The following is a 72089-nucleotide window of genomic DNA, read 5'->3' as shown; positions in this document are numbered from 1 at the left end:
CTTGCTTGAGCTGTCCCCCAAACCCCTCCAAACACCTGTAAAAAATGGCTCTAAACAAATTCTAAAGCAGCAGAACCCACAAAAAGACAGAGGGAAATAAATTTCCAACCCAAGACAACCTGGATGGTTGAGGGAAAGGTATGTCGTGCCAGGCTGGGAGAGGAATGCAGTTCAGCGTGGGCATGCAGGCAAAACAGGCCTCAGCAAACCTGGAGCAGGCCTCAGAGGACTGAATCACAGGCAGCTGTGGTGGTTTCCAGACTTCTCAACCCATGAACGCCAAAGACAACTTAGAAGGTCAGTGGGAAAAGTCTGTGACTTTGGTGGTAAGAGAGAAGCTTGGTCCCAGCCCCAGTCCCTGCGCGTGGCCCTGGGGCGGTGGCTGCTTCAGGAGCTTCCAGCCCACAGGCTGAGAGGGAATTGAGGCTGATCAGAGGGGGATTGCAGAGATTTCTTTGCTGGTACAGGATTCTCTTGCTTTGCCTGTGTTTGGATCTGGGTCACAGTTCTGGGTGGTGGTCCTGGGATGAGGAGGAGCACTCATGTGGTGGACCTTATGGTGGTGGTAGAGAGGGAATCCTCCTCATGATTCCAAGGCAGAAAAGAGTGTTTGTGGTCACTCATAGACCAGAGCACAGGCCAGGAAAGAAGTAAACACCTTGCCCCTTATCGCACCTTGGAAGAACTGAAAACTTACAGGTCCCTAGAAGTATCTCTGAAAACAGCTGCATAAAACCCCCAAAGCTTGGGACAGTACATTTTCTACACTGGAAGCAGACCCTTACCTTAACAAACAGTTTATAACTCAAGTAATTGACTGGGATCATGAGCAAACCTTGCAAAAAAAAAGTCAGACCATAGAATCTTTCTTTGGTGACAAAGAAAATCAAAACATACAACCAGAAGAAGACAATAAAGTCAAAGCTCCTACATCCAAAGCCTCCAAGAAAAATATGAATCTGTCCCAGGCCAAGGCAGTGCTCAAAAAGGATTTTGAGAAGCAAGTAAGAGTAGAGGAAAAACTGAGAAGAGAAATGAGAGTGATGCAAGAAAATCATGAAAAACTAGTCAACAGCTTGCTAAAGGAGACCCCAAAAAATAGTGAAGAAAATAACACCTTAAAAAATAGCCTAACCCAAATGGCAAAAGAGGTTCAAAAAGCCAATGAGGAGAAGAATGCCTTAAAAGGCAAAATTGGCCAAACGGAAAAGGAAGACCAAAAGCTTACTAAAGAAAATACTTCCCTAAAAATTAGAATGGAGCAATTGGAAGCTAGTGACTTTATGAGAAATCAAGACACTGTAAAACAAAACCAAAAGAATGAAAAATTAAAAAACAATGTGAAATATCTCATTGGAAAAACAACTGACCTGGAAAATAGATCCAGGAGAGAGAATTTTAAAATTATTGGACTATCTGAAAGCCATGATCAAAAAGAAGAGCATAGACATCATCTTTCAAGAAATTATCAAGGATAACTGCCCTGATATTTTAGAACCAGAGGGCAAAATAGAAATGGAAAGAATCCACCAATAACTTCCTGAAAGAGATCCCAAAATGAAAAGTTCTAGGAATATTGTAGCAAATTCCAGAGTTCCCAGGTCAAGGAGAAAATATTGCAAGCAGCCAGAAAGAAACATTCAAGTATGGTGGAAACACAATCAAGATAACACAAGATTTAGCAACTTCTACATTAGGGGGCTGCAGGGCATGGAATATAATATTCAGGAGGCCAAAGGAGATAGAATTACAGCCAAGAATCACCTAATCAGCAAAACTGAGTATAATCCTTCAGGAGAAAAAATGGACATTCAGTGAAATAGAAGACTTTCAAGCATTCTTGATAAAAAGACCAGAGCTGAATAGAAAATTTGACTTTCAAATACAAGATTCAAGAGAAGCATGAAGAGGTAAACAGGAAAGAGAAATCATAAGGGACTTATTAAGGTTGAACTGTTTACATTCCTGTATGGAAAGATGATATATGTAACTCACGAGATCTTTGTCAGTATTAGGGTAGTAGGGGGGAAAAAATTACATGTATGTATATATAGATAGATGGAGGGCACAGGGTGAGTTGAAGATGAAGGGGTGATATCTGCAGAATAAAATTAAGGGGTAAGAGAGGATTATACTGGAAGAAGTAGAAAGGGGAGAGGTAGGATGGGGTAAATTATTGCACATAAAACAGACAAGAAAAGGCTTTTACAGTGGAAGGGAAATGGGGGAAGGTGAGATGGAATGAGTAAATCTTATTCTCATCAGAAGGAGGGAATAACATAACACTCAATTGGGTATGGAAATCTATCTTACCATACAGGAAAATAGGGGGGAAAGGGATAAGGGGGGGGGATGATAGAGAGGGCATATTGGGGGAGGGGGTAATCAGAAGCAAACACTTCTGAGGAAGGACAGGATTAAAAGAGAGAATAGAATAAATGGGGTGGGATAGGATGAAGGAAAATACAGTTAGTTTTTCACAACATGACTACTACGGAAGTGTTTTGCATGACTACACATGTATAATCCATACTGAGTTGCTTGCCTTCTCAATGAGGGTGGGTGGGGAGGGAGGAAAGGAGGAAATTTGGAACCCAAAGTTTTAAAAACAAATGTTAAAAAAATTATTTTCACATGTAACTGGGAAATAAGATATACAGGAAATGGGATATAGAAATCTATCCCACCTACAGGAAAATTGAAGAGGAAGGGGATAAGAGAAGGGGGTGAGATAGAAGGGAGGGCAGATTAGGGCAAGGGGTATTCAGAATGCATGCCATTTTGGGGTGGGGAGAGGGGTAAGATGGGGAGAGAATTTGGAAATCAAAATCTTGTGGAAGTGAATGTTGAAAATTAAAAATAGATAAATTAATAATAAAATCATAAAAAAGAGTCAGAGGGTGGTGTCAGTGAAGTTTCAGAAAACAAAAATTTAGACCTGTCACTTAGAAACTATTGGCCTATTATTAACTCTTTCCTGGTTCACAAAAAAGAGAAAAGGTTTGTGTACATCAGGGAACAACAAAAAGTAGTTGAGTTTGATTGAAACATTTTAGTTAGATACTTAGGGAATTTTCCAAACTAAAGTTAAGTACTGATCAATTTAAAAATAACTTTAAAAATGGATGAGTCATGAAATTAGAAATTTTGCTGTAAATTATATTGGATTCCTACCCATTTTTGTAATAGATTATATTCAATTTGAATTTTAAGAACTGTCTTGCACCCTCCCTACAAAAAGAGACATGTATTTAAGGGGGCAAGAGGAATAAGCCTGAGCTATCCTAAGAACTCCAAGATAGATGAAGTGAAATAATGTAGGGAAACTGAGACTTAGTAAGGACTGGAAGAAATGTGGAAAAAAGGGAAAGAATGGGTAATTACTATGCAGAGAAAGGTATAAATAAAACACCTTATAGACTCCCCTTATTTGTAAACTTGCTAGGTTTTGTGAAACCATCTATTTGGGCAAGGTCATCAGCCCTGTGAAAGAGCTTGTTTGGATTATGGAATCCCTAAACAATGAATTGGGTAACTAAGAATTTGTTTATAATATAGAAATGGTTTCTAATAATTGATCTTTATACCAGGATGAGTTTAAACTAGAGGAGAAGAAAAAAAAAAAACAAGTGAAGAATGTTAAGTGAAATCTTCTGTATGTATGAGTCCTGGTAAATTTTTATTGCTTATTGCAATATCATGAGAGTAAAAATAATCATACCTAGCCCTAAGCTGTGATTAGTGAAACTTGCTATTTAAGGTAAAATCTCTTGGGACTATAATTGATATTATTCTAAGTTTTGAATTCAGTTATGATTATCTGAAGGGAGCAATCCACCATTTGAAAGAAATGCCACAAGACACTCAGAAGGAGTGTGATACTGAATTACAGGTGTGGGTGTCTGTATCTGGGGAAAAGATTGAGAGGACAGTCTTAGCATGGTTGAAGGCAGGATCCTCTTGACTCAGTTTTTCCATTGTGTTCCTTAAGAACAGGAATGTTTCCCACCTGTTAAATCTGAGTCTGGCTATGAGGTGGATTGTTACTGCATGGATGATTTTCAATGGTAATTCTTATCTGAAGTCAAACAGAGCTAAGGATGCTTTGTTGTGGTATATATGTGTTGAGTCATTCTGTGCCCTTAGCCTTAGACCTGAAGGACCAGTTTTGATGCTGTTATAATCATATTCATACTTCTTCCTTTCATGGCAAATTTCTATAATCAAGGCAAATGGTCAGTAAAAGACATGAGCACAATGCAATTATCTTGCTGTTTTTGGTCTGAATATGTAGTCATTCCATATCCCAAACAACAAAGTAAATTAGTGTTTCGGCTTGTCATCTGTGTGCTAGTACTTACGTAGTTATGCATAAGATTAAGTCCCCGATGTATCTCATTCTTTTAGAATGCTTTGAGAATAATTGGACAAAAGTAAAAAAAAAAAAAAGCAAAAAAAAAACTTGTGAAATAAAGATGTTAACCTATTATGTGAACTTAAAGTCAGAAATCTCTTATTTTTCATTTTAAGGAATAGAATTTCATTGCAATCAATCATCTTAGTGGAAAATAATGTTTGTGTAGTATCTATTCCATTTGAATATGGTTAACAACTGAATATGTTTTACTACAGACACCTCATATACCATTCTTTGTATATAATTGGGAATTAATTACTTAGTATATCTACACATCCCATCTCAGGTCTTTTGTTACAGGTGGAGTAAAATTAGCCTCTTGTAAATAAGATCATTTGTGTAACAATTGAACCTAGGGGTGGAAAGAATCTACCTGCAAAAGTGTTGTTACTTATATTTTCAAGTATAGTTTTGAATCCTTAATAGCATCTGATCCTGTTAAAGGAATTGGAATTAGTTGGAGCAGAAAAATTTTAAGAAAGCAACAATATCAGGTGATCATATATGTCAAATGTAAGTGATTCTAATGGGATATGTAATAACCTAAATTTTCTGAAGTTTCAAGTGAACTTTTTTTAGTTTAGTAAATGTTCCTAATTTGATGTTCTTCTGATAGCACTACTGTTAATAAGATCACAACTACAAGGTTTGAGCTAATTTTTACCACATGAATTAATTATTGGAGAAGTAAAATTTGAGAGACTGTACTACATTGTATTGAGATCTGTTTGGTAAGTGATTTTAACAGGAATATCTAAGGAGTCTCTTCAAGTAACTTGGAATCAGAAAAGCAAAAGAACCAGAAGAGCCTTCCTGAGAATGAGACCTATCCCAAAATGTCCAAGAGAAAATGCTTCCAGAAACCTGCCAACTACAAGGGACCTCTGAGATCCAAGATGAAATGTGTTGATTAAATGGACTTTGGGAGTGGGTTACTAAAATATAAAAAGAGTTCATGCTAATTAATGTTAATGGTCATTATCATGTTATTTTGACTTTTTGCTTCTTTGTATTTGTGTACTGAGTTCTCTTAGGTGTGTTGGTGTCATAGGAATTTCCTTTCTAAAATTTAGTCCTTGGTTTTAGATATTCATATTAATGGCTTATACTATGATTGGGCAATTTTGTTGTTTTTACGTTAACTTGTTAGGGAAAATTATAGCAGGTCTCCCATTGACACAAAGGAGGAAACTGAGAAAATCAAATGATCCTGATTCCATTTTATAATTGATTCTATTCTGTATCACCCACAATATGTTGTAAAATTACACAAGCCAAGTTTCTTTGTCTTTGAACTTAATTCGTTACAGACTAGCTGAATTTCTGAACTAAGATCAGAAATTCAGTTGTCCCACCAATCACCAAATGCCATTGATTCCTTTTTTTGCCTGGCAAAAGAAAATTGTAACACTTGTGGTAATTTTCTTGTTTATTATGTTATTTCCCTACTCGTGCTTATATTGCTGTTGTGATTTTGCCTCCAATGTAGCTCATTGGTAGGCTCCTCTGCTTCCTCCATGTTAACAAAACCACTTGGGCACTGCTTAGGGAACTTCGTGGAAAATAATTATCGAAAAGAATGTATGAGCAGGTCATGAGGGTGGAGTGTTATAGTGAGAGCCAGAGTGAGAGAGCGTGAACTATGGCTCCACAGTTAATGTAAACTACCTTTAATGTAAGTAGCAAAAGAAGCTATAATTATCCCCTGGGAAAACTTGCATGTGACCCTGGGCCATTCTTGGCACTATACCTTCTTTGTCTTGTTTCTATATAATATCTGACCTGGCCTAAGGGTGGCACAGAGATCTGCCACTGTCGTCCTGCCACCAAGGACTGGTCTTGTGAGTAAACTCCCTCAATTAACCCTAATAAAACATATTTACTTTCATACTGGTGTAGACTGCCCTTCTTCCTTCAGTATCTCAGTATATTCCCACTACAGTGGGACTGTTCCTTTGGATGGTTTGCAGCCTTACAGCTGCAATTCATTGAATAGATCCAGGCTGGAGTTTCGGCTACCGAGTTGGTCCATAATCTCATGAGCTTAAAGGTTTTTGCTTTCTTTTTGATGTTAGAGTAGCATCTTTATTTTGGCTATTTTTTTTTAAGTTAAGATCTCATTCTTAACTTTCCATATGGCATAATGAATGTCAATCTCAGTTAGTTCCAGAGGTCCTGCCTGCTTAGTCCAAATGCGTTATGGAGACCTGGTTATTGGGATAATAATTATGTAGATCAATAATCAAATGATTAGATCTAGGTCCCAATCATCAAACACAAAGAATTTCTCATGCTACATCAGTACGCAGCGAAGAATTGGAAGCAGTATTATTGAAAACAGAATAGGCATTAACATGGTAATGCTCTCTTCCATCATAACTTAACTTACTTCACTTAATGGTTTTCCTTTAAGAACATTTTATAGGGTAGAATGTAAGCCCGCTGAGGGCAGAGATAGTTTTCATTTTCAGCTTTGTACTTCCAGCAGCTAGCATAATTGCTTGCACATAGTAGGCACCAACAGTTGTTGAATTGATGTCCAAATCTTCACTAAACTCCTTGAGGTGAGGTGAAAAGTATTAGTAAAGAGTAGTAAGGAGAGGCAGGAGGGCCTAGTGGAAGGAGTTCTGGAGATAAAAATGCTAGACAGTGACATGGATTCCTTCCTTTTAATGAACCTAAAGTTCTAAGTAAAATCACTACCCAGGAGCCCTGTGGTATACAGCTGCTTCAGCACCCTGAGCTTCATTGAATTTCTTCACTTTCTTTGCTGAGGTCATGGATGCCTAAATGATGCCAAACACTGTACTGATCCACTCTTGACCCCATTTCCCACTTGGTTTCTGGGAAAATTGTTTTCAGTTGTGTCCGACTCTTAATGACCCCTTTTTGATCATTTCCTGGCAACAATACTAGAGTGGTTTTTTCATTTCCTTCTCCAGCTCTTTTTACAGATGAAAAAACTGAGGCAAACAAGGTTAAGTGACTTAACCAGGGTCATAGAGCTAGTAAGTGTCTGAGGCAAATTTGAACCCAGGTCTTCCTGACTCTAGGTCCAGCACTCTATCCGTTGTATCACCTAGCTGCCAGGGAAGCTGTACACTACAAAAAACTTTCTGTAGCATTTTGTTAACAGTAAGTAGATTCTTTCTGATTTCTGGTTGCATATGCTTGTTTATACCTGGTGAAATGGTCAATCACAACTAAGATATGATATATTTTTATTATTCCCTCCAGAGTTTAAAAAGGTCAGCAAAGATATATTTCAAGGATTGCTGGTACTTAGTTTCCAAATATACAACTTGGGTTAGTAATACTTTTCTTTGTACATATCTAGCACAAGTTTTATACTTTTTCTTGACATCTATAGCACTTTGGGATTAGTAAAATCTATTTCTTACCAGCTCTAGGGTTCTTGACCCATATGTCCAAAATCATCATGTAAGACATTGAAGGCTATTAGAAGGTATGCTCAAAGTAGTACCAGCTGCTCTCTGATTCCATGCAAGGGATAAGTCATGGTCTGATATAGCACTCCATTGAACAGCTCCAACTTCTGTCATTTCTCAGCAGTAGGATGTCTTCTGCTGTCTGGAACTTAAGATTCACTACCTTGCTTTTTAGCCTGTATCATCTCTGTTTGTCTTTCATCAGCCATCTGTTCTCTCTGCCAGTCATGCATTGACAATTGTGGCAAGGTTCAATGAAAAAAGGCTTTCATATGCATTGGGCTTGCTATCCAATGGGAATCTCAGGCTCTCAAGTATATGTCCATTTGGTTGTAATCCAGCTTCTTAGATATCACAGGTTGCTCTTGCACCTTCTAATACTGGCAGGTTTCCAGTGTCACATGATATTCTGGATAAAAGCATTTACATCCATCACACTTGGCATTCTCTCAGCCAATCAGTAGTTGCCTCTCCCTCTGCATACATATTTAGTCATTTCAATTGGTGTCTGACTCTTCATGACCCTGTTTGGGGTTTTCTTGGAAAAGATACTAGGAAATGATTTGCCATTTCCTTCTTCAGCTCATTTTATAGATGAGGAAACTGAGGCAAACAGGGTTAAATGACTTACCCAAGTTCATACACTAATAAGTGTCTGAGGTCAGATTAGCACTCTATCTGCTGAGCAACCTAATCACTTGCAAATCAGACATTGCCCCAGACATGGGTGGAAGCCAGGTTATATAGATGAAATAAATACAAAATAATTTTCGGATTTAGGGAATAGAGAAAACTAATGACTGGGCAGTTTTTTCTTTGGAAATTATTTTGGTTATTAATATCCTGTTGTATCTATTTTAATTGTCTTCTTGCAAATAATTTCACTTATATCTATCAATTTATTGAACTGTAGCCATGCATTGTGTGTTTGTTGTGAATCTCCCCTTTTTATTTCTAATTTTGCTAGTTTATGCTTTCTCTTTTTTTTGGATTGCTTGCTAATGGCTGATAAAATTTGATTTTTCAGTCTTTCTGAAAAAAATAGCTCTTGGTTTATTTTGAAAGTTCAATTATGTTTTAATTTTAAATTTGTTTCTAAACTTAGCTTTATCATATGTATACATATATACATATTTTTTCTATTTTCCTTTTGATTATTTTTTGTTGCTTTTATAGTTGTAGATTTTGTAGAAGGTGGGTTAGACAAGATGACCTTGGCTATGCCCTCTAGCTCTGTGATTCTCTATTAGTTTCTTTAGAATAGTCCTTATCCTTCTAAGCAGGCATGTAGGTAAGACCTTCCCACCTTGTTGTTTGGGACATGTATAGGAGGGATATGCTTCTGGACATAAGAGGAAATGTGTGCATGAGGGAAGAAAGAAATGCTAAGCTCCAAGAGGACATGGAGAAAGGCTTGCACAACTGTATGATTTCTACAGACAACTGTGCTTGTGGAGGAGTCAGTAACGGTCAGAGATATACTAAAAGGGCAACTTAGTAACAGGGATGAGGAAAATCATGGATCTTGTCCTTGCTGGCACTGAAGAAATCAGCACTGGTGAAAAATCACTCAGACTGGAGGAGAGTTCAGACTTCAACTTTTTCCTTGTATCATGAATTATCTAGACTGTGGTGTTCTTAAGTGAAGGTGAAACCACACTATAAAAAAGATTGCTTGTTTTCAGTGGGAAGCATTGGCTTGTGTATGAATCCATCCTGCATATTTGTTTTTGCTTTTTGGTCAAGTTCAATTAAACCAGACCTATACTTGGTGGCTTGTTATATTGAGAGTATACAGGAGAACTAGCCCTTTTTGTGAGATACACAAGCCAGAGAATGGTGTTCTCACAGTTTCCATGGGTGTGAGAATGAGCCTGAGACATTTTGTGAAAAACTCATCAAATTAAACTAGGGCATATTGGGATCTGGGGCCTAATTGATCCAAGAATTACATTTTGGGGAGTTTCTGACAGCCTATCTTTGGTACATACCCTTATAGAAGGAATATCTAAAAGTAGAAGTATCTAGGTTGCCAAAGCAAAAGTCTGCTTTAGGCTCACAGTAGCAGTGTAGGCTTAGGTTTGGGTTGCTTCTTGGCACATAGGCTTTTCTGCTTGACCAGTCTTGGCACTAGTAGGTTTTTTTTTTCTTAGGCACTTGGGGTTAAGTGACTTGCCCAGGGTCACACAGCTAGTAAGTGCCAAGTATCTGAGGTTGGATTTGAACTCAGGTCCCCCTGACTTCAGGGCTGGTGCTCTATCCACTGTACCACCTAGCTGCCCCTGGCACCAGTAGTGATGTGGTCTACAAGTAAACTTTTTCTCCTGATAGCTCTAAGCTTTGCCACTTCTTGGTGTCCTTGATTTCTTGGAGAAGGCCACAATAGCAGTGCAGGCTCGTGTAATTCAATGTCTCTTCTCCCCTTCTATATCTGGAAGCAGATACCATCTTACACATATACCTTGGGTCAGTCCTGTAACCAAATGGATGGTAGACAAACATTGCTTTGTTCTCTAACTGAACACGGATGCTTATCATTTATGTTTTTATCTCTCGTTTAGATTATAAGTGCCTCCAAAGTAGGAACCATGTCCTATTTTATATCTGGTGCAGTGCTGGGCACATAGTAGGTGCTCAATAAAAACTTAGTCATTAGAGGTGAAGGCAGAGCTCAGAGAGGGCAAAAGGGGCCTCTGAGGATCCTGGATACTTTCTCCCAACTTGGTCTTTCTATGGTGCAAACAAAGGGGCAGGCCTCCATAGATAACCCAGAAAGTCTACCTGGGAAGCCTCAGGTTCCTCACATCAGTCCTATCAAGAAACAACATCAAAAAGCCTGGGGGACTGAAACAGACGAGCTCTCAAAGTCTCTTTCAGGACATTAAGCCTGATGGGAGGAAGGGAACTGGCCTTTTCCTCTTGTAGGACAGAAAAGACTTAAAGTTGGTATATCTTAAACCCATGGTGTCAGTTCTCCCTGTCATACAAACAAGAGCTAGAATCATGGAATCACAGAATAAACCTTAGAGATTGTATAGTGCAACCTCTTCATCTTACAGGTGAACACATTAAGGCTCAGAATCATATAAAAGGTTAATATCAAAACAAGAACTAGAGCCCATACTTTAGGATCATAGATTTTAAAGCTGGAAAAGACCTTGGGGATCGTTTTATTTCAACCCCCTCCTTTTACAGATAAGGAAACTGAGGTGAAGTGGTTTATCCAAATTCAGGTAATAAGTAACAAAACTGAGATTTGAACCCAGGGTTCCTGACTCCAAATCTAATGCCCTTTCCACTATCCTACACTTTCTCTTTCTGTTTGGATGCAAATATCTTTTCCAGTACCCTCAGGCCACAGCCCTATTTATAGCAAAGCAAGGAGGATCTCTGTTTAATAAATTATCTCTGTTAAGAGATGATTTTGCCATTAGAGCCTTCATTATTATTGTTCCAGCATTTTTTGGGGGGGGGGCACTATTCTTTGTGAAAGTGAGAAATACAGGGTTTCTCACTGCTCTGTTTTCTCTACAAAATAGAAATCCTTTTGCTAACGTGCAGGTGAGGAAAAAGAGAGTTGGAATGGAAGATGAGTAAAGGGAAAGGGAGGCTGGAAGGTGAAGGATTACTTTAGAGTGAGATCTGATTTTTAATTCATGTCCAAATCAGCATCACTGATAATAATGGTATTAATCTTAAAGGATAGTCATCACCATACAGTAAGAATCTGGTACTCTTCCAATTATCCATTATCTTCTAAAACAAACAGATGTTGTCTCAATGATGAGTATAAAGCAGTCTTGTTTTTGCATCCTTCTTTCTTGTCTCCATGAATCACAGAAGTGTGGGACCTGAAGCATGTGTGGATGGGGCAGTGTGAGCCTTGATGCTGAATCAAGCAAAGAGTGAAGACCTGATGCTGGTTGCTGAGTGGGGGAGTCGACCACTGCACAGCGAAGAGGGAGGGTTTCATCATTCATAGCTGCCCGAGGGCTGCTTGAACACGTGCTCCCGATCCTCTGACATTTATTTGTGGCTTCCAGAAAGAGAATGCACTACTGCCAGATGCCAGACACTAGGACACCCTCTTCAAACAGCATCTGTCGATCATCACTCACCCCCAGCAAAGCCCGAAAAGGAAAGGAAAATCTTTGCTTGGTCCTGATGAGAACCTTTTGTTTATAAGAAATTGGTGCTTCCCAGGTAGACTTTCTGGGTTATCTATCTGCCCCTTTGTTTGCATTATAGAAAGACCAAGTCGGGGAAACTATCCGGGATCCTCAGAGGTCCCTTTTGCCCTCTCTGAGCTCTGCCTTCCCTCTAAGCCTTCTTATTTCCAGCAGCTTCTCTTTCTCAAGCCAGATGTTCCTGTGACAGAAGAGAAGTAAGCTTGAGAGTGTTTCTGCCCTACCATAAAAACAAGGAATTTATGAGCGGGCTGGTTTGAAAGGAGGACCTAGGGAATCATTACTGAAAGCATAAAAGACTAATTTTTTCCCATAAAGTGGCAGCAGTAAATGTCCAATAAATATGGGACTCTTCTGACTGTTCTTCAAAGCATATTTTCACCCCAAACTTAGGATAGGCTGTTTCATATTTGGTATAGAATAAATAACCTGACTAAAGTGGCCTTCCCCACTACCTTTTCCCCCTATCCCCCAAAACTGTGGGAGAGAATCTGAAGGGATAAGGAAGTAGAGAGTGACAGACGGATAGCATTCAGAATCTAGAAGTCACTCAGTGGTGGAAAGGGCATGGGATCTGGAGTGAGAGGTCATAGATTCAAATCCCAGTTCTATTGCATGGTACCTGTGGGAACTTGGGTAGGTTGTAAAACATGTCCGGACTTCAGTTTCCTCATCTGCAAAATAAAGGTGTTAGATTAGATGATTTCCAAGGTCTCTTCTGGCTCTAAATCATACAAACTCCAATAACTTATGAAAACCAGCAGCTCCACCATTAGCAGCAATGGTAAGGCACTCTATTTGCCTAGAGCTCCTTATTAGAAAAGGCAGAGAGAAAGGGAATGGTGGAAAAACCCAAAACAACCAAAACTTTTGCTTTAGCAATGACCTTCTACATCAGAGTTTCTTAACTTGGGGTCCATAGACCCACAAGAAGTCCGTGAAAGGAAGGAGACAAACATTTATTAAATACCTACTATGTGTCAGGTCCTGTGCTAAGTATTTTACAAGTACTATCTCATTTGATTCATACAACAACCCTGTGTTGTTGGTAGGGCTATTATTATGCCCATTTTACAGTTGAGGAAACTGAGGCAGATAGAGGTTAAGTGACAGCCAGGGTTACACAACTAGTGAATATCTGAGGATATATTCTAACTTGAGTCTGCTTGACTCTAGGCTTACTGCTCTCTCTACTGCATAGCCTTTGGATAGATTCCAGGGGGTCATGAACTTGAGCGGGGGAAAAATTACATATTTATTTTCACTCACCTCTAACTGAAAAGGGCAGTTAGATAGGATTTGGACCACTGGCCTTAGGTTGCTGACTCCTGTTTTAGTCTAACTCTCTTGTTCTTTAGAATATACTGAGGCCTTAAGAGGAGAAGTGATTTTCATAAGGTCACACAAATAGGGCCAGGAGCTGAATCCAGGTCTTCTGACTTACAATCCAGCATTCTTTCCACTGCCCCCGTCTGGGAGAACCTGATCAAAAGAAAATTGCTCATTTGTCTTTACTATCTATTCCATTCTCATTTGAAGTCTTTTCTGAGCCTGACTCACAGGGTTGTTGTGAGGAAAGTGTAAATAAACATGAAGGTTTCATAAGAATGGGGACTATTGTTATTTGTGAATGGAGCTGCTGGTTTTCATAATATGCTAATAATGTTTGGTTCAGAAGCTGTACTTAATTTGATTGGCAAAACTATATTCAAACACTGTAGGACTCTTTAGACAAGCTGTTAGGACAGATGCCTTTTTCCAGGTCACAAAAGGACGGGGGTCTGATGAGCGATCTGCAGTGTTGGTGACTGCAAGCGTCAAAGGCACCAGTGAGATCACGGTCAATGAATAATGAATGCATTAATGATAAGAGAAATCATTAAGAAAGATGATGAATGGCACAGGCTGGGAAGCATTAGGCTGCTGAATTAATGATTTCAAATTCTTTGCCCCAGGAATATCTCTTTCTGGAATTATTCTTTTAGAAACACATGTGGTCATTTCAGTCTTCTGTTCAAAAAATCTTCAGTGACTCCCTATTACTTTCCAAGGAAAATTCAACCTTCTTTGCTTGGCATTCGTGGCCCTACCTGTCTTTCCAACAGTCTCCTACTCCGGTTCTTCATGAATTCTTCATGCATTAGCCCAGTGGCGTCAAATTCAAATAGAAATTAAGGCCGCCGAACTGTACGTAGGGATCCCTGTGGGCCCCATATTGACTTAGAAAACCTGATTTTTCTACATTTCTTTTTTATTAGTTAATTAATTTTGTTTAATATTTCCCGATTATATTTTAAGCTGGTTGAGACCAAACTTGGGAGTGTTATGAGTTGCATGCACCCCACTGGTTGCATGTTTGACTTCTCTGATTTAGCTGGACTTAACCATGGAGTGACTCAAATGTCCAATTAGCTTTCTAGCTTCTCTGTTACTGTTCAGAGTATTCACTATGTTCCTTGTGCCCTCCCCTCTCCATATAGACTTACTGAATTTCTACCCATTCTTTAAAGGTCAACTCAAAGATCGTCTCTATGAAGCCTTCCCTAATCCCCTCAATTAATAACCACTTCTTAGACTTCACATGCCATCTTGTTTTAATCTATTGTAATGGACTTGTCGAAATGCAACATGGCATAGTGAGTAGAGAGCAGGCCTTGGAGTCAGGAAGTCCTAGAAACAAGTCTTGTCTCTTTTACGTTCTAGTTATGAGATGCTAAGTAAGTACCTTGACTCCTTGGTACACCAGGCAACTCTTTAGACACTAAGTTGGGGATCATCAATGGTAGGAAAATCTCGCTGGAAGCTCCCTATATGAGTGAAATCCCAGTACCACTTAAAAACAAACAAAAAAGGCATTGATCATGCAATGATATATACTTTTCTGTGTTTGTGCCCTTATCCTTCTTCTAGACATTAAGCCCAATTGAGGCAGGAACCCCATTTTTTTCTGAACTTTGTACTTCAGATATCAGCTTAGCATTCTGTACACAATTGACACCGAATAACTGTTTTTGAATGAATTAGTGAATGCACGTATAAGGTACTGCCTAGCCTACATAGGTATGAAAAGCATCTATTGTTTGTTAGTTCATCCTTTGGTTGCTTAGGGGTCAGGAGCATAAGGATGGGGGAGTCAGGAAGGGGGAAAAAACTTGGGAAACTCAGATGATCTGGGCTCAAAAGCCAAGTCTGTAGATGCTAGGAAATAAGCTGAGTTATAGGAGCAGACCACACAGGGCTGCCTGGTGGGATGGTAATAGGAAAAGTGCTCAGAATAAACACCTTATTTATATTTGGGTTAAGTATGGAGGAAATATTGTGCTTTGTGTTTTTTTCCCCCTCTCTTCCAAGAGATTAGCACCTAAATCCCCATTCCCAGCTGGAGAAGAGTGGGACCCAGGCAAATGGATATCAGTAGTTCTCTTGATATGATGCTATAACAAACTATCAATCAGATTTTCCCCCCCAGACTCCATGTAACACTTTGTTTTGAATCTCCCTAATGTACTTATCATGCAATATTGTATATTATAAATTCAATTGAATTCAACAAACATTTTAAATCCCTATGGTGTGCAAGGCATTTTTTCTAACAGCTGCAAAAGCAAAAATGTAAGCTTCTACTCTCAGTGAACTTACAATGCAAGGTGATAAAGCATACATACACAAATAAGTGAAATAAAAGGAAGCTTGAGGAGGGAAAGAACACTAACTGGGGGTGAGGTGGAATCAGGAAAAGCTTCCCAGAAGACATAATACCTGGGCTGAACTTGGAAGGAAGAGAATGGCTCAGATAGGTAGACCTAATGAGGCACTACATTCCAGGGATGGGGGCCTTGTGGGAATACAAAGAAGTAGCAAATAGAATGGCAGGCCTAGGGAGCACTTTGTAGTCCAATTTTGCTTAACTGTAACATGTACCAACGGGAAGAATGTGTCTAAAAAAGATAGGTTAGAGCCAGATTGTAGAAGGTCTTAAATGCCAGACTGAATAGTCTGTATTTTGGTTGATAGGTAATAGGGAGCCATTGAAAGCTTTTGAGTAGGGGTGTGGCATGGTCAGACTTAGGAACAGGAAAGAATAGAAGCAGAGAGATCAATTATAAGGTTATAATAATAGTTTAGAACTAGAGTGGTGATTATGTTTTATTCCCTTACTAGATTGTAAGAGCCAGGTACTTTGGTATCTTATTGAATTTTATTATCTCTTCCAATGATGAACAGTGTGAAAACAGCAGGCACTTAATAACTATTTGTTTGGATGAATAGATCATTCATCGAATGTTTATTGATCACATACTATGTGAACATAACTGTGCTGGGCCCTGGGATGGTAAAAAAGAGAGTATGACATAGTCTCCTGCCCTCAAAAGTTTATATACCAGTTGGAGGGCCATACAATAATTAGAAAATAGTTAGATTATAAACAGGATGGAATAAGCTCTGAGGGAACAAAAAAAAAATCTAAATGTAGACATAGGTGAGATCAGTATGGACTAAAGGCCTTAATGGGGAAGTGGGCTTTGAAAGGTGGATAAAATCTGCATAAGAGGAGAGAAGAGAGGATTTTGTGGGAAATTGGAACAGAGAACCAGGCATAAACAACAAAATGTGAGTATCAGAGGCCTTCCTAACTAATTGGAACACAAGGTTCTCCTTTAGAAAGTAGAGAGAAACGAGGTTGGCTAAGTGGGGTGGGCCAGATGACTAAGGATCCTTAGTTGAACCTTAAAAGTGAAAAAAAATCTGTTAAATGTTGGTCTCTTCAATGTTGGTTGTTGAGTCTATTTGGAAACTTAATCAATGGATTTTTATTATATAGAGTACAGTAGCTCTGTCGTCAGAAGTCAGAAGACAGGGGTTCAAGTGCCACCTTCGCTAGATATTAATGATGTGACCTTGCTTAAATTATTTCCTTTCTCTGGATCTCAGTTGCCTCTTCTGTAAAATGAAATAGGTTGACAGAATGATCTGTAAGCTCTCTTATAACTCAAAATCCTATGATAATGTTCAGATGCCCCATAGGCATTTCCTCAGTTTCCCCTCTGTCTTGTCTGAATGTGAGGACATACAACAATTAAAAAAGACCAGTTGGTAAAAGCTGAATTTTCTATTTTACTTACCCAACAAGGAATAAGATCGCTTTGTTTACAGACCTTTAGAAATAATTATCACCTCCTCCTAGCCTGGGAAAATGGCTTGCTGCTTTGATGGAGTTAATTTTTTTTTTAAGCAATAAAAAGAGAGCCTCTTGTTGTTTTGACTTGGTGTTTTATTATTAGACAGATCAGTTCAGCTTTTCAGAGTGTTCTCACTGACCCTTTAAATGTGGTTGGTGCTATCATAAATTCAGATGAGATTAGTTTGAATTTGGATTTTCTTCCCTGCTTGCTGCCTGACTCCTCTGCTGTCCCTACAGTATCATTAGCACCTTCTTGCTTCAGGTGCTGACTTGAGGCTGGAACAAGCAACCCAGCCCACGGCAATTTTGTGCCTATTGACACTTGTGACAGTGAATTCATCTCTGTTGACCTGTCACTGCCAACTTCTTAATTCCATTTCTGCTTTTGTGGCACCAAACTTGGGTCTGGGAAGAACTTTTGAGATCATCTAGGCTGCTTATCCCAGAGCAGGGGCTCTGATTTCATCTGTATGGCATTCTTGTACCATTGCAGAGCCTCTGGGACTTAGTAGAAAGTCTTTTGAGTGTTTCTGGGACTGAAAAATTCATCACCTTGTGGCCATTGTGGTGATGAGTCTTGAGAAATGAATTAGGTTAGTCTTCATAGGATGGAGTTCATCACCTGGATTGTACACAAAGCCTTCCCAGGTTGGTGGGACCAGGTATAGCCTTTGAGAACCCAGGGTCACCTCTACACCAGGGTTAGACATGAGAAGAGCACTATAATGGATGTCATTTCTTCTAACCCCCTAGTTTTACAAAAGAAGAAACTGAGGCCCATAGAAATGAAGTGACTTGGTCAAGATTAAACAGCTAGCAAGAGGTAGAACCCAGACTACAGCTCACATCTTCTTACTCTAGCCAAGTGCTCTTTCCACTGAATGGAACTGAGGGAAAACCTGACCTAAATAAACTTACTGATTTATCTTTTAGCTCTGATCCATTTCAATTTCTTAATATGGACCACTTGTACTTTTGACCTTATGGGTGACTGGGAAGAAAATGCTTTGTAAGTCTTAAAGCACTATAAAAACATGAGTTATTATTTGTGATGGAGTTACTTGGAGTCATACTACACTGGAAAATCTTCCTAAAAGCATTGCATTTGTTAATTGGTAAAATAATATTCAAATACTGGAGGACCCTTTAGAATGTAGTCCATGAGACCAATCTATTTCAAGGTTCAGAGGAAGTGACTATTCAATATACTTACCTTAAAGGATGAATAATTTAATGGAGATATTAGAGAAAGCAAACATAGGTCTTCAAGCTCCATCAGATTCATAGCCACCCCCTGGATCCCATAATGCTCAAAGGGCTTATCCCCTTGGGAATTTTCATCCAAAGACAGGGTTGAAATGGCTCACCCTTTATTTGTTGCTCAGTCCTCTTAGTCTCAAAAGAGGTGAAAATACTGGTAAGGGCAACATTAGTTGGTCCAAATGACTTCTTATAGTGGTGATTGGTCATCTCCAAGGAGCCCCCAATCTCGACTTGCATGCTCTCAAGGTAACTCATATTAAGTCTGTATCCAGTATGTGTTATGATCTCTAGACTAATAGAAAGGATGAGTTTCTTTCCCTCTTTTTTTCTAAACAAATAGGTGGGTTCATAAATAGTTATGTTATACTAGTACTCTGAAATAGGATATGCAAAAATGATACTGTGGAGTATGGAAACTTACTATATGCAGGATCTATATCTTTTCATTATGTACTTAAGTAGTAAGGGAAACTGAGGAATATAGAAGCTAATTATAGAATAAAATGTGCTTGTAAGTCAGAAGATATGTAAACCATTTGCTGCTACAAGATAGGAGGCAGGAGAAATAAATGTCATTTATTACTGCAGTAAAAAGATTCACAGATCACTTGCTGACTAAGCATAGGTGCCCAAGTGTGTATTTTATCTCCCCCCTCCCAAGCCTCTCAGTAAAATACCTCATCTTTAATATGTGCTATATTGAAAACTAGAAGCAGTGCGTGTTTTTGTTAGAGAGATGTCTTTGTTATGCATTCATAATGGCATATATGTGCTTTGTGGGCTCCGCAGTCTGACATGGAGAGAGGACAATGGAATAACAATGAGGAAACCTTAACTTTTCATCTTGATTCCTCCCCTAATGAGTTGTGCACTTCAAGGAGCTCATTTCAAAGGCAGAAAGGCGATCAATCTCTCTAACTCATTCCCCAACATTTAGCAGCAAATGCTTTTTAAAAATAAGGTTTTGTGGTAACCATTATCACTAAATATGGTAACCATTGACACTAAAGAGGGAAGGCAGAGGCCAGTGTATAACATACATCAAGTCGAGGTTTATTGAAGGATATTAAAAGTTTATTGACATCTGGCTGGATCCCAAGATGATAGAGAAGAGTGCTGAAACACAAGTGCCTCTGATGTTCTTCCTGAGGCCTGCGATGAGTCTTCATGTATATATACCAATAGTGAATTCCCCTATCTGTGGAGGGTAGGAAGCAAATTACTTTCTGAAACTAGCTTGCTTTTTTTTTTTTTAAGTGAGGCAATCAGGGTTAAGTGACTTGCCCAAGGTCACACAGCTAGTACGTGTCAAGTGTTTGGTCTTAGGCCAGATTTGAACTCAGGTCCTCCTGACTTCAGGGCCGGTGCTCTATCCACTGCACCACCTAGCTGCTCCTTGCTTTTTTATATATAGAAAAAAGTCTTGCTTCTGGTATAGTTTATCAATAAAGTCCTACTCTTGATCAGGCCTCAAAGGGTTTGGGGTATATTGATTAGCAATGAGAGATGACTGTGCTCATGGATAGGCTTTTTCAACTCATGACTGGTCTTTTGGACAGATTGGCCTTGGCGCATCCAACAGCCTTAGCGTTCGGCTATGTGAGAATGCATGGTCTCTCTTTGAGGGCAGGAACAGTGTCATCTGTCTTTGCATCCCTAGAACCTAGCACAGTGCCTGGCATATAGTAGACTCTTAATAAATTCTTCACTGGTTGATTGAAGAAGCCACTGTTATCTTAGAGCTGGAGATGAAGGGATAGGGCAAGACCTGTTTAGTATGACTTCTTAAAGAAACTATAAAGAGGGAAATGGTGAGCTTCTAAAAGTTATGAGGGCACAAGAAGTTACCACGTATTTTAAAGAACACTATTAAGTGCCTAGGCAGAAAAAAATTTTCACATTTTCACATTTCACAGTTGTTTCATCTACAGAGGAACAAAAATTCCCCAAATGAGAATTGCACTGGCAGTCTCTGTATACAATAAGAAATAAATAGATCCAATGCCATGCAGAGGCTTAGCCCATCACTTAGCCTCATTTCTACAGGCAGAACTCCATGCATTAGTAACATCTTGAGTAGTGAAGTGGGCTGCAGCCCCAGGCGCTACTGAAGAAAAAGGCCACCGGTAAGAGTGACCTGGGGCAAATCACTTCAATCCTCTAGCTTTCTGTTTCCTTATTTGTTAAATGGAAGTAGTATTCCTGATTCCTTATTCCTCACAGACTTGTTGTGCAGATCAGATGAGGCAGGGAGAGCTGGAGGGACTGGCCAAGTGATTACACTGGTCTAGGTGACTCCCAGGTGAGGATGTTCCTCCTAATTCAGATGGGCACCTTCTTTGCAAGTTATGGTCTTAGAAAGTTGCCTCGAGTTCTAAGAGGATAAGTGACTTGCACATAATCACACAGCCAGTTTGTGACAGAATTGGGACTTGAACCCAGGTCTTCTTGGCTTTGAGGCCAGCTTCCTACCCACTAAGCCACTATGTGTCTCCAATTGAGGTTGCACCTGTTGCAAACTTTTTGAAAAGCATCGAGTGCCATATCAATGTGAAGTGTAATGTTCCAGACATATGATCTGTCAATCAGCCAACAAGAATTTATTAAATACCTGCTATGTGCCAGGCATTGTGGTAATTTCTGGGGATATAAAGAAAGGCAAAAACATGAGCCCTATTCTCAAGGAGCTCACAGTCTAATGGAGGAGAAAACATGCAAATACCTGTGTGTGTGTGTGTGTGTATGTGTACATATATATGTGTATATATATATATATATATATATATGTATGTGTGTGTATGTGGTATGTTCAATTCTTCAGTCATGTCTCTTTGTGACCTCATTTGGGGTTTTCTTGGCAAAGATCCTGGAGTGGTTTACCATTTCCTTCTTCAGTCCATTTTACAGATGAGGAAACTGAGGCAAACAGGGTTAAGTGACTTGCCCAGGATCACACAGCTAATAAGTGTCTGATGCCAGATTTGAACTCAGGAAGATAAGTGTTCCTGACCCCAGGCCTGGCACTCTGTGTACTGTGTCATCTAGCTGCCTTATATTGGATAGTTGGAAAGTAATCTTAGAGGGAAGGCATTAGCAGTGGGGAGGTGGGGCAAGGACAGGGAAAGGCTCTTATAAAAGGTGGGAATTGAGTTGAGACTTTTAGGAAGCCAGGAGGCAGAAGTGAAGAAGGAGAACATTCCAGGCATGAGGTACATACAGACATACAGTGGAAGGACACTGAGTCAGGAGAAGGAGGGTCATGTGTGAAGGACAAGTAGACCAGTGTAGCTGGACCACAGACCACATAAAGGGGAGTAAAGTGTAAGAAAATGGTAGTTAAGTTGTAAAGGTAATAAGGAGCCAGGGGAGTTCGTAGAGTGGGATGAAGAAGCAACATGGTTAGATCTGTACTTTGGGAAAGTCGCCATGATGGCTGAATGTAGGATAGACTTGAGTGAGGAGAGTGTTGAGGTAAGGAGCACCCTCAGAAGGCTATGCAACAGCCCAGAGATGAGGTGGTGAGGTCGTACGCCAAGTTGGCAGCTGTGTGAGAAGAGAGAATTAGGAGAGATGCTATGAAGGCAGGAATGACAAGACTTGTGAGGAGATTGGAAATGTGGAGTGAGAGGGGGGAGTCAAGGATGATACCTAGGTTGTGAGTCTGGGAGAATGGTGGTAGCTTCTACACCAATGGGTTAGTTGGGAAGAGGGGAGAGTTTGGAGGGTAAAGATGCTTAGTTCAGTTTTGAACATGTTAAATTAAAGTAAAAGACATCCAGTAAGAGATGTCCAAGAGGCAGTTGGTGATGTAAGATGAGAGCTCAGGGCTAGGGCCAAATCATCTGCATGATGCTATGATTGGATCCATGGGAGATGATGAGATCACCAAGTGAATCAGGAGAAGAGAAGAGAGCCTAGGACTGAGCCATGTGCAATACCCATAGTTAGTAAGCACAGTCTGGAAAAATATCCGGTAAATGAGACCCAGGAGGTGTCCAACAAGTGGCAGGAGAACCCAGACAGAACTGTATCATGAAACCTTAGAAAGGAGAGAGTATTGAAGAGATGCTAATTAATATTGTCCAAAGCTGAGGTTGACATTCTTGAAGGCAGGGATCGTTTTCACTTTACTTTGTATTCCCAGGACTTAGCACATCGTCCGTTACAGAGTAAACCTCTAATAAATGCCCTTTGATTAATTGCTTGAGCAGAATCAGTGAAAACTTGGTGGTTGCTTTAAATTTGTTCCTCCAAAGAAATTGTTTTCTTGCTCTTGCCAAAGTGACTCTAACACCAGTAATATAGGTTCCACAAAACAGGTAGGTAATGGACAGATTATTATCTCCATTTTATAGATGAGAAAATTGATTATTAGAGAAATGGTGTGATTTATCCAAGATCCCACTACTCATAAGTTTATTACAGGGATTTGAACATAGGTCTCTATTCCAAAGCCACTTTTACTACTATACCATATCGCCTCTCATATTTATATTTCTGTATGGAACTATGATTTCATCAGTGTAGGAACTCCTAGAGTGTAAACTTCCTCCATTGATTATGTAGATAGGCAATTTCCCTGTAAGTTAAGTGACTTAACTAGTCACACAACTAGTATGTATGAAAGGAAGATTTGAACCCAGAACCCAACAGATTTTTCCAGAGTCTTAACCCAGTTTCTTACACTGTCTCTCATAACCATGAATTTGTTTCCTCATGTTTCTAAAACTTCTTTTAAGATCTTTCCCAATTAGCCTGTAGTCCTTATACAGATGGAAAGCACAAAATGAAAAGTCCATGTGGCTTTCTTTGGTCCCAGAAGGAAGATTATCTACATTCAGTCCTTCCTAATGGCCAGTTGCAACTAGATACTTTGGCTGCCTTCCAGCCCACTTTACAATAGTCCCCTCAGTTCCTCTGGTCTCCAGTCTTTAAAAGGGCTTTGTTGAAAATTAAAACAACAGGTTTGTTGGGTTTGGGGTTGCCTTGCCCTTCTTTCTTTTCTCTTCTTTCATTCCCACTCTGGTGTGGTTTTCACCTCTGCCACAGGAGAGACCCAGAGGCTAAGCTGGTTCAAGAAGAGGGCATGCATTCCATGAATCCTGACCACAGACTTCTATAGGAGAAAAGTCTTTGAAGTGCTCAGGATAGTTCCAACTCTAGAATAACAATGGCCTTTGTTATTAAGGACTAGCTTTCTTTCTGTTTTCCATCTCTTCCACTCTGGAACTTAGAAACACCTGATGAACCAAGTTCCATACATTGGAAGGGTTTCCCTGAGCTTTGTTTGATGGAGAGGTACACTCCTGATGGAGCCCCAGAAATCAAAAAATAGTTTTTCAAAATATAATAATAGCCAGCACTTATAAGGTACTTTAAGGTTTGCAAAGCATTTCATATTTGTGATTTCATTTGATCCTCAGAACAACCCCATGTGATATGTGCTATTACTATCCCCATTTTACAGACGAAGAAACTGATGCTGACAAGAGGCTGAGTTAAAGGATTTGCCCAGGGTCACACAGCTAATAAGTGTCTGAGGTAAGACTTGAACTCAGTTTTTCCTGACTCCAAGTCTAATCACTGTGCCACCTCAATGTTTCATATATGCCAAAATACTCAAAACAGTGCGTTTGTGGTCTGTCACTCACAAACTCTGTAGCCTTGGTTAAGTTAGTTTAATCTCTTTCAATCTCAATTTCCTCATCTGTCAAAAGGTACTCCCTACATCTCATTGTGGTTGTGAGGAAAAGGATTTGTCAACCTAACTATGGAAATGCAAACTCCTGCTATAATTCAGAGAGAGAATGAGAATTCCTCATTCTCTTTTTACCATGAACTCTGTGGCTACCTGAGGAGAGAACAGCAGGAGGGAGGGGTTCCCAGGGCCACACTTTTCCCTTCAGCCTCATCATTCAACTGAAACGTCTCTCTCCATTACCAATGATCTCTCTTTGTTGCCAAATCTAATGGCCTTTTCTCACTCTTGTCATTCTTGATCATTTGACAACCTTTGACAATGTTGATCACTCTCTTCTCTTTTATACTGTCTTCTCTTTAGGTTTTTATGATATTGTTTTCTCTTGGTTCATTTCAATTCAATCCAGTAAACATTTATTAAGTGCCTACTATGTGCCAGCCATTGGTTCTCCTCCTAGGTCTGATGACTCCTCAATCTCCTTTACTGGATTTCCATGCCATACCTACCGACTACGGGTTTGCTCCAGTGTTCCTGTCCTGGGCATTTCTTCTCTTTCTATCTTGTTTAGTGATCTCATCAACTCCTATGGATTCAATTATTATTTCTATGCAGATGGTTCCAAGATCAATTTATCTAGCCTTAACCCCACTCTTGAACTCACATTTCTACCTATGTTGAGTCAGATCTTAATCTCAACATGTCCAAAATGGAATACATAATTTTCTCCCTCAAAACATCCCCTCTCCCCAACTAATCTATTATCATCTCAGACATCCATGGTCTCAGTGTCACTGTCGACTTCTTGCTTGGAATTACCACCCCCCCAACTCCCACCACGTCTAATTTATCAACAAGTTCTGTTGATTCTACTTTGCAATGTTTTTTGTATAATCTACCTTTTCTCCTCTGATGCACAGACCCTCATCACCTTATGCCTGTATGAAGGTATTAGCCTTCTAGTTGACCTCTCTGCCTTAAGTCTCTCCCCACTCTGGACCATACTCCACAAAGCTGCCAAGCCGATCTTCCTAAAGTTCAGGTCTAATCACTTCACCCCTCTACTCAGTAAACTTCTGTGACTTCCTATTACCTCCAGGATCAAATCTAAAGTCTTCTCTTTAGTTTTTAAATCTCTTCACAACCTGCCTCTTCCTGCCTTTCCAGGATTCTTATACTTCACTCCTTATTATGTCTAAGACCCAGGGACGCTGGCCTTCTTGCACACCTCACTCTGTCTCCGGACTCCGTGCCTTTTCACTGGCTATATCCCTTGCCTGTAATGTTCACTCTCTCCTTATCTTTGCCTCTCGGCTTCCCTTAAATCTCAGTTCAATTCCCACCTTCTCTAAAAGGCCTTTCCCTAATCCCTCAATTCTAAGGGAAATTCTCTAGGGAAATCCCTAGCCTTCCCTTGGAGACTATTTTACATCTACACCAGGGGTGGAGAACCTAATTTGGGTGGCATTTGAGGACCTAGAAGGCCACATGTGGCCTCAAGGCCCACCTCTGATCTACCCTGTCCATAGCTTGTTTGTATGTAGTTGTTCCTTGCTGGACTGTGAGCTCCTTGAGGGCAGGGAAAGTTTTTGCCTTTCTTTCTGTCTCTAGTGCTTAGCACAGTGCCGACACATAATAAGTACTTAATCAATGCTTCTTGTTGTATCAGAGAAAACATATTCCCATAGAAGTGATGTGATAGATGGTGGTTAGAGCCCAGATTAGCATAGTGTAGTGATATTTCTAGATTCTGATGGAGCTAGAAGGGCCCTTAGACCTAGTCTGACCCCATCATTTCAAGCTAAGGTAAAATGGGTCAAGAAAAAGTAAATGACTTGCCCAAAGTTATAACCTAACCTTGGGCTGCTGGTTTTGTGTTTCTAAACCTGGTGCTCTTTTCTTTACCTTATCTTACCTCTTAGTTCTGTTTTATTTGTTTTTTTGAATTGGTGCCTGAAAACTCCCTTTCTGGAGGCAAATTTGCAAATATTCTGCTGTGATTAGTCTGAGAGAGCTGCCTAGGGCACTGAGAGCTGGAGGGATTTGCTGGTGCTCACACAGCCAGGAGTTGAACCCCTTGAACCCTAGCCTTTTTGACTCCAAGCCCCACCCTTTATCCACTATGCCAGTCTGCCTCTCAATCTATTATACGTTAAATAGGTTTTTGTAGACTGGTCTGGGAATCTTAAAATTATTTCTATGGGAAAAGTATTTCATGTACCGAATAATTGACTTACAAATAAACTATTATATCAGAAGCTGTTTATCCTAAGTCAGAGAGTGGAAAGGAAATTGGGCTTGGACTCACAACCTAGGGGTTCAAGCCCCTTGTTTCCTTGATGTTTGATTGTGACTGTGGATCAGTCACTTTATCTCGTTCCACATCAGTTTCCACTTTTGTAAGATGAGAATAATAGTCTTTTCCCCATCTATGTCACAGAGCTTTTGAAAAGAAAGCACATTGTAAACTTTAACGCGATTAGAAACGGGAGCCATCATAGACCTTATTTTGTTTTTATTGCCTCATCTGTAAAACAAAAGGTTGGAACTGCATGAACCTCAGGTCCTTTATAGCTCATAAAATAAATGAACCAACTTTCCTTGCTAGGCATTTTGAACAAAACTTTCTCCTTCCCTCCTCTGAATCATTCCTAATGATTTGGGAGGCTCCTTGGCTCTGAAAAGAGCACTGGTTTTGGAATCAGAGGGCTCTTGGTTTGGACCCCAGCTACCTGGGGGAAGTTTTTTGACTTCTCTGTGGCTCAGTTTCCTCTTCTGGTTGGACTTGTGGACCATTAAGGGTCTTTCCAGTATATGATCCTATAATTCTATTCTCCCTCCAGTCTAATCTGGGTCCCACCTTGGATGGTAGAGTGGTTACCACAATTTCTGCTAAAAGGACAGAATCCAAATAGACTTGATGCACTAATATAGGTCACTGTGTTGTCACACTCACTTGCTTAGTAATTCTATGCCCAACCTTATCTTTGAATATAAAGGGCTATATTCTACCAGGCTTTTACCTTGCTAGTTTTCCTGTGAAGTGGATTTCAGAGTGGACTGTCCAATTTCTGGGGAGTCAGAATATCCACAGGACATAGAACTGGTCTCCCTGACTCAATACTTCTCCTCCCTTCTTCCTGCAATTGAACTACAGAGGTTGAGATAGCCCAGGCTTACTTCACTGGGGAGAAAAGAACACTTCAGGGGATTTTGAGGGGGGAGCAGAACAAAGGGAGGGCAATTCAGGGAGACAGAAACCAAGACAGGCATACATTGCCTGGATTTTGAGAAGATTAATGTGTACACAGTGATGGAATCTCTGATAATGCTCTGCTTTGATTATTTTGCTGCACATCTCAGGAAAACTGCTTGTTTGTCTAGCCAGTGGCTGCTGCCTATTGTGTCGGGCCAATAACCAGTGCAAGGCACCAAATGATTCAAACCAGCTCCCACACAGGGTCAGCAGTAATACCATGCTGCTAAAAATACCCCCATGTCTCTAATATGTTGTCATTGCTTGCAGAGCCAGGAAGATGCACTTCCTACTTGAGACTAATAAAAGGAAAAAAGCATCAGCCCTTGTGATCATGAGATTCTGTCTCCCCCTCAACCTCTCTTGCACTTTGTAGCATCCCCATCAAATATTTTTCTTCCCATGTGCTGTCTTGGTCATTTTCCATCTAGGCAGAGAAGCTGGTCATTGCTAAAACATGGCCCTGGGAGCCTGTGACACCCTCTTTTCTGCCCCTGCTGTTTTTCTCAGCACCCTTGAAAGAGCTTCTGGGAAGGAGGGGGTTTAAATCAAGATGTCACTGACAGGCACAGGAAAAGTGGCTAATTAGCCTGACAACCTGATGTTAATGAAGTTAATCTGACCTGGAACCACTTAAGAGATATCTACCTGAAATACAGGGAAGGCCTTTCTAGTGAGCCAACATACTTGGTTGGAAGTTGCTATTTTGGTCCCTTGTGAAATTTTGACCTTTGGAAGAAACATTTACTGGGAAAGGGCATTTGAGTCAAATATGTATTTTGGATACATGATCACAGTTTAGAGCTGTAAGGGTCTCCAGTCTATCTTGCCCTATCTTAAAGCTGATAAAACGAAGGCCATTCAGGTTTGCAGGCAGGAGGCCACAGAAGTGAATGTTGGTTCCAAGTCTTCTGACTCCAAGTACAATGCTCTTTCTACTAAACTGTAGCTATCTATAGTTTTCTCTTCCCTTCCCCTTCCTGCTCTCTTCTCCTTCCTAATTGCCCCTCATCTCTTTCTTTCTCTTCCTTCTTCTCCCCAACCCATGTAAAGCAGAGATATACGTGGTACGATTTTGAGGGTCACAAATAAGGGGTCCTGGGCAATAAATGATCCTTTTTAAAAACCCAGATTCAACAGCGCCTGAAATTTTACCATTGGACATTAATTTCCTTGGGCTGAGATCATTCCCCTTTCCTGGGAGTTCTTGATTCAGAATCTATATGCTACTGGAAGGAGAAACATAGTAAGTTATTAGTGCCTGAGTGTCAGGGTAATAGGATCATAGGCTAAGGACCAGAAGAGGCAGCTAGGTGGTAAGGTGGGTGAGGTGGATAGAATGGTGGCCCTGGAGTTAGAAAGAACTGAATTAAAATCCAGCCTCAGACATTTACTAGTTATTTGACCCTAGATAAATCACTTAACCACTGTCTGCTTGAGCTTCCTTAACAGTAAAATGGGGGTAATTGTAATACCTACTTCACAGGGCTGTAAGAAGCAAATGAGAACTATTTGTAAAGTGCTTAGCATGGTGCCTGGCACAGAGATGCTCAATAAATGCTTGTTTTTCCCCCTCCTTTCCTTTTCTCCTTCCATTTCTCTTTCTTTTCTTCTTCCTTCCCCATTTTCTTCTTTCCCTCTTTCCCTTCCTTTCTCTCTTAGTTCCCTCTTCCTTTCTTATTCTCTTCCTAGTCCCGTAATCCAACATTCTCATTTTATAGTGGAGGAAGAAACTGTGGCCCAGAGAGCTTTAAAGATTTGTGGCAGAACTGGATTTGAATTTAGCTTCTGTGACTCTAAGTTCTGTATTCTTTTCACTAAACTACGATGTCTTTAGCTTTTCTGAAAGGAGAATTAAAAAAAAATTATTGAAAGTGTTGAGAACATCAGTGGAGGGAGAGGTTTAGAGTGAAATGTCCGGGGGGATGAAAAGAGAGAGCCCTGATATCAGGCATGCTTTGCTGTACTAAGGATCCTATAAAAAGGGCTAGAGAGGAAAGAGGGGTTTAGGGCAGTAGCAACTGGATACAAGAGTTAGCAGGTAAGGTTTAGATCTACTGCTGGAGCTTATGGACTCTGCCTTAGTGTGGATGATTTGCTTCATTTATATATTCAGCAAATATTTGGTGACCCTAGTATTCAATCCAATTCAGCAAACACTTAAATAGCTCCTGTGACCAAGGCCCTGTGCTAGACACACATGCTTAGATACAAATCCTGCTTCTGAAGAATCTACAACATTACACACTGGGAGAAAGGATATATATCCACCTGAATGGTAACTACAGTTAAGGTGACCAAACTTTCCACCTCAGGGCATGGATTTTTTTGTGCTGATAAGACTTCTACTCATTCAGCTGCACAAGAGACAGATGAGCTTAGCACTTAGTGAGAAAATTTAGTTAAAATTGGCTATACTCCCTGTACCCCAGACACTGGCCTCTCCAACCTCAATCTTATGGTGTCCCATGAAGTCTTGTGTTCCTAGGTCACTCCTACTTCAGCAGAGTTTGTATTAAGGAGTAGAATTGAGAGTATGTTTAGTGAACTGGGGCCTAGATTGCTGGTTCTGGGTCTGACAAGTATACAAACAACTCCAACATATGGGAGAATAAGATAAGTGCAAAGGTGAGGTACAGGGAAAGTGGTATGTGAGTTGCAAAGAGGGCACAATCATAAGATTGTAGATTTAACTCTTTTTAAGTCAAGGAAACTGAGGCCCAGAGAGGGTGCCTTATCCCAGATCATAAAAGTAGTGAGCAGTAGGGCTGGGATTAGCAGAGTGAAAGTCCTTAGACTCCAAATTCAGTGTTCTTTCTACTGTAACATACCTTAGGGGGTCAGGGAAGGATTCGTGGAAGAGGTAGCATCACAATTAGGCCCTGAATAAAGGAAAGAATTCAGTTGTATAGGCTTTTAATGAAGAGAGGGATTCAAGTGTATAAAATCCATTCAAGGCATGGAGATGGTGTGAATAAATATACAGAAAAGGGCAGGATGAAAATGAGGGATGAAAAGTAGTTCATTTGTCCTCAATGTGGACTATATGAGAGTGAGTAGTATGAGATAAGCCTGGGCAAGTAGGTCAGCGCCAGATTGCTGGGGCCCTTGAATGTTAGAATTAGAAATTTATTAATTCAGTAGGCAATGAAACCATTGAACAACAACAGCAACAAAGACATTGGGGAGCCACTAAGATTTGAGTAGTAGAATGAAATCATCACTGTAGTAACTTATGTTTGTAAGTCTGCAAAGTGCTTTACATATGTAATATATATATATATATAAACATATATATAAAATCCTCACATCAATTCTATGAAATAGGCGCTAATAATATCTTCTTTTTTACAGATGAGGAAACTTAGGTAAAGCAAGTTAAGTGACTTGCCCAGAGTCACACAACTAAGTGTCTGAAGGAGTGTTTGAATTTTGGGTTTCCTGACTCTTGAGTCCAGTCCTTTAGCCCACTGCCATCCCCCCCACCCCAGTAACAATAACCACTTTATATGGTACTTTGAGGTTTGCAAAACACTTGAAATGTTTTCTGTCATCTGAGTTCATGACAATCTTGTAAGGGGAATCCCACCTCTACTGTTGGCTGCCTTTTACAGACATGGAAATGAGACTTAGAGAGTTTGTTTGATCATTACATAGGTAGAAAGTATAACAGGAAAAATTTGAACCTAGGTCTTTCTGACTCCAAGTCCAGGAGTATGTTAGAATATTACTTAAGTAATATAGCTAGCAGAAAAAGGATATTACGGTGTGGAAAACAAACTTTACCAGTTCTTGATACCTCCATTTTCACACTCATAGTCACATGTACTAAAAGTTTGCTGATTTTCTATTCATTTTGCCATACTGGTCTTCTCACAGAGAAAGGTTTTGTGTGGAGCCCTTTTAAAATGGTCATGTCATGTAAAGACCTGTAGGTGGCAATCTTACCTCTGAACACAAAACTCCAAAGGGGAAAAATTATTAGCCCGAGGAAGAAAGAAATTCATGACATCTTGTTAGGCAGGATGGGCATGGAAAGGAGAATCCAGGATGTAGCGAGGTGTCAGTTCAGTACCTCACGAATAACCTTACCTGTAGGTCAGGCCGTCTTAGCCCCATCTTCTCAGGTGGGGTTTTCCTCATTTATGTCATATGGCCTTTTTGCAGCCTGAGACTATAGCAGCTCATAGGTGCCTGGCATTCTCACTCAGTTTCTGGTAGGCAGAAATGGATTAGGAGTCCTGGGGGCTACTCCTGGTCTCTTGGAGTGAGGGCTGTGGCTGGGAGGTCCTTGCCTAGCTTGTTTCTATAGGGAGAACTACTATCCTCCTTAGCTAAGACAGAAAAGCCATGAAGATGCAGGACTCTAGGCCTTCTAACTCCAATGTCAACTCTGTGGAATTTTCTACTCACTACCCCGTGGGGCATCTGAGGCTGTTGCCTCATTTTACAAGATCATAGAACAAGAGCTGAAAGTGACCCAAGAGGCCATCTAATCCAATCCCTTCATTTTACAGATGAGGAAACTGAGCTCTCTAAGGAAGTTGAGTGATTTGGCAAAGGTCACACAGGTTACACACCACATCAGAGTTGGGATTTGAAACTACATTTTCTGACTCTAGAGGGAGTGCTCTTTGTCTATACCACCTTGCCTCCTTTTTCCTACATCACTCTCCCCTTTGAAAATTCCCTTGCACTCCATCTAAACTTCCCCTTTCTAGTTTTTGACTAGTTTCATAGGATCCATGAGTATCCTGGGATCCCTATTTATACCAAATGTATTTGTATGGAATTGTAATTCCCTACCTCCTCTTTTCCTTTCTGCACACCAGCCTGCCTGCCAGGAGTGGAGTAATAAGATGCCACAGGAGGAGAAAAATCTGTTCTAACAGCTGCATTTGTGGTTCAACTAGAAGCAGGAAATAGTATAAATCTCATGACAGAAATTTGGGGTATTTTAATGTTGACAGGCACAGTGTGTGTGTGTAACATGTGTGTCCTGCCACTTTAAAAGCAAAACTCCTAACCACTGTAGGCCATTAAAAGCCAGGTGTTACTTCCCTGCCAGAGTCCAACTTGAGTTTGGGGAGATCATTCCTTAAGACCATGACCAGATGGATTCCACAGGATGGGAAAGAGGTCCATACTTCATCTCCAAACGAAGGCTAGTCTAGCAAAAAACCACCTCGTTTCATATCTGCCATATGTTCCAGCTAAATTGGACTCTTTGTGGCTCTCTGAACATGTTTTTTTACTGGACTACAGAATCTCAGGATTTGGTTGGGGGTGGACTCTCAGAGGCCATGTAGTCCAAATTATAAGTGAACAGGAATCTCCTTTAATACATTTTCGGCAGAGTCATCCAACCTCCATTGAAAGACTTGTGATAAAGGGAATTCCATCATCTCCCAAGGCAACTCTTGAGATAACTGTCATTGTTAAGGTGTTTGTTCTTATTTCAGGCCTAAATCTGACTCTCTGTAGTTTCAATGAAATGAATTAAAGAACCTTTATTACACTTACTATATATGAAAAGTACTATGTTAAGAATGTGGGACACAAATAAAAATAACACCATCTCTGCTCTTGAAAAGCAGCCAGGTGGTATAACAGCTAGAGCCTTGGACTTGAAGTCCAAAAGACTTGAACTGAAATCCTGCCTTATACACTTACCGGTTGTGTGACTCAGGACAAGTCACTTAACCTCTCTCAGGCTCAGTTTCCTCATCTGTAAAATGAGGGTGGTAGCATGATACTACTTTAGATATTGTTGTTCAGTCATTAAGTTGTGTCTGACTCTTTGTGACCCTGTGGACCACAGCATGCCAGACCCTGTACCTGAGGGGTCAACTTCTGATGTCATACATTTTAATACTGTCCATGAGGTTTTCTTGTTAAAGATCTGGAGTGGTTTGCTATTTCCTCCTCTAGTAGATCACCTTTTGTTAGAATTCTCCACCATGACCTGTCTGTCTCGGGTAACCCTATATGCCTAGCTAATAGTTTCATCGAGCTACTCAAGCCACAAGGCAGTGATCCAAGAAGGGATAATAGCTTTTACCTCACAGGATCCTTGTGAGGATCAAATTCCATATATGTGATATATGTATGTACGCATGTGTACACACATATAGTACATTGCAAACTTCATAGCACTAGATAAATGCTAGTTATTATTATTATTATTCTCAAAAAGCTCACATTCTAATAGGGAGGAGCAACACACACAGAAGAAGGTTTCAACTGCAAGTCAGATGGAAAGGTCCAGTGGTTCTTGGGTTCAATGCCGAGGCAGATGGTAGTGAATCTTCCTTAATGTCATTTCCATTAATAAAACCACATCGGGTTGAACCCTTTGACAGTACCAAGGATTATGGCAATGAGGCATTTTGTCTTCTTGTTCTTCAGTAATTTCTACCTCTCCCTCCAGGGGCAGATAGAGAAAATTTAATCCCTCTACTCTTTCTCTTCTTCAGGTTAACATTCCCAATTTCTTTAGTCATTCCACTTGGGATATGCTTTCCATTACCCTCCTATCCTGGTTGCCCTCCTCTGAATATATTTCAGTTTTTTGTTGTTCTTCACATATGTCACTCCAAACTGAATTTAATAACCTAGATATGATCTGACTAGGACAGAAAACAACAGGATTATTAAGCTCCCTCATTCTGGTTATTGAGAACAAATGATACAACCTAAGGTCACATTAGCTGCCAAATCATACTGCTGACCCATACTGCCCTTGATGCACAGAGACCTTTAGTCTTTTTATTTTTTTTTCTTTTTTCTTTTTATTTTTTTAGTGAAGCAATCAGGATTAAGTGACTTGCCCAAGGTCACACAGTTAGTACGTGTGAAGTGTTTGGTCTGAGGCTGGCTTTGAACTCAGGTCCTCCTGTCTTCAGGGCCGGTGCTCTATCCACTGCGCCACCTAGCTGCCCCTCCCTAGTCCTTTTCCACACCTTATCAAACCATACCTTCCTCATCTTGTACCAACTTTGTGCCTTTGTTTATTCTGTTGTCTCTTCCTTGCATGCTATCCCTAATCCAACTACTCTCCTCACTCACATCCATATCTGTTAAAATAATATTCTGTCAAAATAATATCTATTCTTAAAGGTTCAGCTCAAATGTCACTACTTTTATGAAACCTTCCCTATTTTCCTCAACCAGATATGATCTCTTCCTCCTCTGTACTGTAGTACCATGTAGTGGAAAGGGTCTTGTACTTGGTGTTGGAACTAATGTGAGTTCAAATCTTGCTTCTTATACTTACCATTTATATGCACATACATGTATATATATTTCTATACTTATATATACATATATATGTATGTGTATCTCTCTCTCTCTCTGACAATAGGTACAATAAATACTAGGAAGAGTGCTAGACTTGTAGTCAGGAAGACATGAGTTCAAATCTAGCCTCAGCCACCTACTGGCTGTGTGACACTGAGCAAGTCACTTAACCATGTTTCCTCATCTATAAAATGAGGGTAATCACCCCAGGATTGTTGTGAGAGTAATGTGAGATAATGTTTGTAAAATACTTTGCAAAACTTAATAATCGTATTAGTAAGAATAATAATAGCTAACACTTACATGGTACTTCCAATGTGCCAGGCATGTGCTCTACAAATATTACTTTATTTGATTCTCACAACAAACCTAGGAGGGATTCATCCCATTTTACAGATGAGAAAACTGAGGCAAATAGTAATTAAGTGACATGTCCAGGGTCACAAAGCTAGTAAGTGTCTGAGGCCAAATTAGAACTCAGATCCTTCTGATTCCAGGTTCAACTTTCTATCCACCTTACCACCTAGCTGCCTCAACTTGAAGTGCTATATAAGAGCTAGCTAGTCTTAATATTATATAATCATAAGATCATAGCATCATAGATTTAAAGCTAAAAGGCACTATGGGGACAATCCAGTCACTTAACCTCTCTGAGCCTAAGTTTCCCCATATATAAGATAGGTATCATAATACCCATGGGCAATTAGGTGGTAAAATGGATAGAATACTGGGCCTGAAGTAAGGAAGACTCATCTTCCTGAGTTCAAATCTGTCTTCAAACACTTATTACCTGTGTGACCCTGGGCAAGTCATTTAACCCTGTTTGCCTTAGTTCCTTATTTATAAAATGAGCTGGAGAAGGAAATGGCAAACCACTATAGTTTTTTTTTTTTGCCAAGAAAACCTCAAATAGAGTAGCAAAGAGTCAGATATGATTGAAAAATGACTAAACAACCTAATGTCCATAGCACCTTTCTCCAAAGGCTGTTGTGAAAATTGAATGAAATACCTGTTAGGCACTTTGCAAACTTTAAATCTACTGTCTAAATGTCAGCTAGTCTTATTTATACCTGTCTAATGGCATCTGTATTATAGTCCCATGGAATAGTTTTCATGGCCTGGTATCACAATTTTTTGTATACTTCTCTCCTCTCGCTTGACCCCACTCACAGACATAGACGAAACCATTGCCTTCTGGAGTATAACTGTGATACAAGGCGGAATGTGTTAAGTGCTGTAAGACAGCCTCAAACAAATGTCCCTACCCTGGAACTCCAGGGGTGCTGCAGCTGTGTCTGATTTACTTCTGGTTTGGAAACAGATGTGGCTGTAACATCTTCTGCAGGGCTGGCAGCTCCTGGTGCAATGTCTGCGGTGTGATTTCAGCTGCTCATTTTCAGCAAAGCCATTTCCAAGGCAGCCAGAGCGTTTTCCAATTACATTTCTCAAATGTAATGAATCTTCTCTAATCCCCTCAATGAAGTAGGTAGGGTAGGGTAGGGGTAGAGCAAGTTAGGTAGAGTTGGATAGGTAGGGATGTCATCAGACAGCAGTGTCGAATAGTGTTTGGGTTGGCAGAGTAGCCCAACACATGGATGTATTCCTTATTAGATTGTTAGCTCCATGACACCTAGGGAAGGGATTATTTCTTAAGGATGTTTCTATCTTCCTCATTGAAGAGCCCAATACACTTACACAGCAGTCATTTAATAAGTGCAACTTTAACACTATCTTTGGCATGAAACGTTTCCTGATTCTCCTAACTGTCCTCATTCCCATACTATCTTATATTTAACTATTTTGTATGCATTTGTATTTATTCACTTTATAGTCATGCTATTTTTATTTTTATATGTGCTTGTTGTCTGTCCCATTAGAATGCAAGCTCATTTCAAGTAGGAAATGTTTCATTCCTTGTCCCTGTATCCATAGGGTCTCACCCAATTCCTGGCACAAACGAGGCACCTAGTAAATACTTGTGAATTGACAAATAAATGGCTGTTATATGAATTAACGGAGAATACTGAATTTCGAGTGAGAGAACCTAGGTTCAAATCTCAGTTGATCTAATTATTTTCTACGTGACAATCCTCTCAGCTCCAGTTTCCTCATCTGTCAAATGAGGAAGCTGGACTAGCTCATCATTAAAGTCTCTCTCATACCACCACACTGGTGATAAATACTTAATTAGTATGATTTGAGGGGTTACTATAAAGACCTCCAAGTTTATAATCCTATGTATGGCAAAGTAAGTGAAATTTGTCTTTGGAAGCCATATTTCCCTTCCTAGAACCTTATTCTACTATTTTGCTGCTCTTCCCACCCCAGTAGCCAGGTCTTAAATAGCCACAATCTGCTCCCAACTGAATTGACCTGTAGGCCTGCTCTCCCTCAATTCTCTATCTTTCTTATTTTTTATACTCTTTCCTCTACCCCATTAACCTGTCATATATCTCATTTTAATATGGATATCTATTCCCTGGTGGTGATAATTAGCCAATCCAGTAAACTCATCTTTGTATGTCAATGTTAACCACCTCAGGTGAAGTTGTTGTTGTTCAATTATTTTAGTCATATTTGATTCTTTGTGACCCCATTTGGGTTTTTTTTTTTTGGCAAAGGTACTGGAGAAGTTTGTCATTTTCTTCTCCAGCTTCTTTTATAGATGAGGAAACTGAGGCAAATAGGGTTAAGTGACTTGCCCAGATAGCAAGTATCTGAAGCCAGATTTGAACTCAGGAAGATGAGTCTTCCTGGCTTCAGGCCACATATTCTCTCCACTGTGCCATCTTGCTGCCCCCTCATATAACATATACTAAACTCATTATAGCAAGGATAACTTAGACATTAACCAGAAGATAAAGGAATAAATTTTAGGTGCTACTGAAGAATGGACACCTGAAAGTAAGAAAGCCACTGTCTTGGTTATTCATAGGCTCTAGGGTGAGTATTTCGAGTGATGGCCACTTTCCTTCTCCCCCAGTCTCTGATGTTTTTGTCTAACTTTATTCATCAATGCTATTTGTGCTTGTACACATCACTTGTCTGTCTGTGACAGTCAGTCATGGAATCATAACTGTAACAGATCATTGGAACTAACCCTGAATGAGGCATTTGTGATCAATAAAATGAACCCACAATAGAATTAGACGAATGGAGACAGAGCTCAATTGTGGTATCAGGTAGAGTGTTAGCTTTGAAATCTCAAGGACCTATGTTCTGCTGTTTACTTCCCATGTAACCTTGGGCAAATCATGTAACATCTCTGGACCTCAGTTCCCTTATTTGTAAAGTGAAGGAGTTAGGACCCTGTTAACTTTTAAGGTCCCTTCTAACTATGAATTTTTATGAATTGCAAGTTGTTTTTTACCTGTAAAATGAAGGGACTTGACTAGATAATTGTTAAGAGCCCTTTCAGTTTAAAAATTATATGATACTACCTTTCTATCCAGACTAAAACCTAAGAATTAAATCTTACCTTCTTAGCTGCTCTGAAGTATCATTTCTATAGATTTCTCTCCTACTTCTTGCTTGGCTTCCAGTCTGCATGATGGGGATAGGGAGAGTAGTATCATTCATAGAATGATAGCGTTTCTTTTTTAAAAAAAATATTTTCTTTTCAAAGAGTGAAAATCTATCTCTTCAATTCTCCACCATCTCCCCTCCCCCAATGAGAAAAAAGAAAACAAAACCCCTGTTACAAACACCAATAATCAAGTATAACAAATTTCTGCATTGGCCATGTTTAAAAAAAAGTCTTATTCTATATTCTGAGTCCTTCACTTCTCTATCAGGAGGTGGATAGTATGTTTTATCATTAGTTATCTGGAGTTGTGGTTAGTCATTACACTGATTAGAGGTTTAATTCTTTCAAGTTGTTTGTCTTTGCCAATTTGTTGTATTCACATAAATTGTTCTCTTGGTTCTGTTCATCTCACTCCTCATCCATTCATATGGATCTTCCCAGGTTTTTCTGAACCATCCCTTTCATCATTTCTTACAACACAATAGTATTCCATCTCATTCATATACCATAACTTCACAGTGTCATAGAATTCTAAGACCCCAAAGGCCATTTGATCCAACCTGCAGCTAAAAAGAAAGACCTCTAACACAGCCAACAAGTAGTCACCCAGCCTTCACTTGAAGATCTTGAGCAATTGGGAACCTCTGACTCCCTAAGAGAGCTCATTCTATTTTTGGTAAGCTCTTTTTATTAGGAAGTTATTCTTTGAGTCCTGTTTCTCAAAGTAAAAAAATAAAGGTTGGATCCATGGTTGGGAAGTGCTAAATCAGACTACCCTAACCCTCTTGTGTAAAGTAGGAAGGGTCCTGATTATCTAAGTATTAATTATCCAAATCCCCATAGCTATAGGATGGCATTTTGTTTCATTCTTGACATATTATTTCATTGGTTGAAGGAACTCTATGTAAGGAAACTATTCCTGCCAAAGCAAAACTGCAAGTATTCTCAAATTTATGGTCTTAGACAGTTGCTTAGAGGCACTCAGAGGTTAAGTGACTTGCCCAGGGTCACACTGCAAGTGTGAGTCAGGGGTCAAATTTGAATCAGAACTTTCGGATTCATTGTTGACTCTATATTCAATATATCTTGCTATGTTTCTACAGGGTTGACAAAAGTCATTATTACATTAATTATAATTCCATTAAATACAATACAAATACAATTACAATTAATTACATTAATTATATTCCCTCCTGGACTGAAAACATATAAAATTAGTTCTCACTTAAATATATTTCTTCACTCAACAATAGTCTATATTCCTTCCCATCCCACCCATTATATCAACTTCTTTGTCAGTCAGTATCTTAATAAATGGTGAAAACTTCAAATATTTTGGCAAATATGACTACGTGTTTGATTGTGCTAAAAAAAGTTAAATATAAAGTAAAAAAATGTCATATTGTGTTAACATGAAGTTTTTTCTGAAAAATTATGCCAAAAATATTAATATTAGACTCAGGCTTTGCTAACTCTAAGAAATGACACAGTTGAAAGTTGAACATAACTTCTATGAAAAATAAGATAAATATAAGCTTACTTTCATAATTATAACTTCATTTTTTAAGATGAAGTTCTAAGCAAATCTTTTTTCCACTATTTACTATGAAATGTTGGCCCCCATTTTAAGTGGATTTACTTCAAGTGGCCTTTTCCCCCCACTATTCTTTATCCTCAGATAACAAGAACTTAGCACTATGAAAATTTTATACATCATGCCTTACTTTTCCCTTTTCAAGATGAGTTTGTCATTTTTTTCTCATTATAGGAACTTAGAGGTGGAGTTTCAGAATATGGTTCAGAATGTAGGTAGAATTGGAAATTGCCATCCTTTAGGTCTCACTTAAGGTATTTTAAGCAGTCCATAAGGAATAGAGGGGTAATTTCATTGTACATCCACTTCTGGTCACCCTTCCTTCCTACTCTCCATGTCTTACTCCAACCTATTGCTGATGCTACTGCATCCCAGTTGCTATTCCAAAGTAGACACTTGGGATGATGATTTTGAGGACTTTCTTCACCTTATACCGAAAGAGAAATCTACTATTTAAATAACTTAGACTGAGGGGCTTGTTTGAGGGTACCATATGCCTATCCTGCTAAGAAAAGATTCAGTTCTTAGAGTTGGTGAAGGTACATGGGAACTCACTTGGGGATGAAAATTGTAGGGACTCGTAAGTTATTATTACTGTACACTTGAGAGAAGTACAGTCTAATCATGGTTTACAAAGAAAAGTGGGGGGAAAACCTATAATTCGAGTTCTCAATTGATGATATTTTACTTGAACAATTTTTTCCCCTGGTTTTTCCCACTCTTAAGTTCTTTTCACCACAACACCCTCTTATGAAAGATAATAGCTGCCAATGACCTTATCAAAGAATCAGATTATCCTTTAGCATGATGCGACCTGAAAAAGTCAATCTCCAGGGATGAAGATCATATGACTTTCTATTCTAGTGATTAAACTCTCTTACTTTCCTTCTCACATTTGCATTTCTTCCAGAATCATAGAATTTTAGTGCTGGAAGGAACCTTGGTGTTCATCTAGTCCAAGCCTTTCATTTTATTAATGAGGCCCAGAAAGTTTGTATTTTGCTAGGGCAGCTAATGTGTAGCAGAGGTGACTGATCAGGAAAACCGTATCAATGGATCTTTGATTCTTCCCCCAACCTCCCCAAAGGTCTACTTGATGAAATGATAGGATATATGGGACAGATAACAGAGACAAGTGAAATGTAATGGCAAGTCCTTTCAGATTTTGTGTAGTGGAATCTGAGAGTGGCCTCTTTAAGATCTTGAATGGCCATTTCCATCTGAAAGCTTCAGGAAACTTGGTTTAGGATAGGAAAAATACAAAGGGTCTGTCCCAGTTCCCTTTTCTCAATTTACTAACTAGGCATATTAAAAGGAAGACTAACTGAACCCTAACCCTAGTCCCTTAATAATAGGATTTGTTCTGTGAAGTTCGGATTCCATCAAAGGGCTGCACTTGAGAATCTAGAGGGCCACAGGTTTCCCACCCTTGTCTAGGATATGGACTTCTTTCTGAATGTCCAAAGTCATAACCTAGACTACTAATTCAGTGAGCTTGAGGATAGAGGTGGGGGTGATTACAACTAAGCTGAATTGATCACTATCTAGTGAAAACTATGAGATCGAAGTGAGTAACTTTGGAGACCTGAGCTATTCCTCCTCACATGGACCTTGACCATATGTGTTTTCCATTTTTGACCTTTGTATGGGTTCACTCTTCCCACTGACATTGCAAATTTGTGGGAGAGGGTGCCTTAGGATGGGGGAGATTTCCTATTGTTACTGTTTTCACTAAGTCCTTGCAATGAATTCCTTTGTTTTGAGTTAATTATGTTCTTTGGCTGACTAGAGGCGAGGTAAATTCACTGTGTGACCTATAATTTTAGGAGTGTGGACTCATGGACTACCTTGAATCTGTGTTAGTCATCCCCCAGGGGGAGAGCCAATCCACATGTATGAATTGGGGGTGGGGAATAGCTCAGAGGCAGTACTACAAATGTAACTAACATATATGCAATTGGGAGAGCTAGGTTTAGTATCCAGGTCTTATGATTTCTACATTGTTGCTCTTTTTTGCTAAGCTCTGAAAACGGAGTATTTCCTTTGCAGACTTGAATACCCATCTCTTCTGTGACAGTGAAGGGAAAGATCAGTGTTTCCAGATGGAAATAGAGGCGTCGTTGCACTCTCATGGAGAGATTTGGGCTCCTTGGCCTACATAATACTATCATGAAAAGTCTACATTCAGTTCAGGAGCCAAAGCATGTCACTGATGTGGGGTTTGTTTATAAGAAAGTAGCAGAAATAATGAATGGAATGGAAGCATTGACAGATATAGAGAGATGAAAGGTCAGATGTTCAGCATGGCTAACCAATGATTAAAGGGGAACATCAGAAGCAGTAAGAAAATAAGGAAAGGAGCACTGGCCTGGGGAGATCGGGGCAAATCACTTTCCTTTTCTATTTTAGTTTTCTCATCTTTAAAATGAGAGGATTAGACTAGATGATCCCTAAGGTCCCATCCAGCTCTGACATTATGATTCTGAGTAGTATTAATAACTTTATGGAAGGTATGTTCTCAAAAACAATGAACCTCAACATTTCACCATTGGAATTCATTTATACTGTTGGCCCAAGTTTCTTGGCCAGGGAACGGTTGCGTGCTTTAACATCATGGTGATTTAAGTCTAAATGAGTCAGAAATGTATGGATTGAGTTTTCCTTAAAAGCCACATGCTTGAAAATGAAGGTGGAATGTGCTTGGCACAGCTTCTTCTTTTTTTTTTTAACTTAAAGCATTTGTAAAAACAGTTGAAGAAAGAGATGACTGACTGCTCTGAGGAGTCATCACGTACCACAGGCCATATGCACCAGAAATTATAACATGATCTCAGAGATGGTGATGTGACACCAAAAAGGATGACAAGACAGAGTTGAGTATTTGCTTTGCCAGCCTTTGTGCTGTAGCTATTTATGCCAAATAAATTAAGGAAGAGAAGAAGACCTAAATGAAGTGATTTATTGGAGAAAATCTCTGACTTAGCAAATGGTGATGATGCTAACTACAGGGGCATATATAAAATGGTGGTGGCAGGGTTTGTGTGTGTGCGTGTGTGTGTGAAGGGAAGGTAGGACACTTTGTACAGATGAAATATTATTGGGTTTTTAGAAACAAGAAAAAGAATTTAGAGCAGGGAATTTCCCCAGTTGCTCTCTTCCCCCCCCCACCCCAATCACCTTTATCCTAGATGCAGTTATGGTCTTCAGAAGACTGGGTTTGCAAAAATCATTTGCAGTGTTTGGCTACTTTATCTGTTTGCAATATTTTTTGTAAGTTTCCTATACATTGCTTGGCAATGTTGCCTTGTCTGGCTCACATTGCTGAAAAATATAGGTTGTCTAATTCTATTGCCTGCAGAACACTGCGGTTAGTAATGGCTGGCTTTCCTTTCAGAAGGAGTTACTGTCCAAAATGGCTCTCATGGGAAGGCAGAGCATCTGTCCTTAGCCTGGACATTGTATTTTTTTTTTTTGTCCAGGAGCTCAGGTTTCCATGGGGTAAGAACTGTAATCTGCTTTTCTTTTCTTTTCTTTTTTTTTTCCTTTTCTTTTTTCTTTTTCTTTTTCTTTTTTTTTTTTTGCTATAAAGTTGTTGAGCTGGGCCTTAATGCATTTTTATTTAAATGTCCAGTCAACTCATGTATAATCCCAGAACTTCATTTGAATCCCATCTGTTCTCCTTCTGCCCCACCCATCCTTGTGTCAAGATTGAAAACAGCAAAAAAAGATAGTTTGGAATTTTAACTTCTCACCCACTCCTTAGGAGAAACTATAGGAGTATGGACCAAGAAACAGAGTGAAGAAATGTTAGGAAAGAGAAAGAATCAAAAAAGGACAGGTATGGCTCGCAAGTGGGGTGAATAAATGCTTTAGGGAGGAGAATTATATTGTTCTTAACCTGTCAGTTCTGTCCTGTGTGGGCTGGTGTAGATAGATCATAGTGAAATTCACTCTGGTTTGTTTGAGGGCTAAGGGGGGAATCACAAGGATGTTTTTAAAGTAGATTCCTTCAAAAGGTCCACAATCACATTAGACTGGATACTCCCTCTACCTGTATAGACAACATCATCTCCCTATCTCCTGATGTTGTATGAGTCTTCAGAGGAACATAGATTCAGAGGCAAGCAAGTCCAGTTCTCTTTCTTGTTCATGTCTTTTCACGAATCCTCCATACAAGGTTGAATTTTACTCAATGTACTGAGGCTTTCCTCTAGGCCAGAGGTTCTTAACCATATACCATAGACCCCTTTAGCAGTAGTTTGGTGAAGCCATTGGACTCTTTTTCAGAATAGTGTTTTTATTTTTTTTAAAAACTCATAATTTAGGTAAATGCTAAATTTCATCTAGAAGTTAGGAAAATAAAGATGTCATTTTTTCCCCATCCAAGTTCGCAGACTTTCTGAAATCCTATCTATGGATGGACCTCGGATTATTCTAGACCTTCTTTAATTCATGTTGACCTATAAAATAAATTATGGCATTAGTATGCCTTAAATACAAAAGTTTCATCTTCAGTAAATTAACAAGAATTTTTTTCAAGTGCTGTTTTGCAATGCCTGGGTTCATAAACACTATGCTAGTACAGTACATGGCCCAATAGGCTGTACTAGGCTAGAAAAAGTTTCAGGTATGAGCCTGGTGATGGGTTTTATGTCTGTTCTGAGAGCCAGACAGACTAAATTTGAAAAGGGTAATGACTAGGTTGGCCATAGGATGATGAATTTTGACACCATAGCAACTCTTACTAAGTTGTTAAGACATGTACTAAGTTACAGAGCAGTTGCCATCAGGCCTGGAGTGGGAGGGCACAGAGCTATGGCTCAATTATTAGCAGGGACCCCAAAGGTCTTTTCCCTAGATTGCTGACATGGGGAGGGAAAGGGAAGTGAGCTTCCTCCATGTAGCAGTTTAGAACCGACATTGATACCACCATAATCCCAATTTCATGGTGCCCATCATGTAGAGCCTGTCTTCCTCCTCGATTTCTGTGCTAGTATGGGTTGAATGCCAACTTTCTGGGGGATGTCAATTCCTTTCCTTGCCAGACTATTCTCTATGCCACTGCCCCCTCCTACCCCTTCCACACACAACTGAATTTGCCCTGGTCACAAGAATTGTTATTATGGCAAGGGAGGTAGTGTATGCAACAGTGAAAGAGATCTTTACTAAAATATTGAAATCATCTTCCTGCCATGTTTCCCATAGCTGCCTTTCCTGCTGTACTCTGCCTTCTAACTAGATATCTAGCTCCCAGTGTGGCACCATGCTGTTTGTACAGAGCTCATTACATCTGACTCCTCAGTAATGTCATCTTCCAGCAATACTATCCAGAGATATGTCATTTGCCACTGCCACCTCCCAATAGGTTTCTTGAGACTATTCAAGACTTCTTCCCTCCTTCTTCCACTCTGACTTGTTGAAACAGCAATTAGATCAATACTACCTTTACTTCTGAGAAGGGTGCTTAAATTGACTGCTTGTTGACTCCTTTCATCATCCTTGTGACTTTCCCTTTCTGTGACCAGTACTTCCTCGTTAGAATGTAACCTTCTTGAGGGCAGAGACTGCATCTCTTACTTACTTGTATTCCTAGTGTTTAGCATAATGCTTAGCATATAGTAAGTAAGCACTTACTAAATACTTCTCTTCCCACTCAATCAATATTAATAATCAAATATTTTCAGTCAATCATTATTAGCAAGGGCCCAATATTGTGGGAAGGATACAAGACAAGACAGCCCCCTTTCTCTCAAGGGGCTTATAATCTATTTGGGGAACAAAAGCTAGCATACATGCAACAATGTATAGCTGGTTAGGGATTAAAACTAGCTGCCATAATGACGAGGTATGGACAACTTAGCAGTCAATAAGGATTCAAGTGGTAGAAGCTGACTTAATGGAAGAGGTAGAGGTGGTCCATTCTAATACTGTTCCCCATGGGAACACAGACCCATTCACCTATGATAATCGTTCAATTACTCACCAAAATCTCCGTCAATTTGTGCCAGGCCTCTGCCCACTACCCAGCATTCTCTTTTCCTGGATGGGGACTACCGAGGGCTCAGAACTGGCTCACTCGCTTTGTCAGTCCTAAAATTCTGTCTGCTCAATCTAGACAGCTGGAAAGAGACTTGATACTGACTGTACACCTCTGCCTCCATGTTTTGTCTTATTTCTGAATTGCTCCTCCCTACCCCCGTTGACCTTAAACCGGTTTTGCTTGAAGCAGCAACCTAAGCCCTCTTGGAGCTGAACCTCAAGGTAGAAACAGAACCTACAGGCATTTATGAAATCCCTAGTATGTACCAGGCACTGCGTTAGGCACTGGAGATACAAAGACAAAAGTTTTAACAAGATCTGCCCTTCCTTGAAGGAGTTTACATTCTACTGAGTAAAAACAATAGGTACGTATATTCATACTGCTTAAAGATGCATATCTGAACAATATCACACCCCAATTCTTACACACACACACACACACACTCTTTCTCTCTCTCTCTCTCTCTCTCTCTCTCTCTCTCTCTCTCTCTCATAATTTAATTTTACCTAGCCCCTGGACTAAATTTTCTTCCCCATCCCTTTCCTTTCTCCTTATCCTCCTTCCTTGCCCTTTCCCTCCTCCTTCCTTACCCCCTCTCCCTGTCTCCTATCCCTATTTTCTCTCTCTTCTTCTCTCCTCATCCTCATTCTCACAAGCTCTCTGTCCTCTGCACACTTAAACTGCACTCGGATATGCTGGGAGGAACCTGAGAGCCAGAGAGGGCAGGGCCTAGTTTTCATACATTGTGAGCAGGAGAGCCAGTATTCAAAAGAAGCTTTGGGATCCCAAGTCTTAGACTTTCTTCTCTATATACCATGTTGCCTTTTATGAAGAAGACCTCAAAACATAATATATTTTATTGTTTTTCTACCTCCTGACTACCTTACTTGACTTAAAAACCAGTAATTGCCAGATATAGTTGGGAAGGAAAGGACCGTAAGGGTCCTGGAAGATCCTGACTATATTAAGATAATAGCTAGCCTTTATATCTATACTACTTTGAAGTTAGCAAAGCACTTTACAAATACTGTCTCATTCTAAGAGTGTTTTAAATTCAACCTTTACTTTAAAGTTAAAATGGTCATTACCCAAAGGTTAGGGGCAAACATATAATTGAAATTCTTCGGGTGAATGAAGTCTAAATCACTTTAACACTGTGTACACACACACACACACACACACACACGTATGAATGTTGTTCAGTCATTTTCCAGTCATGCACAACTCTTCATGACCTCATTTGGGATTTTCTTGGCAAAGATACTGGAGTGGTATGCCATTTCCTTTTCCAGCTCATTTTATAGGTGAGAAAACTGAGGCAAACAGGGTAAAGTGACTTGTTCAGGGTCACACAGCTAGTAAGTTTCTGAGGTGGGATTTGAATTCATGAAGATGAGTCTTCTGGAATCCAAGGCAGTGCTCTATCAACTGTGCCACCTAGCTGCCCTCGTGTATGTATTCATGTATATGTAAACACACACACACACACACACACACACACAGGCACACAAACACACACATATGTGGCTTTGTTGTTATGCTGTTCTAATTACGGCCACTGCAAAGAAGATGAAGTCACTCTAATTACCACAAGAGGGAGATGTTATAAATAGCAGGTTAGGTACTTGATTTGCTTGGTACTTAGCTTGATGAGCTCCACTTTTTAGAAGAGGGGGGGGGGGAGAGAAAGGTTTCTTGCTTGATATTTTCCCTATACTACAAGATCTTGATAAAATTTTTTTTCCAGCTCAACTAATGATTTTATCCAGGCCTGATATGCATAATACTTGTATCCCTATTTGTCTGCCTCTTGGCACATGCAAATGATTCTGGTTTTAAGCAAGCTTGCTACATGAGAATCCAGATTTGGGCAACTGACAAATTAAAGGGTGATATTTTATTTTTTCATAATGATTCTATTCCTTGAAAAAGGACTAGTAGTAGGATCCCTAACAGCTAGCTCCTTATACAATATGATTTCATTTGCAAAAGGCTGATTTATGCAGAACTTTTCCAGAGCTCATCTGTTGTTTAAAGCAAGAGACTTCTTTAATAAATCTGTTTATTTCCTCTCACCCTCCTTCCTTTTTAATTACACTTCTCCAATGGCAGAGCTCTGGTATCTTGGTTCTTATGTTCTTTCATCCCCTCCCTTCTTCCACTTCTAACTTTCTATGATTTCTCTTCTTTTACTTAGGGCAGTCTATAGGTCACAATGTCAGCCAACAGCATCTTTTTCAGCTTATGGGGTATCCCCAGTCCAGCCCCTCAGAGTACATCAACCTGGATCTTTTCTCATTGCAAACAATATGATGTTGACCCTTCTTGCTGACATGCAAGTCCTATGTGGGTCTTAAAGATTGTTTCTGGAACACAACAGCCCATTGCACGTCTAGCAACTACAATGCAAAGGCCACTCCTGGAAAGCAGGCATTCCCTGATCTTCAGTGACCACTTTGGTGCCCCCACAGGGCATGTAGTATAGTTTTATCTGTCCTTTAGTTAGAGATAACTCGTGCTAGACAACCAGTTTCCTCTGGTCTCTGGGATGGCTGCTCAAGGCCAATTTCACGTTCTGTGATCCATCACTTTAGGCAGAAGCAAAAACAGGCCCTGCAAGTGATGGTGGTGGTGGGGCTGTTTGTTTTTTCGGAAGGGTTGTCAGGGTGGGCAGCCAAGAGGTCTTCTACTATGCTGACTCTGCCTCAAGTCCAGAGGAGAGGTTTGACTTTTGGTTACTAGTCCTTGGTCCTGACTCTTCTCATGTAGCATTATTTTCTACCTTCATTCCATTCCTCAGTCCTTTTATTTTGGTTGATTTGTTTCTAGATTGTGCCAGAGTGGGCTTATGCTATTGATTTTTGTCATAACCCAGATTTATCCTGGGAAAGTTTTCTTCCTAGTTTCTCTGAAGGAGGTATGCATCTACTTAGCCATGGAGGAGCCAGTCAGATTCTGACTCTACCTCGTTACCTTGCAGTTGGAAAACCTGTCCATAAGTCACTGTGACCTTTGAGCATCTTGCTTGGGTCATGAGAGTGTTGGAGAGACTCAGCAGAACTTGGGGCCACTGGTAAATATTATTGTTTAGATAATTATTAAAACTATTATAATACTTTCTATCTCCTGAGATCATTTATCCCAAAGTCAGATATCCTAAGGACACTTTTCCTGAAACTACTTTCAGGAAACTGAAACAGCTTACCCTGAGGTCACTTATCTCAAATAATAAACTAGGGATGTCTAGGACTATGAGCTTTCTCTTTGCACACCTATTATAATCCTGCTTTTTAAATTTCCTTGCTTAATCAGAAAGCATATATTAAGTACCTACTATCTATCAGGGACTAAGCAAAGGATTGAGGATGCAAAAACAAAAATTTAAGTTGTTACCCTCAAGAGGTTTACATTCTTTTAAAATTTTTTTATTAATTAATTTATTTTTAGTTTTCAACAATCACCTCCATAAGCTTTTGAGTTTTAAATTTTCTCCTCCTCCCTCTCTGCCTCCCTCCCCAAGATGGCATACAAGATGATACAAGCTCTACACATACATTCCTATGAAACATATTTTCATATTAGTCATGTTGTAAAGAAGAATTATAACCACAAGAAAGAAGAAACAACAAAACAGAAGAAAAAAAAACAGCAAATAGTATGCTTTGATCTGCATTCAAAGGCCATAGTTCTTTCTCTGGAGGTGGATAGCATTTTCCATCATGAAATTTTTGGAGATATTTTAGATCCTTGCATTGCTGAAAAGGGCTAAGTCTGAAGTTAGTCATAGCACAATGTGGCTGTTACTGTGTCTCTTGGTTCTGCTCATTTCACTCAGCATCAGACCATACAAGTCTTTCCAGGTTTTTCTGAAGTCAGCCTGTTCATCATTTCTTGTAGCACAATGGTATTCCATTACATTCACATACCACAACTTGTTCAGCCATTCCCCAATTGATGGGCATCTCCTCAATTTCCAATTCTTTGCCACCACAGAAAGAGCTGCTGTAAATATTTTTGTACATGTGGGTCCTTTTCCTATTTATATGATTTCTTTGGGATACAGCCCTAGAAGTGTTATTGCTGGGTCAAAGGAAGAGGTTTACATTCTACTGAAGGAAAAAACATCTACATAAATGGATACAAAATATTGATAAAGTAATTTCAAGGTGGGAGCTAGCTGCTGGTGGTATTGGGGAAGGCCTCATGTATGAGGTGGCAGTTTAGCTGAGCCTCAAAGGGAGTCTTGAGATGCTAAGAGGTGGAGGTGAGGAAGGAGTGTATCTGTCTCAGGCATTGGGGTCATCCTGTGTAAAGACAGAGAGAAGGAGGCAGATTGTCATAAATGAGGAACAGCAAGAAGCTATTTAGGTTAGATTATCACATAAGAAGGGGTGTGATGTATAATAAACCTGGAGCCAAATTGCAGAAGGTTTTGAATGTCCAACAGAGGAGTTTATATTTTATCCTAGAGGGATAAGCCGTGGGAACTTTTTGAGCAGGAGAATATTTAGCTGTTCAGTGTAGGAGACCCAATGGAGTGAGATGCTGACCCCACAGTGAGACTGAGACCACTATGGCCATTGATATAGACGATCTGGCTTGGGTTCTGGTAGATAGAGGATCTGATCTTGAATTCAGGCTTTACTGACTGACTGCCACACTGGCCATAGCCATGACTTGTGGGCATAGCTATATTGGCTAGCTCATAGATGGAGCAGCAACTGAGGTAAACTCCTTAACCTCCCTCCCTTTCTTCCATTTCTTTTTCTTTTCCTCCTTCCTCATTGAAAAATAGAATCACAAGGTGCCATTCATACCTGAATCTCCCATATAGCACAACATCCCAAGTTCTAGGAAGGCAAGGACCATGTCTTATTCATCATGTGACCCTTAGTGACTTACAGTTTCCTAGGTGTTCATGAAACAAACACTTGTTAAATTGGATGAAACTTTTGCTTAAAAACCTCTAGAGTTAGGAAGCTTACTACCTCATAAGGCAGTCAGATCTCTGGCTGCAACTGGTCTTATTCTCATCTTTAAAGAATATCTCCCTTCAGTTAAAATCAACTCCAGCACCCTCATTGTTTACAGGGAGGTCATGTATCATGGTGGATGGAGTTTGGATTTGGAGTCAGGAAGACCTGTCACTGCTTACTAGTTCTGTGATCATGGGCAGGTCACCAAATCTTTCTGGGCCTCAGTTTCCTCATTTATAATTCTGGAATAATAATACCTGTAATACCTTCCTCATATAGATTTTGTGAGGCCCAAATAATGTAATGTATGTAAAGCACTACATAAAAATAGGAAATTCCTATTCTCTTCACCCTCTCCTTCCCAGTAGTCTTTCCTCCATCTTGGCAATCTGATGAAACCTATGGACCCCTTCTTAAAATGTTTTTAAATACATAAATTGAAATACAGTCACCAAATGATTAAAAAGAGTTGATAGACTCCCTAAAATCTACCCATAGTCCCCTTAAGGGTCCATGGACACCAGATTAAGAACCCCTGATATAGATTAGGGCCTGGTTTCTGACTGATCATTGGGGAAAATGATGAGGCCTGTTCAGTAGACCCAGAAAATCCCCTCCACATATTTTTAGCAGGGGAGAACAACTTCTGGACAAGAAAGCAGGGTCTCCTTGGTGCTACTTTATGGGTAAGGGTCTTCTTAAGGGCTGCCCAAGGCATAAACCTGCTTGAATCATGCATCATGACTAGCAATGCACACACCGTATAAACAGAGAAAGAAGGGCTCTGACCACATCAGTAATACTCCATGGCTTCTGTAAACACACAATGGATTTTTAAAACATGCATCTTTCTTCTTTTATCACCAAAAGCACTCACTACACATACCATGAATTTGTCTTGATTTCAGTATAACCAAAGATTAGGTTTCAAACCTTGTTCTAGACCCTCTAAACTTCCCTAAATCTCTATATATCCTTTTAAGATGATCCTCCTATCTTTCAGTGAAACATTAAAGCATTCACTTTTCTAGGTTTTACTGCTTTTATACTAAACCATAAAGCTACTTGAAGGCAAAGACCATATTTCCATTCCACTGTATTTTCTTACATATTTTTTCCTCCCACAAATCTCCTGCCTCTCTCTTTCACTCATTTTTGTTCTTTTAAAAAAAATGTTTTATTGATACCTTTTCTCTTTACAGCACAGTAACTTTCTACCCTAACCTCCAGATTGAATCCCCCCTTTTGATAAAAACAGTTAAGCAAAAACATATGTACAGAGATTATCTCACAAAGTAGATACCATCCTAGTCATTCCTCATTCAGGGAGGAAGATACAATTCATTGTATGTCCCCTTGGACCTTCATTGATATTTCCATTACTATTTGACTTCATTTTGGTGATATTTTTAATTTATCTCATGATTACGCTTATTTTGTTCTGCATCAGTTCATGTGAATCTTCTCATGTTTCTCTGAATACTTAATGTTTATTATTTCTTATTGCATTATAATATTCTTAGATTACATTCATATTCCACAATTTTTAGTCATTTTCCAATTGATGGCCACTCATTTTGTTTTTAGATCTTTGCTATCACAAAGAATGCTGCTATATTTTTCTGTATATTGGATCTTTGTTTCTGTCTTTGACTTCTTGAGGGTATATGCCTAGTAGTGAGATCCCTGGGTCAAAGGGCATGCAAAGTTGAGTCACTTTTTTTTTTGTATAGTTCCAAATTGAAACCTGGACCAGTTGGAGGACTTCACAGATCCAACAACAAAGCTTCAGTAGTCCTGTCTTCTTATAGTCCTTCCAACATTATTCCTGTCTTTTGTCATCTTTTCCAATTTGGATGGCATCAGGTGAGGACTCAGAAGAGGCATGGTATGAGGAAGACCTAGGCTCAAATACTGCCTCTGATACATATTCACTGTGTGAATATTGGTCAGTTACTAAACTTCCTTGTGCTCTAGATGACTCTCTAAGACTATAAATGGCAGAGAAAATACTGACCTTAATTGATAAAGAAAGTTTCCTCACAAAGGAATTCCATATACCAATGAAATCTCAGGTCCTGTCTCTATCTTAGGCAAACCCTCAGACGTGTTTTCATTTGCAATTCTCTTACCATTAGTGACTCAGAGCATGTGTTGATGAGGTCATCTAGAGTTTGCAATTACTCTTTGGAAAAGTATTCCTACCTTTTGGCCACTTATCCTTAGGGAAATGGTTCTTGATAATGTATATTTTGTCAATTTTCCATACATTCCTTCATCATTTTAGAATAAGGAATCAGCAATGCTTTTCCATCACAAAATTTCCCTCACAGTTCCCTCTGACAAAACAGGGGGGTGACTTAGCTTGGCAGTAAAAGCAGCAGTATCAGGAATCGTTCTGAAGGTTCTTTGAGAGCAGTTGAAGAAGCAGAAACTAAGTTATTTTCTAGAAGTTAGAGGAAGAATGTTGAATGATATGTTGGCAAATGTTAAGGACTCTAATCATAAATTCAGAAGCAGGAAGTAAATCATATTCCTAGACACTGTTAAAATAGCAGTGTCTTAAGATGGTATCCTGACTGTAACATAACCATTATATTTCTTGTAACATAAGATCTGGAAGAGATTCTAAAGGTAATTCACCTTTCAGTTCAGTTCCTTCATTTTATAGATAAGGAATTGAGGCTCATAAAAGTAAATGACTTGCCCAAGGTCACAAAGATAATTAGTCTTAGGGCCAAGATTGGAATCTATGTCTCCTTTCTCCAATCCCATGGCCCGTTCCACTCATTCCACTGTAACACTGATTTTAGCAAGAATAATTACTAGCTTTGTACATAGTAAATAAAATGGCTGTTGAATGAATGACTGTATTCACTAAAGGGGGTGATTATGTTGGTAAATATGGTATATAAAATTTCCATAATATCCTGAAGAGAAGCACAGTGGTGTCTGAATGAATATTATGAGATGATTCTTTTTTTCTTTGTCAGATCCTGTAATTTCACTCTTGTAAGGGAGCTCCTGGGGCAGTTAGATAACATAGTGCAAAGAATGCTGGGCCTAGAGTCAGAAAGACTCATCTTCCTGAGTTCAAATCTGGCCTCATAAACTTACTAGCTGTGTGAGCTTGGGCAAGTCACTTAACCTTGTTTGCCTCAGTTTCCTCATCTGTAAAATGAGCTGGAGAAGGAAATGGCCAATCACTACAGTAACTTTGCTAAGAAAGCCCCAAATAGGGTCACAAAGAGTCAGACATGACTGAAATGACTGAACAACAATAACAAAAAGGAGGTCCTATTGAGGAAATTCCTTCTGCCAACGTGGATGGTACCTTCGAGGTATTACATAGTCTTTGAGAGTTACCTAAGTTCACTGAGAAGTTAAGGGATTTGTCCACAGTCAGAGAGTCAATGTAAGTTAGAAGATGGCTTTGACCCAGATCTTCCTGACTCCAAGGCTAACCTTTTAGCCACTATATCAACAGGCTTTCCCCCTCCACTTTCTCTCTCCCTCCTTCCTTCCTTCCTCTCTCCCTCCCTCTTTTCCTGTCTCCCTCCCTTCCTTCCTTTTTTCTTTTCTTCCTTCCTTCCCTCTAGCAAGAAACAGAATCAACATTCATGCTCCCTCTTCTGAATCCAAATCCTGTATGTTTTTCATTGCCTCATGTTCTGATATCAATTTCATCATTTGCAAAATGGGATTAGATTAGATGATCTCAAAACCCCCTTATAGTATTACAATTTATAATCCTCAATAGAATTTAAGTTCTTTGAGGGCCAGAGACTTATTGCCTAGCACCATGTAGGTCCTTAATATTTGTGGATTAGACTAAATTGATTCTAAGTGTCAGAGCTGGGATCTGAAACCAAATTGCATAACTATAAGCCCCTGTGTTCTTTCCCCTATACTATCTTACCTCAAAAAAAAAAGGCAACATTTTCTCAAGTCTGGCCTGAGTCAACCTGGCTTTAGGCATATGGATTTTCTGTAAGGCAGCAAACAGTTCACTGGAGCATCTCCATTTTCACTAGAGATCCAAGAAGGTCCTAGTAGTGTCAACAGGCCCAAGCTGGTGACCCACCAGAGACAACTGAAAAGTTCATCAGTGTGCCAAGTGCGCCAGAGGAGTCAGCCCTGGAAGAGATGCTGTACAACTTGTTCTCTTCTTGACTAGTAGCCACAGCCAATTCCATTTCCAGAGTCTGGAAGGCTGTTTAATTTTCCACCTGGGCCTGGCTGGTTTCTTTGTAGGTCTGTCAAATGGTGACACAGGCTTTGCCTTTGCATCCCAGACCAAGGAAACAAGCTTTCTTTGCATGCTAACAAGACACCATTTTTCCTGGATCATTGGTTTCCTAACCCAGGCCATCCCTGAGCCCATTTCTGTCATAGTGTCCTTCCCCACAGGCTGACTCCTCTTCTCCAAATTCAGAAATGGTCTTTGAAGCCAACACTGTTTACCAATTTGTTCTTTCAAGTGTCAGAACTGTAATCAGACGAGGTCAAACAACAATCCTCACAGCTGTTATAAAACATTGCTAATTGCTCTACTGACTTAATAGGAAACACATTGCACTGGGGCCTGGAAATGGTAATTATTGTGACTCAAGTTTCTTGGCCCCCATCCCCGGGCAGCATGTTCTCTTACAGCCAAAGGAGCAAAAGAAAACACCAAACACACTACCTTTAATAACATATACAAGGAACAAAATCCATCCCATATCCCCATCATGAACTATCTTCATGGCTAATGTAAAAACAGTTCCTTGCCAAGAATCAAGGAAACACAGTATGAGCTAGAAAGCCTGGGTCTCCCCAGTGAAGGGGGAAAACCCTGTAGGTTTGCAAATTCCTCCTGTTAAGAAATATGGACTGTAACCCACTCGAAGGCTTTCACTTAACCACATTTTTAAACGCTTTCATAAATATTGCAATAAAGTGAAATTCATTGCTAGTTAAACTCTAACACCAGCATAAGCTTATTTATCATCCAGATGACTGAGCTGCCTGAGAAAGGGAGCAGAGGGATAGTACAGGATTTATATGGCACATCTTGAAATATCTTTCTGCATGAGGTAATAAAGGCCATGCTCTCCATATTCTCTTCTAATAGTCAATAAACAATATGTGGAAAAAGAAAAACCAGAAGGGGCAAAAAAAAAAAAAGAAAAGGGAGGGGGACTTGCTAGGAAATCCTATTTACACTACAGTCAATTAGCTTCAGCTTTTGGCTTTATTATAAACTTTTTCTATTAAGTACAGGCTGTCAGAAATCCTGTACCAAGGGAATAAATTGTCAGGATGATGTCCAAATCGTTACTGCACATCCCTCGTAACAGATTCTTATGTCTGGAATTTCTAAATGATTTCTGACAAGGCTTGTGGCATTTGAAAGTAAAATTAGTCTTTTTATTATTGAAAGGAGAGACTTTCTGAAGAACCTCCATGTAGGTTCATACCTCCCAGAATATGTGTGCTTGCTTTTTCTCTTGAAGCTTTTCTGGGACAAAATTGTAAGCCAGGGTCAACACTTACACTTCCCTGTGTGTCTTTTGGATGTACTGCTTTCCAAACTCCTTTCACATTAATTCTTTTCAACACATCTACACGCAGGTTAAAAAGGTAGAGATGGCATCCATTTCAGTGGACTTAATAGGATTTCAAAATGGCCCCATTAATCTGAGTTACAGTTTAAGTGAGAATCTATTACCATAGTACTGTCTACAAAGGGGCTCTTACTTGCCTGTTTTGTGCTTTGTTTACAAAAAAGGCAGGGCTTCTGTGGGAACTGGATTTGCAAACAGCAGCTTTTTGAGAACTGTTTGTGGGTTCCTTGGAATGTGGGTCATAGGGAATGAGAAGAGAGGAAAACAGTTGAACCATAGAAGGAGGGTAAATACTTATGTGCCTATATTTATGTTTCTACTTTAACTGTATCTGAAACCCCAGGCCTTGTGCTGGTGTGCCTGACAAAATCCTTTGCTATGTATGGTACCTGCCCATTCCTGATATTAGCCTCTGTCCTTCAGCCATATCTTCTGTTCTATAAGATACCCAGCTAAGAGCACTTAGAGCAGGAAGGATGGATACTAAACCCAAACCACAGTGCTTTGGTTGAACAGACCAACTGTTACAGGAATAGAGATGCCTGTTCTGCAAGGCATTTGTTTGATAAAACTCTTTGAAATTCAATCAACAAAGCATTCTGACCAGGGGCTATCCACTGGGAAATGGAAATAGCTTTGCTGAGTAAGGTCTTTTGTTAAATTGCTATTTTTTCCCCCAAAGGTTGGATTTTGACATGTTTCTTAATGATGGGAAAAGAGAAACACCACTGTGACCTGCATGAGGCCATCCCTTTTCATGCTCATATTACATTGAACTTCTACCAAAGTTTTACTTGGATGCTTCATCACTGAGTAGAAATGACTCTAGGTTCTTGAACCTTTATGTCCCAACCAGCTATAATAATAATTGGCAGCATTTATATAGTGCTTTAAAGTTTGCAAAGCACTTCATACGCTTTCTCATCTGTCCTGTAAGGTAGGTACTAATATTATCTCAGTTTTACAAATAAGGAAACTGAAGCTGAGAAAGGTTATGTACCTTGCCTAGGGTCATATAGTTAAATAAATGTCTGAGGCAGGGATTGAACTCAGGTCTTTTTGATTCTAAGTCTAGCATTCTAGCCAATATGCAACCTAGTTGCCATCCATCCCTGCCATCTTCTTTCTACTCTCCCTCCACTCTTCCCCCTTTGGAACTCTTACTGTCAAGGTGAATGGTACTGATTGATGGATGAGAATTCATATTCCCCTAGCCCACTATATGTAGTTACTCAGATCACCAGACTACGCATCACATCCCATTCACTGAGATCATCTTATTGCCATCTGCACTGCTCTCTCCCTCTTCTTTACCTCTTGCTCTGGGAACTGAACTCAAATCAATACTAGCATTGTTTCTGGAAAGAGCATGTTGAGTCAGGATGGTAGATTAGAAACAACCAGCTGAACTTTCTCAACATTCCCTTCCAAACAACTTTAAAATAATGCCTCAAATAAAAATTTGGAGTGGCAGAGCCAACAAAAGGTCAGAATGAGACATTTTTTTTCCACCTAAGAAAACTTAGGAGGTTGACAGGAGACGTGACACTGAAATGGAAGCCTATTTTGAGCACTGAGGAAATTAAAATTATGCTGAATCATTTAATAATTGATTCTACTTCATAACTGACCCCATTCCCCATTTTGTCAAGCCCTATATCTCAGTTAAGCTAGAAAAAAGTGATCTCACCCAGTCCAAATTGGCTTAAAGGCATAGTTGAAAGGAAATATTTCTTTTCAACTAGCTCCTGGGACATTTGCTTGCTAATCAGTTTAACCAGGGGCCTCTGACTATTGTTAGTAAGCAAAAACCAGCGTAGGCTGGAGCTCTTCCCTAAAAGACAATTCTCCTACCCTTGTCTTTGCCCTTTCCCAAGGGCAAGGCTAACTGGGTGGTCCTGATTTAGGTGGTTCTGATTTTCCAGTCGAGATTACAAGAGACAGTTGAGTCCCATAAAGCCATGGATATTCCTTTATTGTCAGAGAGGGGTGTGATCAACCACACCTGAAGGCCAGCCCACTTTCTGTAGCTACAGCCAATCATAAGTCTCCCCAAAATAGCAAACCCTGTGTCACCTGTAAGGTTGGAGACACATTCTATGATTGTTTGCTAGCTACTAAAATCTCTAAATCAGTCCTAATAAGTAAGTCCAATTCCAACTGTGCCTCTATTTGGTCTTTAAATATTGTTGACATTTTAGGGAAGCCTCAGCATATTCCTAAATTGTCCCCTGGCATGGTTTCCAGGGGCCCCTTTTCTGTGGAACATTCCTTTCTCCATATGTCTGGATCTCCTGTAAACCTATTGGAATGAAGACTCCTGTGCAAACTTGGGGTCATTATTTCCTGCTCCCCTGATGTTACTCTGTCCCTATAGCTTCCCACCCAATATCTGATATTAGGGCAAAGTGTTTAATAACTGCAAAAATAAGTTCTTGTCTTTAAGTTACACTTTGATCAAGGTTTTTCTATATTGGTCTTGAATACAATCAATTTAAAATGTCAGCAATTAATGTTTTAAAATGTATGCTACTATTGTAAAACCATTGTATAAGAAATGTTGTTAAGAATTGAAAAATGCAACCCTCTTGCTTTGGAAATTATGGAATACTAACTCTATCTAGATTCTTAAAAGCTATGAGTAAATAAACAAAAAAGAGAAGCAAGTAAATACAACTTAATTTGGGGAAATGTTTTGTGTTACTTCTGTGAACAATATAACAGACCTTACTTGTTATTGAATAGATCAGACTTTCCTAAGTTGTTAACTAGGGCTGGAAGAACTCAGAGCCCATCTCCTGTGCCTCACTAGTGCCTTGTGTTAAAGGTTTTTTATAACTAATTAAGAACATATTAATGATTTTTTGGAGAGATTTGTCCCACAAACTTCTTCATATATTGCAACTAGATTGTGTGGTATAGGTCTCTCCTCCTGGGAGAGAACAGGAGAGATACAAGGTGCTTTCATCTCCTGAGGAATGGCAAAAGTGTAATTAGTCAGCAATGTTTCAACAGAGTTTAGTTGTTATGGGTAAATTAGTGAAAAAGTAACTGAATTGAAATGAACTATACAGCTTAGGAAGTAAGAGCTTAGTAAGCCATTGGTCTTGAAAACAAGTTTTTGTGCTAAAGGGAAATTCAGTTCTATAGATAACTGGGATATTATTGAAATATAGACTTTAGGAATTAAGCAAATAAAGGAAAGTGTAGGAGAAGAATATGAAGGGAATAAGAAAGATTGGTTTTGAAGGCCACTGGAGGGGTATTTTAAAAAGAAGGAAAGCCTACAGTTTAAGTATGTTGAAAACAAAGGTTTGAGGAAGGTTTTTGGTTTTGGAGAAATAAGAAGGCTATGGGAAACTTCATGTGTTTCTTTTTTATGATATGGAACTATAGCAATAAGATTTGCCAGCTAGAAATTCTCGGGCTCCAGAGGGGTGGGGGAGTGGAGGTGGGAATGTGAAACTACCTCCTGGGGCCTGTCTCCTACTTCTCACTCTTGGGGCAAGTAAGAGGGTGGGGGACAAGGACTTAATCAAATTTTTGGGTGATTTGAAAGTAAATAGAGAAAAATTATAGGGAGCTGGGAGCACCTCCAAAGTGTCTTTAAGAATGAGCTAATTGATAACAATGAGTTCTCAATCTGGAAGGACTGCCAGAAATTTTTGAGATTTTAAATGTTGCCATTAGTGGTTATAAAACCCATATTTGATTTGGTCAAAATATGTCCTGAAACTAAATCAGAATGTGGTCTGTATGTTCCCCTATTAGGGTAATTATGGTACATTAGAATTGAATACAAACTGTAATTACTACTTGGCATTAAAGAATTTATTGGTTTTGTGACCTCTGCTTTATTTTATTTTTCTGTGAAGTGGATAAAGACAGTGCCTAACATAAGTTTGGTAATTCATTGTAGTAGGAATATTGTTAGAATGGTAAATTCTCTATTAATCTGCATTCTCTTAGGTCATAGATTTAATTATTAAAAGACTGATGTAAATATGTTTGAAAACTATTTATTTAGAAGTATAATAGATAATGGTAATAATTTTCTGTGAATTTCATTCAGCAAAGATCACTTAAGATAGCTTCATCTGTTAAAAAAAAAAAAAAAAAAGAAAGAGTTCTAAGGTCTTACCAGTTAACAGTTTAGTGATTAAGCTTGAGAAATGGTGCTGAAGTCCTGCAATATACTGACAACTGAGCAAAACTCCAGTACTTCAAAACTTCAATATCTAGCCCCATGCTCAGGTGAGAGTAATATAATTGAATTTCAGTAGAGAACTAGAAATTACAAAAAGGAGAGATTCAACTCATATCCCTACTGATTATACCACAGTGCCCTAAGAGTCATCAAGCCTTAATTCTTAATCTGTTACAAACCAAAGTTAGAAAAGCATCTAATAGTCAGAGTTTACCCACCTCTCAGGGTTGTTTATGAGGAACAGTCTTTGGTAGAATGCTCAGCACAATGCCTTGCTTATACCATATAGATGTGATTACTTATTGTGATTACTTTATTTTCAGTGCTCCCTTCTAGATTTTTACATACTATGGTTTAGAAGTGATTGCTATATAATATCATAAATGTTTTCTTATGTTGTGCAAATTAGAAATCATTGTGTTACACGTCTTTGTGTTCCCTGGGCTCTCTATCTTGGTGTAGCCTTAACCTCTGTGAAAATTCACAAGGATTTTGAGGAAGGAGGGCCATGCCCAGTTGGGTTGAGATCGGAATATTTAGAGCCTTTTGCCTAGGCCAAGAATCCTACTACCTTAACAGCCCTGTACCCAGAATATATAGAGTAAGAAGTGTTAATAACAATGGCTTATAATATTTAATCCAGCATACTGTGAGCTAACCTGACAATGACAGTTGTGAATTTAAATCAGTAGAGCCTTGTATGTTTTTCCTAATAATGTTCAGGTAAGATTCGTTTGTCTTAATGTGGTTTCATTTACAGTGAGGTATATCTTTCTATTAATATACTTAGTCAGTTTGAAGGACTAGCTTCACGCCCAGCTAGAATGGGAAAGTTTGCAAGTTAGCTTATGTTAAAAAGTAAGTTCTACCTAAATTTATTTATTGAAGCCACATCTTAACTTGGTAGCAAAATCTCTAATCTTCTGGCGGTTCAAAATATGATCATCATATGAAATTAAAATGATCTTATGGCACCAACATTAACTAGTAAACTTTTCATTTTAAGAACAAATGGGAAGGGTAGCCTCCTGAATGTTTTGACCCAGCCTTTTATTCTTCCACCCATCTTATGAAACTCCAAAATAAGGTTCCTGAGAAAATGAGATCCTCTCTCATATTACTAACACTCCTTGACAAAGTTTATGGTATAGTAGCAATTTACGGGATGATTTGTGATTGTGAAAATTATCAAGTTGTACCTGGAATAGTATATATTGAAGCTACATCTTGAACAAACCTAGTTTTAACAGACTCCAGTATTAGAGATTTAATTTTGCTTAAAGGGTCAATATATTATATTTATTCTCAAAAATATTTGAGTAATGATAATTGAATCTAGCCCTAAGTTATGATTAGTGAAACTTGGTTATTTAAGGTTAAAGTATTACCATAAGGGACTGCAATTAATACTATTCTAAATTTGTTTCCAAGTATGTTAATTGGAAATGCCATTGAACCAATGATTCATAATGCCAGCAGCCCAACAGCTCCACTTTTGGATATTTGTCCTTGGGGAATAGTTTGGGCCAGAATGGGAGGTCATGGTCGGGGGGGGGGGGGTGACCTTGATAAGACTAAGGTAGGATCCTCTTGACTCAGTTTCCTATACAAGAAATGTTCCCACCTGGTTAATTCTGAGTTTGGCTGTGACAATCCTGTCAAAACATTTGGCTGCCTATATCACTCTTGCCTGAATTGAATGGAATTGAATAGAAACAGAGCTAGGATAATACTTTCCCCTTACTATAACTATGTCCATCTTTTTTCCTTTTATAGTAAATTTCTATAATGGCAGGTGGTCAGTGGAAGATAAGAACAGAATACTTATTCTATTATTTAGCAGACTAGTACTGGAACACATCTAAGTTACTATAACAAAATGAAAGTGTGTGAAATCTAAGTTATTCAATCTGAAATTACAGACCTTTCCATATCCTAAAAAACTCAGTTAAGAAGTACTTGGACTTGTCATCTGCCTGCTAGTAATTATGTATTTATTTGTCAGGTTAGGTCCCTGGAAAAAAAAAACAACAGCGTACAAAACATGCCCTGAAATGCAATTAGTCTATACAAGAGTTATCTTAAATATGTCCCCATTGTTTAGAGGGTATTTAAGAACAGTGGTCTATGTGTGTTTATAATATCTATTCTATTTGAACAAGGTTAAAAATTGAATATGTTTTACTATAAACAACTTGCTTGATATGCGTTGTTCCCTGCATATAATTTGGAATTAATTATATATTTACATGTCCTATTTTTGTTATAATTGGAGTAAAATAAGTCTCTTAGGTAAATTCAATTGTATAGCCATTAGGCATAGAAGTTGCCTACTTACAAAGACTGTTGTTCATGCCACTAAAGGGGGAATTAATTGGAGTGGAAAATTTTGAGACAGCAACAAAATCAGATGATTTTGTATATATGTCAAATGTAAATTATTCTAATGGAATAGAAAAGCCTGTTCTAAGAAAAGGCTCTAAAATTGGGTTCAGGATTTTATATATATAGTTGTATTGTTCATCCTCTGTACAAATCAGGCAGTTTAAAAGGGTTAGTTAGATTCTGATTTCTCAGATTTTTTTTATATTTCCTAAATATATCAACATAACAATTTGATAACATGTCAAAAGGCAGTTATAGATCATAAAACTGAAGACTTTCCCTTTGGGAGTTGAATTTGAGGTGAAGAATGAAATAATGTGTCTTAAAAAGTTAAATGATGGTCAATGCCAATTTTTAAAAAGCATTCTCAACCTTATCTTACAGATCTACTTTAATAAATATTAAATCTTTAACCAGAAGAGCTCGTTTTACAAGTCAGATCCTCATAGTTTTTTTTTTAAGGTTCTTTTTTCAGCTTCTTGTTGGCAGTGTCTAAATTAAGTATAGAGTTTAGGTAAAGATAGAAACAACAAAGGGAGTATAAAAACATAAATTCTCCAAAGTTTTGAGTGAACTATGGGTTAATAGGTTTAGAGCCATTAGGTTTGAGCTAGTTTTCACCACATGACCTAGTTATTGGCAAAGCAGAATTTAAGTGATTATATTAAATTGTATCAAGATCTATTTTGCAAAAGATTTTTAACATAAACATCTAAGAATCCCTATAAGTAACCTGAACCCGAGAAACAGATCCGCTAGCAGAAGCTGCACTGAGAACAGGCCCATTCCAGGCCCAAGAGGACAGGTTTTCCAGAAACCAAATGATTATATCAAGAGGAGATATTTACAGAAACCAGAGGATGTCTGAGCTCTAAAGATATAATATGTTGATGAAATTGACATTGAGAATGAGTGAAAGAGACTGAATGTTCACTCTTCCTTCTCTTTCCTTACTCTTGTGCCTCTGTCTCTAAGACCTGATTACTGTCCCAATGGTTCCTGTCAATGCCTTGGTCAATCTCTTTCTCTCTCTCCCCACTTCACATTATTCCCATCATGGTAAAGCATTTAGACCTCATAATTAATAATCCTTAATGAAGTGTTTAGTACCTTCAGTTTTTCTGTATCTTGGTAAGTCAATCCTGAGAGGTAGAAAGATTTGATGCCATTTGATAATTGACATGTCAGCTAGTGATTCATTGAGGAAACTGTTTCTAGGGGAGTCAAAGGGGGAATGAAGAAATTAATAATTATGCTGTATCATTTAATAATTGGTCAGCCTTATTTCCCATTTTGCCAAGCCTCATTTCTCAGTTAAGCTCAAAAATATAGTCTCTTCCATTCTGTATTGGCTTAAAGGTATGATTGTCTCGTGGGATATCTGTTTGCTAACCAGTTTAATGAGGGACCTGTTTATTGTTTGTAAGCAAAAACCAGCTTAGGCTGTAGCTCCTCCCTAAAAGATAATTCTTCTGCCCTTGTCTTTGCCCTTGGTTTGATCTCTCCCAAGGGGAAGACTAACTAGGTGGTCCTGATTTTAGGTGGCTCTGATTTTCTAGTCAAGAAGAGACAGTTGAGCCCCATAAAGCAATGAACATTCCTTTATTGTCAGAGAGGGGTGTGATCAGCCATACCTGAAGGTCATCCCACTTTCCCTAGCTACAGCCAATCATAAGGCTCCCTAACTACCCTGAACCTTTCCTTTCCTGTATCTCAATAAAAAATGTTGTTGTTGTTGTTCACTTGTTTCAATTGGGTCTGACTCATTACCCCATTTGGGGTTCTCTTGGCAAAGGTACTGGAGTGGTTTGCCATTTCCTTCTCTAGCTTATTTTATCAATGAGGAAACTGAGGCAAATAGGCTTAAATCACATAGCTAATGTCTGAGGTCACATTTGAATTCAGGGTTTCCTACTCCAGGCCCTGATACTCTATCCACTAGCTGCCCTTATAGACCAATAAAAATGGTCTTTTCCTTCTCATGAAGGTCACTGACCTGATTGAGAGGGCCAGTCTGACCTACTTTATTAACAGTTACATGTGTCACTGTTAAAATGTTATCTTGCTCAGAGAAACAAGCCTGTTTCCTTGTTAATGTGTTTCACTTGCCATACTACACCCATGTCAGCAGCAACAGTGGCTGTAGCAGCAGATGATGGTAAGGAGGTCGATCAACTGGTCAGAGAGAGATTACAGGGGACTCTTTGCTGCCACTGGGTACAGCTGGCACTGATTGGCAACTCTATTGACTATAAGTAGTTCTGGGTTGCAGTTCCAGGGAGGGAGGGATTTGGAACTCCCTTTCTTCTCCCCACCCCCATCTCCATGCATTATTATCATGACTTTCAAAATCCAAACATTGGTTACTACTTCCATATTTGTGTTGTCTCTTCCTGTTAGAATGTAACTGTCTGAGGGCAGGGTCTGCCTCCCTATTGTATGTATATATGCAGTAATTAGGAAGGTGCTTGGCCATAGTAAACACTTTAATAAATGTTGTTTATTGATTTATTCATTAAAGGCGATGGAACCAAGCTCTAGCAGGTCTTTGACCATGATCCGTTGACACACAGTATAAAATTAGTGATCTAGCCTAGTGAGGTTCAGAGAATCCACCAAAAGGTTGGCCACCTGTTGATGAATTGTTTGGTCATGGCAACTTAACTTATGAAGACCAGCTAATAAAATACACAAGGATTCTGATTGGTTCTTCAAATGGGTACCCTTACCAATGATATCACATATTCTTTCAGCATTGAAATGCTGATACTACCTACTAAAAGCAGTCCTTTTGAACCCTATCTCCTTACCAGCTGCCCACCACTCTGAAATGGACTTGACAAGATATATTTTCACATTAGTATACAGTTACCCCTTTGGCAGACACCCCATAGACCTTTCAAGAAATTTCTATAAAGTTCAAAGTTTTAGGACTGAGTTCTTGCTCAGGGGAAGGATTTAGCCCCTTTTCTATCCTACAGAAAGTATATCTTTGCTTTAAGGATAATCATCCTTATCCAGATATAGCAAGGGTGTTTGGATCTGGACAAAGTTTTTCTCCCTCCCTTCTAATATATTAGGAGTGTACAGAATACTTTTCCATGACTGTGTGCCATCTGTGCCTCCCTTCCATCCCATCATTTCAGAATGTAATCAGGTTTATTATCTCATTCATTCTTGTAACCTTTCTGGAGGAAGATCTTGTTATCCAACGTTCATTTTAAGAAACGGATGCTTATCTAGCTCTGGTGACTTGCTCTTCATCAAAAGTCCCCAGCATAGTTGTTTCAGTGCAATATTATATTATATAATTGAGACATTAAAACCTAAAATTACCAACTTTTTTTTCCAAATAAAATCTAAAGCAGCAGGAATAGGCACCAGTTGGATGACCTATGCACTGTTAGCATGGTTATTAGTTCCTCCTCTCTCCTCTATAATCAAAGGTTACCTTTTGGGGTGAGTTTCCAGCAAGGTTTAGAGTTTTGAATTCTGTTTAAACAGACTCCTTTAACTAGTGCTCACAAATAATGCAGTGGCTGAGGATGATAGGCTTTCAAATCCTTTTGTGCTTTGAGACTCAATTGTAGAACACCCTGATCATCTGCTGCTCTTTCTTTCCTTCCCCATGCATCTGAACTAGGGTCATCTCCATTTTCTCTACTACTCACTTGTAAGCCTTGGCCCTTGAAAAGGTGAAACAAAACTCTACCTCTTAAATGTGCTTCTGATACTGTTACTAAAAACACCTGGAGCAGATCCAATCTTGTACCAACACCAGCACCATAGGCAAAGTCCTCTTTTCTCTATTCTTTGTCATGTATTTGCAGTCATGGAAAAAGAACTGAATTGGGAGTTGAGCGACCTCAGTTTGAGTCCTAGCCCTGCTACTTACCTGGGATGAACCAATTGATCTCTCAGGACCTCAGGTTTTCTCATCTCTAAGATGAAGGGCAAGAATCAGAAAATGGAACAGTAGAAAGATCACTGGAATTGGAGTCAGAGTACCTAGGCTCAATTACAGATTATGTTTACATAGGTCATGTTCAAAGGTAGCAAGCAGCATGACCACACAACTCACTATGTGAGCTAAGGGCCCCTCAGATTTGATGGATGACACAATGCCACAGGAGTCATCACACCCTGCTCAGCTGACCAGACATGTTTCCATATGGAAAAGTGTGTGTGTGGGGCATGTCTATCTAAGTTAAATTTTACACTATCCTTATTGAATGTCCTTTCTATAATATTGCTAAGTAAATCTCCTTTTGCTAACTATGGAAATACCTATGACCGCCTCATTTTGTCCCAACAGCAAACCTGAAGTAATAGGTGCTAGCCTAAGTCAGACCCAACTCTAACAGTGCTCATAAGTACAAAATATAGCTGTAGTAGCTCCTCTTATGATGGCAAAGGACTGGAAACTAAGGGGATACCCATGACTTGGGGAATGACTAAACAGAGTATGGTATATAAATGTAAAGGAACACTCTCGTGCTGTAAGAAATAATGAAATGGATGGTTTCAGTGAAACCTGGGAAGATTTGTGCAAACTGATACAGAGCAAAGTAAACAGAACCACGAAGACAATCTATATCATAAGAACATTTTAAAACTGAACAACTTTGAAAGATTTAATCAATGCAATGACTGATCGTGACTCTAGAGAACCTTGGATGAAGAATGCCACTTATTTCCTTTTAGATAATAGGCTAAACATGCAGAATCAAACATGTTTTTTTGGACATGACCAGTGTAGAGATTTACTTTGCTAGATTATGCCCCAAATCACTGTTTTGCATTCTGCTTTTCCTAGGGACTAAGGAAAAACAAGAGATTACATGTGGTTTAGTGGATAGTGAGCTGGCTTCGGAGTCAGGAAGGCCTCAGTTAAAGTATTTTTGTCACAGTTAAAATGTCTCTGACACAAACTTGTTTGTTTGACTCTCACAAGTCACTTAGCCTCTCACTGTTTCCAGGCTACTCTCTACAAATTTCATAATATGTGCTGATATGTATATGTGGAGGGATTTCCTCATATCGATGAAATCTCAGGTCTGACTTTTTTAAAAACAGAAATGGGTGGGGAACAAATGTTTTTCTTAAACATGGAAGGAACAATGGAACAGTTTTCAACTAATCAACAATTCGTTGATCACCTACTATGTACTCAATACATAAATCATTTTTTTAAATATACTTTTTACTTATTAATCACATGGCCTCATGGGGTTGAGCCTACGTGCTGATGATTCTGGGTAATGGTGCAATCGTGTTCTGTCTGCCTGTACTGACTTGGTGTAGCCAATTTAGAGTTCTCCAATGTCTTTTATTAGCAAATTATTTATTTTATACCTCACTAGTGCCAAAACTCATTGTAAAGAAACTCTCAGCTTGCTTTCAAAGGCAAAGGAAGAGGGTTGTAGAAAGGCACTGCACTCAGGGGACTTGAGTTTAAATCCTGGCTCTAATAATACCAGTGTGACCTTGGCCAAGTTTGTCTTTCTGGGCCACAATTTCCTCATCTATAAAATGAGAGGGTTAGACTAGGTGATATCTAAGGACTCTTTCAGTCTTTTAGATCCTAAAGGAAATGAGGCATTGTTGCTAAGTTCTGGGGATATCCCTTCCTCATACTGGTACTTCATGCTGGATAACTCTGCTGTCAAATCACTGGGCACTTACTAAAGATACAGTGATGGGAACCAATGTATTGGATACTATTTCTCATGGGTCCCACCTGGTATTGTTGAATCCAAAGGATAAGCAGAAGAAAATCAAGCTTCTTGTTCCTAATGCCATATTGTCTGTCACTTGGGAAGATAAGGGGGGAAAACACCAAAGTTTGCTGGGATAAGTCCAATTAAAAATACTCAGTAGACCAATAACTTTGTAGAGCTTGTTCTGAAAGAAATGGAAAGCAAAGCTTGTTCCTAGTGAGTCATGGAGTTTGTAACCTTGGCTTTTAGTTAATATGGTGATATTGTTTTCTTATGGCAAGACCATTCAGATTCTTTGCAGATGACTTTTAGAAAGAGGCACCTCAGGGAACCAGGAGTAGAAAAAGAGGTGTGAGGCACAGGCCCCAGTTATATGAGATCACTTCACAAACTGCCCCCTTTCCAACCTGCAGATGTTACTAAGTGAGAATGTAGCCTCGCCTGGTTATGGTATCTAGGTTACAATGCCTTCCATTTCCAACCCCCTGGATCTACTTCTCCAGGGAATCTTTGGAGTCTGTAAAACCACTTGACAGACAATCATTCTTACAAGCAACAGAAATACACGTTAACCCACTGGAATTCTTTTCCTACGCAGTCAAAAACTCTTGTGCAGAGCAGGTTTAGATACAAACATGTGTTTTTGGCATTCATCTTTACCGTTTCTTTTAAGAAGCCATATGTGATTGTATTTGTGGAGAAACCACAATCTCATAGCAGGTGACTTTAAAATTGGTCCCATTTGGGATCAGCTGAAACCAGACATAAAGGACACGTGAACATCTTATGCATTGTCTGAGCATTAGGAGTTTATGTTAGGGTTATACTCCATTTTTCAGCCAGGTACTAGTACCATTTATCAGAAGGGAAAAAAAAACACTAACATGGTTCCTCTGTCTTCCATTTTTTACTTATATCCTCACATAACCAGATCATTCTCCATCTTTGCTGTCTCCGCAATGTATGCAGAAAAAACTCACAAGTCCTTTTGGCATCAGAGTCTTTTCTCATTTTGCCCTTCCTTATCTCTCTTACCTTATCTTGCACTCTCACCAGTGTTAACACTAAGTCTTCAATTTGTATGGAGAAGACAATACTTTGGAATCAAACCATGATGACTGATTAGACGCAAATGAAAGGTAGTATTGTAATAAAATAAAAATTAAACTCACATATATTTCACTACATGCACATGCTGCATAGTAATTAGACATAAACTATAAGCGGTTCACTTAACTTGATGCAGTTGGCATTACATTTATATGTAATATATGTAAATGTAATACATGTAATTTACTTTACAATTTAGACCTGGTTTTTATACTTTTCCTCTTCTCTCCTTGTTTGCAAATACTCAAATGGATCTGTTATTTTGCTGATGCATGGACACCTCCAATGATGCGTATTACAACCCCTCCATGTCTTCTCATCCTTTAAACTCCTATCTATGCTCCCCTTGAGTTAACTGAAGGGAGTTCATCTAACTTCCTGGGGTAATTTTCTTGATATTATGTCATATGTAAATTTTTCTAGGGAGCTAGTTGTTAAACACTCATCAGCATTCCACATGTCTCCCAAGTTTAATTGAACCCTCTTTTCTTCTCTCCGTATTCTCTCTTGGTTGGTGATCTTATCAATTCTCGGGGGTTCTATTATCACCACTATGCAGGTGATTCTTAAATCTGTATCTCCAGCTTTAGTCTATCTTATGAGCTCCAATTCTGTAGGCATCTCAAATTCAACAGATTCAAAGCAGAATTCATCATCTTTGTCCCTAATCCCTCTCCTCTTCTGAACTTAGAGGAAAAAGAAGAGTAGTTAAGCAAAACCAAGGAACATATCTACCATCTTTCAGAACATATAAAAGAAAGGGAATAAGGGGAAATGAGCATTTATTAAGTGCCAACTTGTGCAGGCACTCTGTTAAGCACTTTAGAAATATTATCTCATTTGATCCTCATAACAGTCCTGTGAGGTAGATGTTATTATTATCCATTTTACAGTTGAGGAAAATGAGGCAATATTCCACATCTGTAATCCCTCACTTCTCAAAGAAAGAAGGGCCTTTTCTCTCTTCTTCCCCAGGATGAAGCTTGGTCATCACAATTAAACAGTATTCAATTTCATTTTTCCGTCATCTCTATTTAAAATTTTTGTAGTCATTGTACATACAGTTTTCTTAGTTTGTCTTACATAGGTTCCTAAAAGTCTTTCCATGCTTCTCTGAATTCTTCATATTCATTCTTTCTTTGAGAAGAGTCAAGTTCCTGTACCTTTATGTACTACAATTTGTTTAGCTAACTTTTGGTCATTTTCCTTATTTCCTAATTTATTTCTATTTCTTTGCTACCATAAAAAGAGTCGCTATAAATATTTGACGTGTATGGAACCTTTCTTTTTGTCTTTGACTTCTACGAAGTATATACCTAGCAATGTGCTCTCTGGGCCAATGAATATGGACATTATAGTCTTTTAAAAAAATCCAAATTGCTTTTCAAAATGGTTGGACCAATTTCAAAGCCTCACCAACATTGCATTAATGTATTTGTTTCCCTTGTCCCTTAAGCATTAACTATTTCTACCTTTTGTCATCTTTGATCATTTTCTGGATACAAGTGAAACCTCAGTTATTTAGATTTACATTTCTCTTTTGAGGAATCTTTCATATAATTGTTAACAGTTTGTGATTCTTGACAACTGTTCATATGCTTTGATCTTTTAACTATTGGAAAATGGTTCTTGGCTATATATAATTGTGTTAATTGCCTATATATCTTAAATATCAGGCCCATACTAGAGATGTCTGATATAAAGGTTTCTCTCCTCCCTGATTTGCACTTTTCCTTCTTATCCTAGCTGTATTTCTTTTGTTTGTGCAAAAGATTTTCGATTTCATGTAATTGAAATGATATATTTTATCTCTTATAATTGCCTTTATCCCTTGTTTGGCTAAGAATTCTGTATTTGTGAACTAAGAAGGTAGGAATTTTCAGGTTGTAAAAGGTACCTAATCATGTTCTTTTCAATTAAAAAAAAATTGGTGACATTTTATATTCAAATTATATATCTATTTTGAGTCTGTTGTGGCATATGGTGTAAGATGATAGTCATATTTTAATTTCTGTAAAAATGCTTTAGAGTTTTGCAAGCTGTTTTTATCATGTTGGGAGTTCTTCCCCAAGTAATGTAGGTACTCTAGTTGGTTGAACATTGGGTCATTGAGTTCAATTGTTTCTAATTCTTATCTAGTCTGCTGCACCAAACTACTTCTCTATTTCTTT

This window comes from Vombatus ursinus, unplaced genomic scaffold (genome assembly GCF_900497805.2).
Source record: "Vombatus ursinus unplaced genomic scaffold, bare-nosed wombat genome assembly UNPS02014770.1, whole genome shotgun sequence".
NCBI lineage: Eukaryota > Metazoa > Chordata > Mammalia > Diprotodontia > Vombatidae > Vombatus > Vombatus ursinus.
This window is presented reverse-complemented; position numbering follows the sequence as displayed.